We start from the raw sequence: 72,089 nt of genomic DNA, 5'->3' as shown, positions 1-72,089 counted from the left end.
GTGTGAGAGCCTGCTTTACTTATGTTGTGAGGACATAAATCTGATGCTACAGTCACACTGTGGCGGACCTGCCTCAATTTAGAGGATCAAAAACGTCTCCATAACGTACACCATTACACGTGGCATGAACACTTCTTTATTCTTAGGTTGAGGTCAAGTCTCCTGGAAAGCATGTAAGGAAATGTAATGTCCTGTGCAAGTGATGGAAACCTGACCGTGCAAGCGCGCCTGCGTGCTGTGGGCTAATGGATAAGAGGGATCATTGTGAATTCTAAAAAGCTGAGCATGATTTCCGGCATCAATTATTCAAGTGTACAGCCTGTTTTTGTAATCGCTCCCCTTTTGTCCGCTAAACGTCCCGAATCACGGTGCGGTCAACACGAAATAAAGAGCGAATGCTTGGTCGGCAGAAAAGCGTGAGATGGGGCTTCATACAGCATCATATTTGGATGGTTTTCTTTGTTGTTGTTAATATGCTCTGCTACTTATTCTGAACCTTACATTACACTGATGTTCAGTTTTAAACAAAATCAAGGCAATGATCGAATTACTCTGATAAAATATTTAAAGCACATTTATATGGTGTCAAACTGTATTAATTGCAGCCCAAAGCTCTGCTCCTGCAAAACTGCTCTTACACAAATAGGTACATGGACCTGCAGTGATGTTGCCTGCTGCTGAGCTGAGACTGATGATGACACATTCACTTTAGAGGAACTTGGTCAGACATCAAAGGACTGAGCAAAAGTGGAATTTTTATCTGATAATAACAGTACATGAAAGATGAGGATTATCAAAGCTATAACTATTTACCTTGAGTGCAACATGGAGACACCGCAGTGATGAGCCAACCAACATTTTTGTTCAAAGCCTCTTGAGAGGATATGGCACTGCCAACGTCCGTAAACTCTGTCATTTCATTATTTACACACCTTTTAAAGGCATGGACAATGCCTTTAAAAGGTATTCCCCCTCCCTTGGACGTTTCAACCTTTTATTGCTTTTATAACTAAAATCATGGTCAATATAATGTGGCTTTTTTTGACATAATTTGCACAAAAATGTCAAGTGGAAACACATTTTTACAAACTACTGTTCAATTAATGAAAAGTATATAGTGGAAACTGATTGTTTGCATAAATATATACCTTTAAAGTGACTGACCTAATTTACCAGAGGTCCAGCAATTTAATGCCAGCTTTGTCACAAATAGTGGAATGGACAGCACCTGAGTGAAGGTGATGTTTGTCAAGTAACTGTAGTATAAAATCACCCATGTTTTGGAGGTTCGGTCTTTGGTTCATCAGTATTCCTGCAACAACTCATTAAACAGTATAAGGAGATAGCAACGAAAAAGATTTCAACTTACTAGTCATCCCACAGAGTTCTATTAAAGCCATCGTTTAGTAATGGGAGGAGTATGGAACTTGTCTAAATCTACCTAGAGCTGGCCGTCCTTGCAGACAGGGTGATCAGGCAGACAGATGAGGGAGGATACTAAGGCACCTACGACCTCTCAAGGGAGTCTCTCAGAGGGGAGCAATGCCCAGGACTGTCACTTAGGTAAGGAGCACTAGGTGATATAAAAAGGGGAAAAAAGGGGGATACATTTTTTTTTTTTTTTTAAAGATAAGAGAGACTCTACAAGCAACAAATGTTGCCCGGGTTCTTCACCAGTGGAAACTGTATGAGTGGCAAAGAGAGTGGCAAAGAGAAGGCCAGGAATGAAAAAAGCGCACACTAAATCACCTGGAATGTGTCTATGAGGCATGGGTGGATGATACAAAAGCGCTGGCCATCAGAATAGATGCTATGTTTGGCAAATACTAAACACTCCACATCACCATGAACACACCATCTTGAACATGAAGCTGCTAGTGGTGGCAACCTCATGCTGCAGGGAGGCTTCTCATCAACAGGAAGCCCTGGAAGGCTTGTAAAGACAGAGGATTCCATGAATGCAGGAAAATATTGCAAAATCCTGGAAGATAATCGGATTCAATCTGCACGAGAACTATAACTTGAGATAAAATGTATTTTCCAGCAACACAATGACCCCAAGTGTACAGCAAAAGCTACACAGAAGTGGCTCAAAGACAACAAGGTTAATGCTCTGGAGTGGCCAAGTCAAAGCCCAGATCTCAATCCCATGGAGAATTTGTGGCTGGACTTTAAAACAGCTGTTCATGCCCAATCCCCAAGCAATCTGACAGAGCTTGAGCTGTTTTACATGGCAGATTGGAGAAAAATAGCAGTGTCCAGATGTGCCAGTACGAAAAATACCCACACAGACTCAGTAATGTGATTGCAGCCAAAGGTGCCTCCACTAAATACCGGCCTGAAGGGAGTGAATACTTATGCAGTCATTTACTTCACCTTTCTATAATTCCGGTACAATTCCAGTATTTTGTAAAAATCTGTTTTCTTTTCAAAACAGTACTAAGAGGGTTTTATTTTGTCAAATACTTTGACCATGACTTCCTTTTACATAAAACACATACTTTTATAGGCATTGTAAAACTGTGACAAGCTGGTAGGATTGAAAGTCAGGGAATCCATGAGTTAGAAAATAAGCCTCAAAATGGTTAAAAAGAAATGAGTGAATGATATTAACGGAACTCTGTTTTCACTTTTTTTTTATGCTAAACAAAAATAGATCTGGGTCGCAGTCTGTAACTGGTAATACATACATACATGGAATGAGCTAATCCATCTTCAGACCAAACATAGGAGAGAAAGTTTGCGTGATATGTGTATGGATTTTGTGTATGGATTACAAAACCATGAAAAAAAAAATCCTTGCACATCTGTCACTTGATCCGTCTATGTAAGGTCATGTGTAGACACACATATAACGCATATAAGAATTTGTATATACAAGAAGCTTTTTGAAGATTTTGTGATTTTCTTTGATTAAAGATGAACATATATATAAATATTAGTCTTCAGCTTTTAAACAATCTGCAGTTTGCAAATTACATAATATACATTTGGCACTATTTTGCCACGTATGTTTTTCTATAAATTCCCTTCAACGGTGAACTCTGAGATTATTGAATTTTTGGACATGAATGTCAATTTTTAACTGCAAATCTACACTTTTTTTTTCTTTGTAAAGATTTAAATCACACAAACCTGAGTACATCATAAAGCCAGAAGTCTACAGAATCAATCCTCAGTTATATAATCACATTTAATCAAATCACTTCTGCGATCACATTTAATCTCGTCTTTTTGTCACCCTCTTTATTTGCAGTTGGTTTTTGTCCATAGACAGTCAACAGTCATATCATTTATTGTCTGGTTTACAGCAAACACGGAGGTTGATGTGCATTTCAAGGGGGTTTTACTCTTCTCTGGGAGCTGGACGGCTCCTGGTTAAGGAATCAATTTGACTGGACAGCCTTACAAATTGCATAAAGAGACAAACTTGTCCTTGGAGTACGCCACAATTGATTGATGGCTCAACACACTTGCACCGTAAATCCTCCCGACAGAACGGAGACAAATCAGCCTCCTGTTTCTGCTCCCCACCCTCCTGCACTGTTTACCTACCTTCAATATCTTCCCTCGCGCTGTCTTTTCTCACACAAAATGCCACATGATTCAAATACATTCAAAACAAACTCACATTTCTTTCAGACCTCTATGTTTTGACACAAATTGTCCAGAGTGCATTGGCAATACACAAATAGGCTTATCAGACACTTTATATGTAAAATTGCACTGAGAATTGAATGACAGGGAGTTTGTTGTGAAGCTCTTGCCAAATTAAAAAAATGAAAACACATCCTACTGTATTTATAGAGGAGATGAAGCTTTTTTTTTAAATAAACAGCTCTGTTGCCATCCCACACAAAATCATCATCTTGTGATGTGATAAACAAAGCACGCACTTTAAAGCCCAAAGTTAACAGCACATAAGAGATAACAACTCCTCTCGAGGGGTTGTGTTGTGCTAAGAAAATGGCAGTCTTCCCTGGGGAGACCACACCACTGTTTGTTTCTGGCACAAAAAAAGAAAAAAAAGACTACAGGCATCTTTCCAAAGCACCCCCACTAATCAGAAGTGATCCGTTCACATGAGCTATCCACTTTCCCTCAGGATGGGCTGAAAAAAGAAAAAACAGCAAGCGAGTCACAGATACAACAGGACGATGTTGGAAGTAAACATCCATAGAGGAAAAAGGGGGGTTGATAACAATATGAGGATTGAAGATTGCTACACTTAAAAAAAAAAGTGTACTTGTGCACAACTTGTCTAGGGGAATTTGAAAGATGCTGGTCTGAAGGAGAAAATGAAATCAAGCAGTTTCAAAATGATCTGCTACCACGAAAGAAGGGGGAAAAAAATAAGATTAAACCGTGTCTTCGCACACAGAGTACGCAACGCTCTCCCAGCCTAATGAACACACGGCGGTTGGATGATACTGTGGGGCCTGGGGCTTGTGTGAGTGGGTGGGTGAGAGAGTTAGTATATGCCGAAGTTGTGGCGCTTTATGATTGTGTTGGCGTGTAGGTGCATGCAAGTGAAACATGAAATAAGTCATCTGTGCGGAATTTAATGCTTTGATTCCTCCAACCACGGCTGTTGAGCGAAGCATCAGAAGCAATTTAAAAGCTCACCTGGAAACATTAAGAGGGAGTTCTGATCTTGTTCTACGTATGCTAGTGGCCTTCCAGTTGTCATACTGTAATGGATAAATGTTAATAATTAAGCAGCTAGTTGTAGTGAATGGTAGGATAGCAGGAGGGAGGAGGGAGGAGATAGTCAAATTAGCACTGAAGAGTCCTGCTTGCAGCATTTTAAAGTACTACTGCAAGAATGTTATAATGAGGTCCTCTCTCTAGGAATCACCGGGTGTTTCCCTCTGCTAGAACAAAAGCCTCTTGCTCCTCTTCTCCAAATTAAAATACAGTCTTTCCAGCTGCTTAAATGAAAACCCAGTGTGCATCATATTCTCTGTCATTTTAATGAGAATGATAAACGCTACACTAGCTTTGGCCATCTATAAAATTTATGGCGCAAATTGTGGCATAAAGGGCGCACGTCAGATGAATGACAGACGAAGGACAGCTGCAGCATCATCCCCCTATTAAATGATGCAAATAGCCAACTGTGGCCCGAGCAGTTAATTAGCCAGAGAGGGCCTAATCACAGTTTTGGAGCTGTGATCCTCCCCAGGTAGCACACTTAACTGAAGGAGGAGAAACAAGACAACTATTAGCTTTGGGCTACTATGACCTGTGTGTAAAAGAAAAAAAAAAAAAACTTAATTTGTGAAACTGACTGAAACTGGTTAGGTTTAATTTATGTTTAATTAATAGAGCTGTTGTGTGTGATAATGTACTTCCTCGTCTGCTGGTCAGAATCGAAAATGAGCCAAAAACACATCAGAGGTGGTTGAAAATTGCCTGTGGAATTTTCTTCTCTGCTGCCAATTATTGTTCATGTCCAAAACACAGTGGGTATATCCACGAAGCTTTGAGGGTCCCACTGGAGAAACTTTCTTCCATAACAAAGCATGACCGCATATTGTAAATTCTACATTGTTTACATCTACATTTGTCCAGCTTGTACTCCCTTGTCTTTTTTGTTTAATGCAGAGAGTAGTGTGAAACCCACAGGAAGCACTTTGCTCACCAGCGTGAAGCAGTGCCCTTCTGGACTTACATGTGATACAAATAAAATGTGCATCCACTTATAAAAACATAGCTTTTTATTACTGCTATTGGTCAAAAGCTCCACAGGGAACCTTTAACATGACAAAAAAAGTGAAATGCATTACTGCAGAACAAAATGTGTTCATTTCCATTTTCCTTTTTTTTTTCTTAATCACCATCACACCTCAAATCAAAAATCAGAAACACCTTACACACTCTGAAGTAAACACGAGGGACATTTTGTTATTATTATTATACATTTTAAGTGCCTCAAGAAAAAGAAAAAAAAAAATCAAAATCCAGCCCGCTTCTCAAAGAGGAGAAACTGTTCGACAAGTAGGAGGGAAAGCCAGAAGCAAGTGAGGAAAAAGCAAAAATAAATGAAAGTCATGTTGTCCTGACTGATGATGTGATGCAGTAAACAGGGAAGATTTTTTCTAACAATTAAAGAGCAGGGGAATATTGATTTCCAATGGTGCTCTCAAGTGACTTGCTGGCTGTCACAATGAGGCCCCGGGTAAGGTGACCATGTCTCTGCTCAGCGTGATAAACCTTGCATGTCATCAGGTATGGAGGATGCAGTGTCCCCAACCCCACGCTTACTGCATCGCAGGCTGCCACTATCACATTTATCCATGCTGCGATGTGGACTTATGAGTTGCTTCATTTAGTAATGAAGTCACCGAGGACTTGAAGAGTGCAGCAGGCACATATTATCACACCTGCAAGTGTGCAGGCAGTTTAGGTTCCTGTGCAATATTGGTGCATGCATGTCAATGTGCAGCTTAACATGCATCATGAGAAGAAATGGTGGCATCGTAAATGAGAGGTCAACTCCAGTCTTACTCCAAAGATAAACAAGAATAAATCAAAGCTGTCACTCAAGCAGATCCATCATGGGATGACCCACGGCGCCGAAGACACGCACATGCACACATCAAGACAAGGAAAATAATAATGGTCCATGCAGATTGATTGGCTCTTTTAAATGAGTGGCAGCGGAGGTATGTTGATCAATTCCATGGATAATTGATTCTAGCGTTAGAGACAGAGTAACAACTACATATCAACACTGATGCGACAGCCTGGAGGCATCTTAAATTATGGACAGGACTTGGGAATAGAGGAGATAATGATTACATGCAATGAAAATTAAGTGCCCTTGGTTTTTGGTCTCTTGTGAAAGCCTTAAACTGTTTTAAAATGGTGAGTGGGAAGGATGTGGCGAAAATGCTTTTATAAAATGCTGAAAGTAGGATTTTTATGTAAACTGAGGGACTCTTAAGGGACTTGTGTCAAAGAATGAAAGAAAATACTTTTCACACAAAAATGGACAATTTTGGTGGGGACTTTTTCGTTGAGTCGTGGTTTTAATTCCCATTCTCATTCAAAAACTCGCATGCTACTCTCAAACCTAACAGTTACTGCTAATTTTTAGCTTCTCTGCCCCACTTTTTATGGTTGACAATTCAGTCTAATGGATGTGCTGCTCATCTAATATTCACACACCTTGGCAAGTCGCCATGCACTTCAGTCTGGACCAGTTGATGAATGAAGTCGTTACTGGGGCATCGAAGGCAAAAGCCATGACGGAGTAAGTAGTCCATACGTGGAAACCTCTCTACTGTGTGGCAAAGCAATTTGTGGCTTTTAAGAACAACCTACTGACCCTCAAGAAAAAGCAGAAAAAAGGTTAAAAATGTTATGAAGAGAAAAAGCTAAAGTAAAAGGAAGTCATTTTATTTATTTCTATTGTAGATTTATGGCAACATACAAGATGAGAGAAGGATCAAATGCCAAATCATATTTGAGAGATTGGCCCCTCCCTTACAGTAAGACTGAGCAAGCTTTATTATGCTGAAAGGTGGCCACCAAATGGCGGAAAGGACACTGATGCGTGGAATGCAAAGAGACTTTTAATTATTCTTGGGAAAAAAAAAACACAAGCCCTTGGCTTGTTTACCACTTTACAGGAAACAGCTTATGATTGCTTTGTAATTATCTCCTTGATAATGTAAAATTGCCCCCACCCCCTTCGTGTCCACTCTTTTCCAAAGAACTTCATGCAAAAGTGATCAAGCATTCAACATTTAGCCCAAATCTTTTAACTTTTACTTGGGGGAGGTGGAGGGAGGGCTAATAGATTATGGGTAATGAAGCAGCACGAGCAGTAACACAAATAGGACTTGTTGTGAAAGACGCAGGCTAAGGCATGTTTGTGCTGTGATAATCAGTCTTTCTTTTTGTCTCATAAGAAGCTGAGAGCCTAACCTTCACCCAAAGAGCACATCATTTCCCCTCTGTGAACTTAATGAGACATTAGCCATACTAACAAATGGAGAACAAGAAAGTGACTTTGCAGGTAAGGGCTGTTTGCCTGAGCATAACCAGTCCCCAAGTGCTGCTAAAAGGAGGGAAACAACTCTGTCTCAACAGCTTGCTTTGGCTTTTATGACAGACCCCCCAGGGCCCATCAAATGGCATGTAAGGTCTTAATATCCCTCGAATAGAACAGGTAATCTGCTTTTGTTGCTGGTTGCCACTGGAGTTTGTCCACTTTAGCTTGCAATGTGTTTACAGTGAGGTACGACTCTCAAAGCAACTGCCTGTTTGACTCGACGTGCACCGTTAGCGGATTACACGTGAAACTCCAACTAACACGACAGCTCTGCTACAATTTAAAACACATTTAACAACGCAATTCATTTTCTCTTCTTAGCTCTGAAGCCCTCTAAGAATGGGTTTTAAGTTGCTTTTACGACACTGAGACCTTTGTTTGGTCTCTTCCTCGATCACTCTCTTGTTTGGTCTTCCTAGCTTCTTCTATTCTAATGTATCTCTGTGAACTAGTTTCGTCTTACAGCCATCGTTGTTGGTGACATAGTGCCACAAAGGTGAAGCAGTTGTTGCGAATAATAGCAATATGTCTCAAGTAGTTAAAACCCGCTGAGCCGTGCATTAAAGTCATTATTTTGGGCAGCAAGGAGTGGTGTGGAGATATGGGACTGAAGACGGAGCGGCGGATGGATAAAGAAGGAAGTGACGAGGCCATGTGAGAAGGAGCCCTGTTCCCCCGCCGGGGCTCCCAGCTCAATTAGCTCAGCTCATCCCAGCTTTCTGCTGATGGGAAAAATCAGCAACACCACACTCTACCATCGAGTCCAGGGAGTCTAGCCTGTTAGTGAATGAATGACTGGTGCGCATTATGCGTCTGTTCATGCCTCACGTGCAGATTTTGCATTTGTGCATCTGGGAATGTATCTCGAGTGTGTGTGGGCTGTCTCGTCTCCTCTTAGGCTGGCGCCCCACAGTGCTCTCTGTATCAAACACCTGAACCAATTAGCCTGCACTGGAAAAAATATATAAAAGGAAAACCCTAAAGCCACTTGCAGTAATGTCATAAACTATCAAGTAAAAGGCTCAATGGAAAAAAAGTTATGTGGACTGAGAGTCAGAGAGATAAAAAACAGAAAGTGAGGAGAACAACACCAAAAAGTCAGAGAAATAGATTATAAAAACCTTGGCCAAGGCTAGAGAGGTTATATTCCATGACATTTCTGCCAACATCTCTAAGCTAAAAAAAGAAGAGTTCATGCCTCAATTTCTTACTTTCCATCTGCCATAAAAAGTCAGGAAGATACTCAATGGGGAAAAAAAAAAAAAAAAGAGGGATCCTTCAATCCTACAGCAAATGACCACTGGATTATCCCCGAGAACATTTTCACAATTTAAAAGCATTGTTGCTGAATGGATGCAAGATTTAGTGGATACATCATTGTGATGCCTTGAGGATGCCCTAAAAAGGAGGAAAGAAAAGAGGCCAAGGTCTGAAAGAGGTAGTTCATTGCTAGATGACAGCGGTTGAAGGCAGGGGCTCGGACCCTCTGAGAGACGTGATGTCTCAAAGGCAAAGTAAGATGGAAAACAGCACTCAGTGTTGGTGTATGAAATTGCTTGGCCAGCACAACTCAAGGCCAAAATCTATTTAATCAAGGAAAAGGGACATATCAAAGAAGGAAAAAAAAAAAGTAAAATTCCCTACATAAGACAGTCTTTAGCCTTCCCAAAGACACTTTGAGAAAGAAAGTTATCTCAACCCCTGCTGAAATTATTACACCTCTCACACATTCTGAGTCGGCCTTAAATTCCGGCCAAGAATCCTTCAGGATGCCAACTTACAAGCTAAACAAACAAAGTAAATACGCTGATAATACTGATGATAGCGTCCTGGGCGAAATGAAAGGATGAAGGTCAGTAATTGGGAGATGGTGGGGAAGTAGAAACATGGTGTGGTTTGTTTTTCTCTTGGCAGGGGTCCACGTGGGCATGTGCAGAAGGCTCTGGGGTGGCGTAGGAGCACGTCTGTGCAGAGGTTAAGAAAAGCAATTAATCGGCAGCAGAGATAAAAAGGAACCTCCCCCCTCCAGACACCTTGGTGGGGGAGCAGGAGAGTCAGGAAGAAGGCAAGGAGAGGAATGTAGAGACAAGTAGAGAGAGAAGATGAGGGGGGGAATACTTGTTTACAGGCGCTGCTGGTGCGATCAAAAGCACCAGGGTTCAGCTCTGCCACTGGGGCCCTTCGTTTCAGGTGGAATTGATAACACTTCAGATGTACAATTCAACGTTTGCAACAGTGCTTTTACCTCCCGGTGAGGAAGCAGGGATTTTTTCACAGTCTAAGCTGCATTTCCTTTCATCTGAGATTTTGCGAGGTATCAACAGATTGTCAGTGGCGAGGAAGACATTTTCCCACACATAATCAAAGGACGTAGTCACTCCCCCCCCCCTTCTGCTAAGATGTAGATTCAGCCAGCACAGTGCGAGAGGGCTTAAAAATAAAAAAAGATCATCATCTTTGGAGGCTTATATTGTGATTACATTAATTTAGCAGAGCAACAAGCTCCTCACAGTGACAACAAATTGAACTGCTCACTATCACACCTCAGTTTTTTTCTCTCTTCTTTTTTTTTTTTAAAACTAATAAACAGTAAATTGGCGGCAATGGTATAGTAAACAGGCTTGTCCTGCTGCAAATTATTAAATATTCTGCATGACAGATTTTAAAGTCCCATGAGGAATCAAAGCTTGTTGCTCCCTCTGGTGGTTTACATCTCTCTCTGGAGATGAAATCATAAAGCTCAAGTTAAAGCCAGCATCTTAAAGTAGCCACGGACTCAGCTGCGCACCAGCTGCAAGATACGCAGCAGTGACAAGTCACACTTGTGTGTGTAAAGAAGAAAATGCTGAGTACTATGGTGCCAAGTGGGACAACATCGACATAACAATCGAAATCTGTTAAACAAAAAACTCACTTAATTGGAAAACGGAAGATTCATCACCTATACCTGTGACTTCCGTTCACAAAAGACATAGACAACACGTACAAACAACAAGCAGGAAAATTAATCTATATGACGAGTCCATAGTATGTTAACATCTTGCAGCTGAAACCCTGGCAGACGGTTAGCAGGTCAGCAGTGACTAAGTGGCAGCACTTTCACAAAGTCTTGATTAGATAATTCTCCATCCATATCTTGGCAATATGTTGCAAAGGAACAATGCGCTTCTCATTACACCGCTGACAGGCCCCACATCTGTGGGCTGCTATCAAAAGCAAGGTGTTCAGCTGAAATGCACTTGTTGATTAAAAATGAGAACAAGAGAGAGAGAGAAAAAAACAAAAAAAGCTGCCAACATGCCAACTGATTCCTGCAAACACTATATTTAAGCACTTTTTTAGCTACTTGTTTGATTTGATATTTCAATATGCTCTTAAAGTTAATTGGCTCAGTTAAACAGGTAGAGTTGATATGTCTTTTTTTGATTCTCATTTGAAACAAAACATACAGTATAACCAGTCTCGAAAATCTTATGATTTCAGCAAGATATCTGATTAAATTAAAAGAGATAAATGTTTTATGCAACACTAAAGCACTTAGACTCATGATGTATGGATTGTAGTATTCTTTACTTGTGATTCATATAAGTTGCTACTTCTTTTGTTACCATGGATACCAGAATCAGAAATACTCATCAACTCTGTCAAAAATGAGGGCATCGGTATTTACATATATGCTCCATGTAATACCTCATTATTTTTACAAACGGAATCCCAATTCTTTTTCATTGCTCTAAAAGTAGCAGAAGAAGAAGACTTCCTGTTTTGAGTCTGCAGGTAGAGGTGTTTGCACTGAGCAAGTGTTCATTATGTTGGCAATGTGGCATTATTGTTCACAAGAAAAGTTATTCTGCAAAGATGTTTCCCAGAGGTGGTGTGAATGTTGTGAATGATGTTAAACATAAAACAAGTGACCTTATTAAACATTTAAGGAGCCGTCAGGTGAAAGGGCAGGAGGAGTTTATTTAGTGAAACGGGAAGACGCAGGAACCACAGCAGCAAACTCGGGACTTTGTTTTTCAGAAACGACAGAAGTTCCCCATAGAAAGTCAGAAAGTCACAGCAATAATAGGCGAAATTGCAGAATTCAATGTTTTGGATGAGTCAATCCTCAAAAATGATTTCACTGCTTGACTGAACTGTTGAAGCCGCGGTACTGATGGCTTAAATACATCTCTGAAACTATTCTCCCCAAAGTGTAGAGACCGAGACTGAACATATGTCACGTAAGTTAAAAGAAGAGCAGGCAGTCAGCTTTACAACAAATATTTGGACTTTCAACATGACATCTGAGTGGTATCAGATCATTACTGAATATCTGCTGATACTCAATACTCCTTTTCCTGCACACAAACTAGATTTTTTAAGGATGACATTATGGCTCAAATTTGATTCATGCCGGCCATTCATGTTCACCTATTAGTAGCATTTTTACCCAGTTTGGGTAAAATAAAAGTTAAAAAAGCAAAAATCCCCACCATTATAGTGAATTTTCCTCCAATTCTGTTATATTTCATTAACCTTAAAACATACTTGAGATATGAATGCTGTACAATCCATATTTGTTGTTTTCAGTACAAAAACATGCTTATTAGTAAAATTAGTGATTCTAAATGATTAAGTGCAGCTAGGATAGACCCCTCAACCCTGATCTGGAGGAAACAGGTTTGGACAAAGACGCAAACAACAGTTGTGAGTGCCGTATATAACTGAAGGAAAGGTCAGGTGCTAGGATGGCGATATAGCAAAATCTTACTAATGTAAGTTTAAAAAGAGAATGAAGGTTTAAGATCATTCTGATTTTCTGGCACCAGATGAATACATTCGTATCTCCCTCCAGATCATCTCAATGCAAAGCCGTATGACCCAATACACAGGCCAGGTGTTGCGGATAACTCTACCACGACCCTCATAGTTTCAGCTGATGTCCTTCTTGGCCTCTTGTTTGTAATCTAACAATTTGTTTTTCCCCTCTGCAGGCTCTTTTACTCTCAGCTTATGGAGTGGATTGCTTGTTTTACTTTTTCCGATTCATCAGTTTCATCACTTTGTTTGATTCCCAAATCAAGACACAAAATCACATTTACTTCTCTCTACTTCAGCGATGAGTGTCTCAGTTTCACATGCAATTAGAACAGGGTCTCTAATTCACTGTTGCTATGATTCTCATGTATATTTGGATGGGATGCAAACACTGTGTTTATTACTAGTAAAATGGCTAAAAGGAAGAGTGTCCACATTTATTCATGGTTTAAAATGGATTTAGAAAAGAGACTCATGCAGAAGCGTGAAACTTCACGATGAGATGAAAACTCCACTTCGATTTGTATAATAAATCTGGTAAAAGGAATGCATATTTCTCCCTTTCTGTGTACTCACAGTTTCAGTCATAAGAGTACAGAGTTTTATGCATTTGTCCCCAGGATTACATTTCCCAGGAAGAAATTGAGACCTTTGGAAACAACGACATACAGTTTAATTCGGATATTTTAAGGTCCTGCACCCGGTTGGGTTATGTTTCCCAAAGGGGATGGATTGTTTCGGAGATTCCTCTCTAGCAGCTCATATTTTAGATTCAGTTTTGACACCAAACACCAGAGTTTTCATTTCCTGCAGGAAAGCCATAATAACAGTTTTGTTCAAGAGTTACTGTACTGTTACTAGAAAAGAAGTGATGCCTTTGAGAGCCATATTTTTTTTTTTTTATCCTTTGGATTAACTTTCCCTTCACCCTCCTGGCGATGTGATTTTATATTATTCTCAAGAAATAAATAAAAAAAGTATTCTTTTTCTAAGCATTTACAAGAGTAAAACTGTGGCAGTCTTTTTATACTAAACCCCTGACACCGACAGCAGTTCTCATTGACCAAAATGTCAGTTACATTCAACCATCGTTGCACTGGAATGTACCTACTGGTATCACCCTCGACTTCAATGCCAGGAGCTGCAGTAACACTCACACAGACAGTCTAAACTATTCATTTGTAAAACAATACCTGTGATTTACTTCCCATTTGAAAACAAATGACTAACAAATGTTACTGCATGTAACAAATATTATCATTATTAATAGTCCAAGGTCTTAACAGTCAGAAACTTATGAAAAACTTCAAGATGGGTTAGGGATATGGTCTTCAAAAAGTCACAGAACCCAAGGATATTTTCAAGAAGGACATAAAACAAGAGCAAATCTTTGTCCTATAGTAAATACAATTACAGCAGCTTTTGGTTAAGGGATTACATAATTAATTGATCATCACCTAATAGTTGCAAAGTTACTCTCATCAAAGTTAGTCTCATCAAAATCCCTCTCAGACATCATGAAGATACACAGTGTGGGATGAAGGGAAACAGTAAAAATCTGATATCCTACCAAACATGGAGCTCAGCTTATTAACACAAACTCGAAGTTATAACAACACCAATATCTAAGTTTATGACTTCTAAAAGAAACTACTTTCAATGCTTTGTTGTTGTTTTTTCCATATCTTGCTGTAATATAAGCCACCACTGAAAAGGCTCAAGCTAGAGACTCACAGAAAAATAAGTGACTCACATGGATCAAACATTGCACACAAGAGCGCACACAAAGGAGCTTTCATTTAGCCAAGTCACTGAGTGAGTATTAATGTAACTTGAGCCTTGCTGTAGGCAGCAGCAGCACCAGCAGCAGCAGCAGACACATGAAAACACATATTAGTTCTTACTGCTTCTGAATGCAGAGTGGGTGACCCGCAGCTTTTCTGAAACGTCTTGAATGATAGACTTCACCCTTTAGAGCTGCTCTGCCAAGTTCTGGCACACGTTCTGTCGGGGGCAAAGTGGATGCATTGCTTTTGAAGAGCAACAACGTCTGGGAAGGGACAGGAGCCTTGAAGTCCAGAAAAAAAGGCATGCAAAAAATGTGTGATAAAACTTTCAGCACCATGGACAGCGGGGCTCCAGAAGCCTGCCGAGGGGACGGAGGAGCGTGTGTGAGAGAAGTTGTGCAGCTGAGGGAGAGGCTATAAGTTCACTTGATAATTAAGCAAAGACAGAATCTTGTTAAACACCATGTCTGCTGTTTAAAAGTGGAGGTGCTCTGCCCAAAACATCCACACAAAAAATGCACACTTAAAAAGGCAAGACCCAGCTTTTCCACTGTGTTTTTCAGTCTCTCCGTCTTTGGCTGAATAATGCAGAGCCTTTACCCACGATTGAATAATCTGGCTGCAAGGACAAACCATGTCAACATTTCCCTTTACCTCCTTATTTATTAATTTACCTCATCCACCATGTAGGTTAAGTATTTATTTCTTTACTCTTAAACAAGGAAGGATGTTTTCAGACCAAGTATGTGCAGGAATTATTGAACACGAGGACAACTATTCATAAAACAGAGATATAGGGCAGCCTTTATACTGTCATAAACATTTTCATTGTGGATGAATCCAGCAGTTAAGTGGGCTTTTTACACAATGCTCTTTGAAATGTCACAAAAGTTTAATATAGTGATCAGAGTGATACTTTTTCTTTATTTCATTTTATTTTTATTATACTTTTAACACGTTTTAACGTCTTAAAAACAACAAAGTTGCCTTCCGTTTTATTCAAACTTCTTTTTTGGAAGGTAAGCAGTCCAAACTTCAAAGATTTCCATTGTTTTTCCTCTATATATAGTGAGAGAGAGGAAAAAAAACTTGTTTTGGGGAGCCACACGTAACTGAAGCTTGGTATTTTTAGTCATAGACTGGCAACTCTGTTGGTTACTTAATAATTAAATTAGCTAATTTCTTCAGCAACACTGCAAATTAAGCCAATTAAGTGTAGAAAAAAACAAAAAACAAAAAACATTCAACTTCAGTCACGTTTTTGCTGGTCAGATTTGGTCCGACGGTCAGAATCAGGAGTACTGAAATAAACTTTTAAACATTTTATTCTTGAACTTACTGTGAACAAATTGAACGTGGGTAATAAAAGGCAATTCAGCTGAAATCCGCAGGGAATTAAGTGACTTAATGTTGTAAATGTGTGGCTTCCAACTGATGTGCAAAAATGGATTTTCAGCTGAAACTTCAGAGGCTTAATTGTTGTAACATTTGAAATGCCATTCACAGTGACTTGGCAATTCTGACACATGTTTGGAGTGGCTTTTGTTTCCTGTGCCTAAATAACTGTTACATTATGACTCTTAGCACAGCAAATCAAGAGCTCAGGCTTTAAGAGCCTAATCCTCTTTAATTTGTGATTACTTGTAATTCAAATGGTAGCCCACTAAACCACAGGAGATTGATTGCTGAAGTGTTCTCTGCTGTACTGCAATCTAGATGTTGATGACACAGAAAGGAAAAAATGTCCTGTATATATATCCTGTGCTCTCAAGATGTCATTCAAAAAAAAAAAAGGAATTATTGGCTGGTGGGGGGAAACAAAATCACTTTAGAAATATTTTGGCAGGAATCATTGAGCCTAAATTGCTCAATTGTTGGAGCACTCTTAGGATTCAGTGGGTGATTTCATTGGCATCCTTGTGGCAAATGACTTCAGCCACACATACAAATTAGAAAGTGGAAATGTAAGAAGGATTTCAGACAGCAAATGTATTTCTTTAAGGCAGAACTAATTTAGCTTGAGGGATGAATTGTGTCCCGAACAGACTTGAGTTCTCTGCTGTGTGATATTAGGCCTGGCAGTCTAGGATCAAAGTCTATCACAAATTCACTCTAGTCTAAATTCTAGGATTCAAAAAAGACGAAAGCAAAGGAAGGAGAAAAAAAAACACACACTTACCTGGCAACCTATTGTCCAAAAAAAAGGAACAGGTGTCACGTGATCTCTACACCCGAATATGACCCCATACTTTTAAATGTTTTTGAAAAAACATTTGTTTTGACGAATAGTTTAACTGAAGATAACTTAAAAGCCTGGAAGTTTGAGCTAAAATACCTGGGCAAAAAGTATAACAAATATAAGTCGGTGAAGTTACACCTGGTCGCACCACACGTGCCGCCTCAAGGCTGATTTATGGTTCCGCGGTACACCAACGCAGATCCTACGCCGTAGGGTACGCGGCGAGCTGCACCGTACACAGCGCGTCGCCGCGATCCCTACGCCGTACCCTACGGCGTTACTCTGCGTCGATTTAACGCGGAACCATAATTTACGCTTCACTCCAAACTTATTTTTGACAGCTTTAATTAAAAGACGTAAGCAGACCTATATATGTAATTTTATATATTTAATGATATGTTAGGGAGACAGTCAGGCCCTACCTGCTCGTAGCAAGTCTCCCAGGTGAGGTTAAAGAGGCAGGAGGAGAACAGCTCATCTTCGGTCCTGCCGTATCCGTCCATGGTGAGACAGCTGTGTCTGCAGGAGGAGGAGCAGGAGGACTTCTAATGTTGCCAGCCAACACTGTTCTTGTCTGCTGGGTTTTCTGCGACTCTTCCCCCGGTGCGCGTCTCCTACCCTGTGCTCTGCTTTTCCCTCTCTGCTTTTCCCTCTCTGCTTCTCCCTGTCTGCCCCGCTCTCTGCTCCGTCCGGCACCGTGAAAGATCCAAACGAGCGGCGGCGGTGCCGCTGCTGCCTCCCGGTCACGTGACGCTGCCGCCCCCTCTGACCAGAAACACTGTTTAAAACAGGTCCCCTTTTTATAAAAACATGACATATTTATTAAACACAAATTACCCACAAAATAACTATAACAGAATGTGGGCAATACCCCCATAACTGGATAGGTTTTAGATTAACCTTTAGCAGCAACCACTCTAAGTAGTCATTTCCAGAGGTGTCAAGTAACAAAGTACAAATACTTCGTTACCTTACCTTAAAAATCTATACTTCACTGGAGTAATTATTTTTCAGACGACTTTTTACTTTTACTCCTTACATTTCCACGCAATTATCTGTACTTTTTACTCCTTACATTTTAAAAACAGCCTCGTTACTCTATTTCATTTTGGCCTTTAAATAAAAACTATCCAGTTAAATTGCTCCAACCAGATAGAGTGAATTTGGTTGTGGTTGTTTCAGATGTTCTTGTCCAGTTTTGTTCTTACATCCGTTCCCTCAGATTCCTGCAACTAAACTTGGATGTACATTCCAATAAAGGTTAGGATAAATGATAACATGCCTCTGAAGTTTGACTTTTTGCACCATTACAATACTTATAGGCAACTAGTCATCATATCTCCTGCTCTCTGAAACACATGTTAATGCTCAATAGTACACATATATGGTTCTTTAATATATTTGCATTATACTAAGATAACATTTTCAATGGCTTTTGTCCTTAATGGCTTTTTTCCCCCTTACATTACTTTTACTTTTATACTTTAGGTAGTTTTGAAACCAGTACTTTTATACTTTTACTTGAGTAAAAAACTTGAGTTGATACTTCAACTTCTTCAACAGTATTTTTAAACTCGAGTATCTTTACTTCTATCTGAGTAATGAATGTGAATACTTTTGACACCTCTGGAAACAGCTCCCCTTTTTATAAAAAACATGACATATTTATTAAACACAAATTACCCACAAAATAACTATAACAGAATGTGGGCAATACCCCCCATAACTGGATAGGTTTTAGATGAACCTTTAGCAGCAACCACTCTAAGTAGTCATTTCCCCATCACTCTATCAGTCTCTAACGTTTATGGGAAGGAATCTTGGCCCAATCCTCTTTAGCCTTCTTTTGAAGTTTAATGCACATATGTCTTAAGGTATTTCAGCATTTCAATTGAGTTGTGAACTTTGATAAGGTCCTTCCTAAAGTCTTGGCTCTTTTATTTTTCAGCAATTCTGATGTAGATTCACTGGTTGTCAGTGGTTGACATTTCCCCCAGTTTGTGTTTCCGTTTTGCCCCGCCTGTCTTTATCTGCCCTGATTGTTCACACCTGTGTCTCGTTACCCCCTTGTGTATATCTGGTCTTGTCTTTCCCTTGCTCCTTGTGGTTCTGTACTGTTTTCTTTCCTCCATGTGTCCTGCCAAATTTTTTCTCTAGTTTTTGGATCACTCTTCCTGTGTGAGTTTTGATCCTGCCAAGCAGCGCTTTTGGTTTTTTGGTTCTTGCCTTTTTGTAAATTAAACCCTTTTTTGTTGAACTCCTGCCTCTCGCTCTCCTGCATCTGGGTCCTCACCACACCAGCCTTGACACTGGTGTGACATTCCGTTGTCTGTAAAATGTGCTATATAAATAAAATTTACTTACTTACTTTACTTACTTAAGATTGTTGTTTTGTTGCATGATATACACTCACTGGCTACTTTATTAGGTACACCTTACTAGTACTGGGTCAGACCCCCTTTTGCCTTCAGAACTGCCTTAATCCTTGAATGGCATAGATTCAACAAGGTACTGGAAACATTTTTCAGAGAGTTTGGTCCATTTTGACATCATCAACGCAGTTGCTGCAGATGTGTCGGCTGCACATCCATGATGCGAATCTCCCGTTCCACCACATCCTAAAGGGGCTCTATTGGATTGAGATCTGGTGACTGTGAAGGCTATTTGAGTTCAGTGAACTCATTGTTATGTTCAAGAAACCAGTCAGATGATTCACGCTTTATGACAGGATGCCGTTATCCTGCTGGAAGTAGCATCAGAAGATGGTACACTGTGGTCATAAAGGGATGGACATAGTCAGCAACAATACTCAGGCCGGCTGTGGCATTGACAAGGTGCTCAATTGGTACTAATTGGCCCAAAGTGTGCCAGGAAAATATCCCCTACACCATTACACCTCCACCACCAGCCTGAACCGTTGATACAAGTTAGGATGGATCCATACTTTCATGTTGTTGATGCCAAATTCTGACCATACCATCCGAATATCACAACAGAAATTGAGACTCATCAGACCAGGCAACGTTTTTCCAATGTTCTGTTGTCCAGTTTTGGTGAGCCTGTGTGAATTGTAGTTTCCTGTTGTTAGCTGACAGGAGTGACCCGGTGTGGTCTGCTGCTGTAGCCCAACCGCCTCAAGGTTGGACTCAAGGCGTTCAGAGATGCTCTTCTGCATACCGGCAGTAGCTCAGGTGGCAGAGCGGGTCGTCCAATGATCGGAAGGTCGGTGGTTCGAATCCCGCTCTGTCCCAGTTTGCTGTCGTAGTGTCCTTGGGCAAGACACCTTACCCACCTTGCCCCGTGTGAATGTGTATGAATGTTTGGTGGTGGTCGGAGGGGCCGTTTGGGGTTGTTTGGCGCGATATGGCAGCCACGCTTCCGTCAGTCTGCCCCAGGGCAGCTGTGGCTACAAAACGTAGCTTACCACCACCAGAGAGGATGTGTATGAATGAATAATGATCTCTGTAAAGCGCTCTGGGTGACTTGAAGGCAGAAGGGCGCTATATAAAACCAAGTCATTATTATTATTACCTCGGTTGTAACGAGTCGTCATTTGAGTTACTGTTGCCTTTCTACCACCATTCTCCTCTGACCTCTGGCAACATTTACGCTTTACATTCTCTGTAAACTTAAAAGATGGTGTGGGTGAAAATCTCAGCAGATCAGCAGTTTCTGAAATACTCAGACCAGCATATCTGCCACCAACAACCATGCCACCTTCAAAGTCACTTAAATCACCTTTCTTCCCCACTCTGATGCTGGTTTGAACTGCAGCAGATCGTCTTGACCACACCTACATGCCTAAATGCATTGAGTTGCTGCCATGTGATTGACTGATTAGAAACTTGCATTAACGAGCAGTTGGACGTAATAAAAAGGCCGGTGAGTGTAATTTCAACCAAGCATTAGCTGTTAGATGGCTTGACATTTGACTCTAGAATACTCTGGTAAACAGAGGAGTTTGTAGTAACTGCAAGGTCATTGCACCTGCACTACTGTGTTAGAGAGCTTGTATGAGGACTTTCTGCAGAATATCTATGTTGGTCTCATCTGCCCACCGTTTTTTTTTTTGCCCCAAAATACTTTTGGTGGTTTGTGTAGCTTTGGAAACCTCAGTCAGGCTTCCATGTTTTGTTTTGTTTTTTGACAGGAAAGGCTTTCTCCAGGAAAACCTTCCAACAAGCCAGACTTGTGCAGCCTTCTGTGCTGTCATTGTTCAATGAGGTTTTTTTTTTTGTTTGTTTTTTGCTATATCTTTAAGCATTGCATGGTCTTACCTTGAGGTATATTTGTTGGGGCGTCCTCTCCTGGGAGGAAGATTGTCGAATTCCAAATTATTTGCAAAAAATGTATAACCCTTTCTAGAATAATGTTTACTGCTTTTCTAAGCCTATTATTTAGATTCAATCCGTTCCTACCCTCTGAAATCCGATGAAGCAGTAATAGGTTTCTTAGCATTCCCGACAATATTTTTACAGTAAAAAAAGTTATATGTTCTTCATCTAAGGTTGTATTTGTATTTATTTACCCACTGTAATCAAATGATTTTTTAAATATATAAAACAAACAAACAAACAAAGGTTTAAAAGAGAAAGTAGTAATTATTCCACATGACAGTAAATGTTATGACAGGTAAAAGAAAAATGTAATGGAGTAATAACATCATTTGAATGCGTCATATTATCTCAGTTGTACGTAGTTACATAGAGTGTGTACTCCTGTAAGAACTTGGCCTCTGAGTGTGTCACATGAGATCATTAACAAATAAAAATCTACTTAACTGAGAACATTGCTTTTTTTTTCCAATTCGATGGTCGGTCACTCCAATTTCATTATCATTGTGCCATAACTCTACGTCTCCTGGTGAAGCTAATGAAAGGTGGTTTCTCTGTAACAGTTATGCTAAATTGTCAAAGAGAGCATGAACAATTTTTCATGTTAAAGCTGCTTGCTCTGGCACAGATGCTCGCCGTTGGCTTTCTCAGTGACAGCCCTGGGCACCAGTTCAAGAAGGTTGTAAACCACCCTGAGCTGGCCTTTTTTTTTTTCTTTCTGTCTATATGAGCAAACTTCAGATTCTCATAGTGAACCGGGAGGCTTGTCTGCTGATCTAACTTTGTGAAACTTCAAGATAAAGATAAGCTTAGCAAGAGAAATGGTCATTTAATAAAAAGCAAGCTGTTCCTTTATGCAGAATACCTGACAGGTGGATTTATTTTGCAGTTTCATCTGCCCGGTTCCTTTTAACATCAGATGGTGCGCTAGCTTTGTCTGTATTTCTGTTATCAGTTTTAACCATCTAACCATCCCTGTCCTTCCTTTCAAATACCTCAGTTTCCATTTGGTTCTTGGGTCTGCTCTATATGCTTGTATGCAGTGGAGCAAGCTGCCAAAAGTCACGCAGACAAACTTCAATAAATCCCAACGGTGCTACAACAGTATTTAAAAGACTGTTTTCTACTGTTTTCTCTTCATACAGCCAATCACATTGCAGTTCTGAAGGTGAATTTATTACTTTATTTACCAAGATTTTGCACATTGACATGTGCAACGATGGGCTGGGATTTCTGGGACCAAGCTAAATCTGCATTAACTGCAGGAGTTCTATGATCAACTTGAGGCATATCAGCTCCAGAGAAAGAGTGACAGGAATTTTAAATAAGACCGAAGGCTTTTTCTTTGATTTTGACGTTAATGTTATTTGTCTTCCCTTGGATCTTTGCATTTTGATTTGGAATAATTTCCTTCCCCTGAGGGAAATGTTTGAAAATTCCTATACAATAATAAAAAAGAAAGGAAATAAAAGGAATTTTAAATTCCCTGATAAATCATGTGTTGGCTGCATATAAAACAGGAGATTGCAAACTTGAACAAAATCCTTAACATACATGTGGGACTGGCAAAAATTTCTTTTTTTTTTTTAAGTTGAATAGGTTGCCTTTTTGATGTGGATAAGCTTTGTACAAGTCGGTATCCATGGACCAGAGATGGCTCTGGAATCTCAGCAGCAACAGTGCAGCGTATTGATAATGACACCTAACTGTCCGTACAGAGGAAATCACACACAGATTAGTGATGCTGCCTCTTTTCCTCAGTCTAGCCTAACTATCACTTTTGGTTTGGATCTATATTATTCTCTAAACTGTTGCTCTCAGTGGGCCACCTCAATTGTTACAAATTACATATCACCTGCTTGTGGTCTACCAAATCAATGAGAAATTGCAAAACCATCGGCTAGTAATGACAACATTTCAGACACAGTGGGCTTTTCACTTAACCACTTCTAGCCCAAAGGTCCCTGTACTGGGATGAATCTCTGTCTGTCTGTGATGAACGACAAACTCTGTAAATGAAGAGACCACATAGTATTACTATATATGAAAGAACAGTATCATTGTTTCATTGCTTTATTTCTGTTGCATCAAATTTGGTGGAACTACAGTTGACGTTTTTTCAGAAAAGGTTCAATAACATCACTATGATCATCTCAGTTCTTACAAGGCTTTTAGCTATTTTCTCTAATGTGCAGCTTTGATGAGGAAAAATGTCAGTTTTTGAATGTGTTTTATAAAGTGTTGAAGGCACAGAGACACACTGTAGCCTATTTTAAATTCTCCCAAGGGTCTCTAAGGTTTTTCATTTTGGTTTGCAGTCATGGAGCTGTTACTAACTGAATTAAGTAACTTCTTCTTTTTTATTTTTTTTATTTTTGAACCTCAAGTTAAAATGGAATTTGTTTGAATTAATGTGAAGGCGTCTGAGCATTGCTTCCACATTTGGACTTGACTTGATTTTTTTGTCTGAACCAGGAATTTGACATTTTACTCAAGACGACGCAAAATGTGTCCAGCAAAAGAACAAATGTCTCTCTGTAATCCTTATTAAAGTGCAAGTTAAAGACAATGTATGTGATCGTAACAAATATATCTACACTGAAGAAACATTATTGAATTATGTAAAGTCTCACAAACACCCTTTGCCAACTCAGGGCCATGTGGGTCTGCATGTTGTGCTTAAATGACTTCCCTTTTGGCCTCAGGTTGGCTTTGCTGTACCTTCTGGGATGAGGGAACTTCCATCCTTTTATCATTTCTGCTACTGTTTCTCACAGACTTTGGTCTATCATAAACGCCCAGAACATTTTTATCTGGCTTCAACCTTGGAGTTTTAATCAGTCATCACAAGAGAACACAACTGCATGTCATGAAATCAGAGTGAAGTCTGTCTGCCATCACTTGAACGCTGTTATTATTGTTTAACATTGTGAAAAACTGTATAATGTACACCTTTTATTTCATCTCCCTCTGCTCACTCATATTCTTTCATAGGTACAAAATGTACCTTGGACACATATCAGGAATGCCTCTTGGTTTTAGTCATATTTTAGTGGTGGATTCACTGATTTAATATGTAAATGATGTGTTCCTTTACACATATCAGAGTAGTTATGGTGTACCACAGGGTTCCACACTGGGACCAATGCTGTTTTTACTATACAGGCTCTTCAGAACGATCAAAAAACATGACAGATCTGTTGTGTTGATGACACCCACCTCTATTTATCAGTGAGGAAGGATTTCATGTTGTCCAAAGAAGTGAGCGGTAATATTAGTAACCTTCTTAAAAATATGAAACTAAGAAACAATCAATGAAACATTTTCAAATGAAAAGCACTTTGCATGCCTTGCAAAGTAAATAAGTGTATTTGAAAAAGATATTGCACTGATTTTTAATGATTTGCACATGAAAGAGATACATCTTTTTGGGTAGGATCATCATTCCTCCTTTTTTATAAATCTACACAGAGGTAGACAAGGTTTGAAATGATGTCTCTGACATGCCATGTAAGCATCAAAATCAATACAGGAATACAGGGATAAAAAACATAGAGTTGTTTATAAATCAAAATAAAAAATTGGGGGGGGAAATGGACCTAATGTATAAAGCCAAAATAAAGCAAGGTTACACTTTGAATCAAACATATGATGGAGTGTAAAGTTTTGTGGAAGAAAAATGAAAAGACATTCTTCCCTCAGAATAAAAGAATACCGCTGAGAAACATGCTAAATCTAGCTGCAGCTGTGCTGAGCAAAGACAATCTTTTATTCTCTGCACTGTTCAGGGCAAGTGCTGCTAACAGGCCCCATTTGGAGAACTGTCCTTTAGAATCCTGTTTATCTTGATCTGAGGCCGGTGCAGGTAGACAGGCCTTCCCTGTGCATCCCTCTTCTTTGCCAACCTCCTTGTTTGATCAAATGCACTCAGTGCACATGATCTGCACCCTCCTGAATTGTGGTCAATAGGTACATTCCTGTATATTGTTTTGGTGTTTCCTGCAGGAAGTGTCAAGCATTCACCGCTGCACTGCATGTAAAAGAAAAACCACAAAAAAAACAGGGGATGCTTCCTTTTCTGACCCAGCCAACATTTCATCTTACTCTCTCTTGTGTAATGTCAACAACATAAATCTTTATCAAACACATCACATCTCTGTGCATTTGAGTGGCCACGAAATAAGAGATTTAGCACAGTTTTGGATCACAGCATGACAATTGTGGCGAAATTCATTATGAGTTCAAGAAATGTTATGAACCAACACAAAGCCTCGAAAGAAAGAAGCTTCTCTAATCTGGAGGCAAAGAAAAAGAATTACCCGAGCAGAATGAAGAGCAGTTTGTTCTTTAGCTTTATCTGTCACTATCAACCATAACCTACGCTGTGCTGTAGATTAATTTAAAGATTAAGGAGTGCTATACATTTGCACAGAACAGCTAGGCTGGCTCCTTTACTTTCGCCTGCATTTCCTGTGCTCCTTTTCTTTCTTGTTTTCGTCTCCTGCCCAGTGACACTCCAAAGCGTTCTCACTGCATCAAATCAACAGCCGGAGATAATTCAGTGTGACATTGTTGAAACTGTGTTTGTGTGATCTTTTTGTGGGGATACTTCTATCATTCACACATATCTCAAGAGCGGCTCCGAAGTGGAATTGGGTTAAGGTTCAGGACGGCTACCAATCCAGAAGTAATGTTGGGAAATAAGTTGGGTCAAACCAAATGTTGAGTTCAACCCCCCCACCCCACCCCTCACGGGGAGTTGGGTGCACATTTCTGCGCAGGTGTCTCGACTAGCTGCGTGATTCATTTCAGCTTGGCAGCCCATTTTAAACATGCAGTCTACATGCCACATCTCCCCTACATAACCAATCTATCAAGCCTAACCCGGTGGTACGTGCATATACTCCCATATCACAGAGAGGGCTGGAAAGCAACTGTCATAGATGTCATGATTGAATTGTTCCCTTGCACTGTCACCAGAGGGGCTATTACTTCAAATTAGCATACAAATTCAAACCAGGACAGATGGATTTGTCACATTCCAGTCGCCATCTTCCTGGAAGATTGGCTGCGCGATGGAGATAAGACACCTGTCTTCTGTTGTTGTGGTGGTGGGGGAGGACCAAGGTGGGACGGGTGGAAGGACTGGGTGGGTGGAAGGTTTTCCTGAAATGCTGAGGTGTTCTGCAATAAACTTCTCTATCATGGTCTCAAATGATAATGAGGCACCATCCAGGACCCGGTGGGTGGTAGGAGATTGCACTGTAGTGAGCTGGTGATTCACTCTGTTTGGAAACATGCTGAACAACACCTGCCTGTCTTGTTTTTGTGTGTGTTTGCTATTTTTGGTGCATTACTGTCAAAGAGTCACACACGAAAAAAAAAGAAAAATGTCCTCGACGTACAGAAAAGAATGCAAGTGTGGACATTTTACAGCTCTATTGTACAATATAGTGTATTCAGCACTTCACAGCCTTTGCTTTAAATAACTTTTCAGCTTTTTAATAAACTCATTCAAATTTCATTTCCATTACATCCCATTTCCAGCATTAAAAAGCACAGATGAGGACACCTAGTATGTTTGAACATCTTTTGCAGCGTAAGCATGGAAAGTAAAAGTCCGTGTGCACATCAGACAGTAGGAAAATACAACTTGGAGACATAATGATTTTCATTTGTAATTATGGCAGTATGAATCAATGAGAAGTATTGAGCATGAAAAACTGCTCTTACCTCGGAATCAATTCCACATAATTTCCAGATCAGCTCAAACTAATGGCTTTTCTATTGGCTTCACTTTGAAGGGGGACTAATCTCTCCTGTACCACTTTCTGGTTCTGTGTGCGTTCCCCGGCAAAAGGCCATCCACTTAAAAACTTGTCTCCCAAAAGTCAAAAAAAAAAAAATAAAAAAAAAATGAAGCACACATGCTAATTTCCTGACTTAGCATATTACACAATCTGCAGGCTTAATCATAAAGTCCCATAGCAGGTCTGGTATCTGCCTGCCTTCAACCACACGCTACGGAGAGTGGGAAAACGCTTACTGGCTCATTTCTGCTTTTATACTTAGTTCAATGTTGTTCCCATTACAACTGATGGAAAGCTAGGCCCTTACCCCAGTGGGGTCGTCGGGGATAGATTCAATTTACATGTTAGCCATATGTTAAAATCTAATTTTGAAGAAATAAAAGTCTTGACATTGAACTGTCACTAAAAGCATGCAAACTTTATTTTAGGTTTTATGTAATGGACCTCAGATAACTGAAGAAATGTAAGAGTGTTGAAAGTAAAAAGTAATTTTTTTTTAAGAATTTCCAAAATGCAAAAAAAGACAGACAAGAAAAATCTTAATCATATGAATATTCGGTGTGGTTTGACTTTAAAACAGCATTTATTTAGCTATCGGTGAAGCTGCACATCATTTTTGAAGGATATCAGCAGTGAGACTGATCCGAAGATCTTGGAAAGGTAACCATACATCTTCCGCGGATGTAGCCTCCCTCTTCTTATGCGGAAGATGCCTCCGAGTGACATTGGCCACACGTTTAGGGTCATCGTCCCGCTGCAGGATGAAGTCGCTGTCAATCAGACACCTCATTGATGTCACCCTGCATGATGGATAAGTATCTTCCTGTGTTCCTCAGCATGCAGGACATCATTCATCAGGACCAAATCCTGAACTGCGTGTGCACCAATTGCAGCCCTAAACTCACAATGAACCTCAGCCGTATGTCACTGTTGGCTGCAGATGTTCATTATTGCACCACTCTCCTGCACTTTGGTGAATCAACTCCTTTACTACAGAAAAATATTTCAAATTTTGACTCATCAGTCCAGTGCATCCTTGTTTTTAATGCAGTTGAATTTCTTTAACTTGTTTCACATTGGAGATATGGCAATTGGTAGACTGGGCACTCCTCCAGACTGGTCCAACTGGTTTCTGTTCTTCCTGAACCGATGGCAATGGAACAGCTTCCAATTAGAAGAGAAGTTACTATGGTGCTCAATATGGCCAGCTTGGTCTTCAAAGAGTTTAAACAGCACATCTTAAAACTGCTGCTTCCTCCGTAAACCTCTGCTTGCTGACGCTGCTAGAACTACCTCGTGTCTTGCTGCCATGCTCAGCCTCGCCTCGCCATAAAACAGTCTTCGACGGCTTCACCTTGGTGGCAAAGTTTGACTATTCCTCGCCAAGTTTGATCCTATGATCCAACAAAATCCCAGGAGTATGCCTAGAAGAATTGATGCTTCTCAGAAATGAAGCAATTCAGCTTCATGACCTTTAGAAGACACAGTTAGTCCAGCTATGACATCAAAATGCTACATTATCCCAGCATGCACTGGAGGCTGAAACACCACAAAAATGTCACAAATGGGTAATCAATACTAGCTCCAAATCCAGGCAACGGCAGTTTCGCACTCCTAATAGTTTTGTGTCGAACTTCACTTTACGAGGAAGAAGCTAAATACTAAAAGCAGCACGAGCACAGAAGACGGCCACCTGCAGAGCAGCTTCAGCAAGACATCAAGGGTGGTAGGACCAGAACGCTATCCTGTGTATAAGATTTTGCTCCTCATGGATCACCAGCCACAGGGAGCTTAACTTCTTCAAACTGCTGACTGACAGACCGAGAGGGTAAAGCTTTCTAAGCAAGTTTGTCAGAGCTCATCGTATTTTTATTTTATTTTTTTTTCCCTCCAAGAATTCTCACTGGTTTGAAATGGCAGCATTTTCATTGTTGTGTAACTTGACATACAAGTTTTGCAACTTACTTCTATTCTTTTTCCTTTCTTTATTTCTTTTTTAGATCATCGAAGGACTCGTGCTTTTCCTGAAAACACGCCTTCACCTTCCACATTAAAGAGACTCCGACACAATGGCGTGCAGTCGGAGCAGGCTCCAGCACAGCAGGGAACCCGCACTGATCTCGCTCCGAAACATTTGTAATTAACATTTCCCTCTCAACTCCGACTGTTTCTGAAGCTATCAATGTCCCAGTAAGAAGATTTAACCTCCCTAAAGAGCCACGGAAACAAGCTGGATTTGGCAGGTTAGGACATGAACGCACATCTGAGAGTTGATTGGAGAATTTGAAGTACAGATTTAGGCTTTTCATCTTAATGCTGACACTGATTTTAATACAAAGTTGTTTTATTAGGATGAACAGTTGACAGGAAATGTGACCATTTTAGTGCAACCACGACGACAGAACATTACAACTGCATCAAAGTACTGTTATAAATTACATTTGATCATGGATCCATGGTTTCTTTTTAACAGAAGTAAACAGAGGAATGTGGAAATTCACATGAAGCATCATGCTTCAGACCAAAGTGAGACAAATATATGTCAACTTGACGACAAAAGAAAAACCCACTCCACATAAAAAATAGTCCAGATTTAACTTTGTACAGAGGCCGGGGATGCTCCTGCAGTACAGACAGACCTTAGTACTGCGTGTATTCCTTGGACGACAGTTTTGCAAAAATGCGTTCCAACTGTCTCTTTGCCTCGCACTGGGGGAAGTTGCCCATCTCGTAGTACTGCGGGGAAATTTTCAGCAGCCTAGGAAAGACAGCAAGTAAACATTAGTCACAAAAATTGTCTTCAGTGTTTACTTGTGGGAGAAGGCCATTCTTCCATATTCACAAGGTGACTACTGGAGCAGGAGCAGGAAATGTGATACATAAATGTACGAGGTCACTGAGGAGGACAAGAAACGTGGGGAAAAGAATTGTTGCAGTTTTACTGCTTCTATCTGATGCTCACAAACCTACAAAAGGGGAGACCGGCTTCTTATTTTCAAGAGATTTTGCTTATAATTGTCTTTTTTTTTTAATTAAAAATGACATTTCAATGGCTCCAGATACTCATACACAATATCAACGGAGCAAAGCAAGCCGTTTATAGGCATATCAAATACCGTATTTTCCGCACTATAAGGCGTACTTAAAATCCTTAAATCTTTTCCCCCCAAAAAAAACAAAAACGGCAGCGCGCCCTATAATCCGAGAGCTTTATGTATGAATTTTAGTTGTGCTACTGACCCCGAACCAGTTTTATGTGGTACACTGCACTCAAAAATCTATCAAAATGTTTTAGTGTGACTCTGGTAGCGACGAAGCCGCTGGACCGTTCGGCTGACACATTAAAGTCAGTCCTTGGTTGGATACGGGTTGCAACGTCAGACACGGTGGATAACTAACTACGTTGTGCTGGGAAGCAACCATCATCCAACGTCAAGCCAACATTAGGCTTTTAGCTTAAACCCAATTTTCCATTTATATCATAATCCAATTATAATCAAATGTTGGAATACAACGTTGTTCCAACCTCACACTAACTTCAGGTGTCTATCGCTGGCAACGATGAACCAATCAGAGAACAGGACGTAGTACAACGTTTACCTCCGCCACTTTTTATTGCTGGATTCATGGAAGATTAATTATTTAAAATGTGTGTATTTTTCTGTATTAGTTACAACTGAACGATATTCTGAGTTATTGTGAATGAGTTGAATAAAGTTCGATTTACCAGACTGTTTTGTTTCGCTTTATATGTTTTATCATGCTCCTTATGTATAAAAATAGACCCGTTCATTGATATTGCGGCCTATAATGCGGTGCGCCCAATGGTCCGCAAAATACGGTACTAAAATATATGACTTGTAGGCTTTTAAAAACAGAAACTGAGTATTATAGATCCACTATTTATTGGAAACCTTTTTATTACATCCCACATGAACACTAAGCAGTGATAAATCAATTTGAAGTTTATGATTATTTACAGAAATGCACGATTTACAATTGCAACAAGCAAACACTTCTTATCTTTACAATGGACCCGCTTAAATAAAGAAGCTGCAAATGTGCCTCACCACTCCGGCTTGATGTCCGTGCACGTGCGGATGTAATTCTTGGTGGTGAGGACGAACTCGTTGTAGAGCACCCACTCGGGCTTGTGGTCCAGCACGGTGGACGGGTGCAGCTGCACCACCTGGTTGTCCTTCACCGTCAGGTAGTGGCCTGTGCGCTCCAGGTGAGCCACCTGGGACAGCACAGGACAAGAGGTCAGGGAGGAATTCATCTCATATCAATCAGGGAAAGACACAAATAATTACAATCGTACCTCTAAATCAAATAAACATTATTCTTATTACAAAAAAGGAGCATTCAAGACAAATTTGCAACCAGGCAGTGAGTGACCCCCCCCCCACCACTAAGTAAACACTCGGTCGAGCTGCAGTGGCGGTCATGATTAAACAAGGCAATCAGTCTCAATAAAGGCCTTACCAAACAAAGACGTGATCTCAAACACTGTGAACGCTTGAACATGAGCTGCAAATTTGTCTCCGAGATAAAGGTTAATGTTGACAAATATTTAAATATTAACACCATAATTCAACTTGTCAGGTTGCTTGTTTCAGGTGGCCCTGAAAATGGCTTCTTGCTAAAACCACCATTTGTTTCCTTGAGCGAGAGACAAATTAATTTGATTTCGTGTTACGTGTTTAAAAGAAAGCAGTGCAGGTGTGTGAGAGAGTGGGCTTGTTTTTAAAGGCGGGCTCTGCATTACATTTTTAGTGAGCATAAAAATCCTGTAACGTAAAAAGAGTGAAATTCAGCAGCGACTGCCACCAGAGGACAGAAGATGATCGTTGCCACCTCCGTGCTGCTGAAGACACGGACCTGCATGAAGAAGCCGGTGACCAGCGCCTGCCGGATGTTGGTGTAATAGTCTCGGCTGGTGAAGTCGGTGCTCCTCCGCGGCAGGCTGAAGCGGTCCATGATCCTCGACAACTGCTGCCGTACGTTGTCTGCCGACATTAGCGACCGGTAGTTGACGAAGTTATCGTAGCACCACTGAGTGGAATCTTGGTCTGCGCAAGAGAGAAAAGGACATTTAGGGGGACATTTCCATAGCAACAATGACCAACTATTGTGTCAAAACAACGGAGGGTGAGCGGGCCACCTACTTTGTTTGAAAGCATGATAGACGTTGAGCAGTGTCATGTGGTCTCCATCGATGTGGGCGAATCGCAGCTTGGACTCGTCAGCCACCTTCCTGGCCTCAGTGGGGCGGACGAAGCACTGTGGGACTAAACAAGGTTGGTATAGGCCCCAACACAGCCGCCCACAGGGATAAGTTAAGCAAATCCCACCGAGAGGAACAAGGCCTCTCTGTTTAGGAGAGGCCCAGTGCATTGCCAAGTGTTTATACGACTTAAGGAGAAGAGGAAGTGTTTCTGCATCCTGCTCGGCTGCGATACGGCCTGAGACAAGATCCACTAACACCTCACCCCCAGTCCTACAGGCTTTTCTCTCTTAAAGACCTGATACTGTGATGTAGAATTGACCCGCTCTCTGGTTCTGCCCTCTCCCCTCTGACACTCGCTCTGAATTGCTTAACATCAAACATGCCTGATTGTGCCTTTAATGGATCAAAGCTGTGTTTATTGAGCCTCATGGTTGGTTGCTGTGGCAGCACCATTTTCAGGTGTGCTTCTACTGCTTACTTTAATGAACTCAGCAAAAACCCTCCATCCTGAAACACCTGCTTTAAGTGCACACCACGTCCAAACAGCTAGTTAAATCCATTTCCCCACTCTCAAAGACCCTCGCACTCCCTTCAAAGGCGTCAAGATTCATCTCAATGAGCAGCATTCTGCTTTGGCAAGCCCAAAGTGCAATTACTGCTGTAGCATGCTGCTGCTGCTCCAGCTACACCTATACATTTTGTTCAGGCATGTATTTTTTTTTCCTCCTTCCTCACAAACAGCTGACACCACTGGCTTTTTACTCCACCTGCCTTGTAGTTGAGTTCACTAGGAACAAGTTGCTTGGGTTTATATGGCTTTTTTTCCAACTAGACAGTATGGTACCTTTTTTCTTGGGGGGGGATTCTTCATTGCATAAGTACCTTGGAACTCATATAGGGCTGGGCGATATGGACCAAAAGTCATCTCTCGATATTTTCTAGCTGAATGGCGATACTCGATATATATCGATATTTTTTCTGTGCCATAATTGGGGTTTCCCCCAAAGCATTATAGCATAGCATCTCTGTTAGCTTCATTTTTTTCCGAGGCAAACAGTCAGTTTTAATACAAAGCCTCGTGCCAAATGTCACACAGTTAAATTTATTAACAGAGGTCTGCACAATATCAAAATGTATAAAACAAATGAAATAAAAATAAACTGCCTGCATATATAGAATAAAAATGCTTCTTGAATGAAATAACACAAATATCCCTTTCCTGCATAACAATTAAATTAAAATACACTGTGCAATTAATACAATGTAGACAGTAACAGGCAGACTTTTCCACTGTTTAAGAAACGACTGAAGGACTTTCTTATACACAATGAAAATATTGTAATTTAACTTTTAACTTTTTTTATGCTGTAATGAATTGTTCTCTCTTGCAATATTTGTATTTTTATTTTATTTTTAATTCAATGTTTTTGTATGTATTTTGTATAATATTTTGAGGACCCCAGGAAGAATAGCTGTTGCCAAGTGTAACAGCTAATGGGGATCCTAAATAAACTAAACTAAACTTTTCCACTGAGGTTGACAGTTGTGCAAATAACAAAAAATTTGTACAAATCTCAAATAAAACATTCAAGTCAATTTGTCACAAAATAAGCTATATCAAAATCATAAAAAAAAAAAAAAAAATGTAATAATCAATATAAACGATATTGTCTTGTACCATATCACGTTTGAAAATATATCGATATATATTAAAATCTCGATATATCGCCCAGCCCTAAACTCATACTAACTTATATTTCTATCAGTACTACCTCAGCTGAGGTAACATCAACAAAAGGCAAATGCGTACAGAAAAATCAACTGTGCAGTGGACCTGAGCTTTACCTGACAACATGGCAGTGATGGTGAGAACCTCGTTGGAGCAGTTGAATTCACAGCTGGCGATAACCATCTTGGCCAGCTGGGGGTCCAGGGGGAACTCCGCCATCATGGAGCCCAGCTCGGTCAGGTCACCGTCGTCGTTGAGCGCTGCCAGGTAGTTCAGCAGCTCGAGAGCTCGCATCAGGGTCTCCGGGGCTGGGGAGACAAGTCAGAGCGAGCGGCTATTAAAAAAAGCTTCCAAGACCAGGAGCGAATCAAGGTGGATGCCAGATTGTTTTCATTTAGAGACTGGTCAGATGTTGCAGCCATCTTGACCAGAACAGATCTTGTACCTTAAAAAAAAAAAAAAAAAAAAAAAAAAAAAAGTACATTCCTTGATAAACAAATGGTGGAAAAAAAACAAAGAAACAAAAAAGAAACCCCCCTGTGAAACATACTTTCAGGTCGAATATAGAAACTGTTAATTGGAAAAGAGAGGAGCTAGCTGACAGGAATTTCTATTAACATAAAACCGTTCTCTTGATAGCAGTAAACAACATGATTGGCAACCTGATTAAATGACAGAATATAAAAATTAAAAAAAGCAGAGGGAACACTTCCATCGCTTGCCCCTGCTCTACTCTGAATTTTAAGAGAAGACAAAAGCTTGTTAAGACAAGAACCACTTAAACAAAGGGAAGGTGTGGGCAGGTGGTGGCAGGAAGCATGAAGTGAATCAAAATGAGACGGCTCGTGGTATTTGATGGCCACAGTTATGCCAGACAGCAAAGTGGTAGAGAAGTAATTATGGCAGAGCTCATTTTTCATCCTACTCTCAGGCACTTTTAAACAACTAATGTAATTACAGGAGAACTTTCTACTTAATGCTTCAACACAAAAGTTGTTTTGTTTTTTTTATAAACCGTTTGGTTCAAAGATTTTCCTCCAGACGCAATTATTGACCTTTGGCCCCCGGAGAGCTGAAGTCTAATGACCACTTGCATGTTAACAGCAAAATTAGCTTCAAGCAGCAGCTGTGGTGCAAGTTTCATTTCTATTTTTCTCCCTAAAAAAAAAAAAAATTCAATTTCAAACAGCAGGGAGGCTTTTTTATTTTTTTTATTTTATGATTAACAAATATTGATTCGGGGCATCAAAGCTGCCTTTTACATTTGTCTTCTCTATACATTAAGTGACTGCTGGGCACATGATGTGCCACTGCACTGACTCTTGCAGAGCTGAGCAAAAGGTGAAAAACTGATTTCCAAGTACAGCTAGGATGAAGAACCAGGGTAGAAATTCAATCTATACTGAACACATCTCATCAGAAACTAAGTATTGACTACCTCGACATACAAAAATCCAATACATTAACCCAGGGCTGAATCCGTGAGATAAAAGGGTAAAGGAACATTAAACCACACTGGCTTTTTGACAACACTATTTCTTTTTACCTCACAAGTTGTCTAATAGTTCTGTTTAATCGCCTATTGCTTCACTCAGAGGCACCAATCACTTCTTTACCTGTTCATTTTCCTCTCATCCATTCTATCAAAAGTGATCCACTGTCGTGGAAGTTATAAAACCTGTCCAGAAAGTCTTGCTTAACGCCGATTTCATTTGTTGCACCCAACAACCGCCAGCGTCCAGCCTATACAGGAATTACTGTGGAACTTCCTTCCTCCACAAGTGGATCGGAGATATAAAAAGGTAATCCTCCTCTTTTCTTTCACCTCCCTATTCCCAGTTAGACTCCGCAGACAAGGCCAATCCCGTATGTTGACGCATACCCCTGCGTTTTGTGAGAAACGTGGGGGTAGCGGTGGAGGTCAGTCACGTTTCACTGGAGGAATATAAAGGAAAGGCAATTGCTAAGGTGATAGTACTGCTATTGATGTAACCAATTTCATTCTCAAAATGGCATTTGCCACAGTGGACGGGGAGAGATGGGTTTAATCTCAGTGGTGAGATGAAAACTATATTATGGTGGGAAAAGGGGGGAGGGAGGGAGGCTACGGATGAGGAAAGGAGGGGTGGTCTCCTCTGAAAAGACGTTAGAGGTTCAATGTTTCGGGGAACAGTTGCAATTAGAAAACATCTGTGTTTTAGATGCAGCATTATTCCACTAGTACTTCAACAGACACGTGCAGCCGGGCCACCGACAGGCTGATCAGTTGGTTCACTTATTCTTAATGACACACACACAAAACAAAAGTAAAAACAGCAAAGTCCTACCATATACAACATTCCAGATATTATCACAGTTGTAAATATCATCCATTCTTTCTTTTTACACTTTTATCTAGCATTATATAAGGGGCACTGCCCACGCCGCTAAAAAGAGTCACGCTAAAACCCTCTGATGACCATCCTGTCACCGCCGACAGGATTTGCCATATGTGGTTCTTAACCATAGCTTCTAGACTATAAAAAAAAAAGTCAAAAACTACCACAAAGCAGAGAAATAGAGCCTTTGCACCCATATGTGCTCCGCAGGACCACAGACAGGATTCAACAGCCTGCCACACATTTGCAACAGCTTCTCTGTACTGAAACTCCAAACAATTAGAAAGCTTTCTAATAGCAGAAAATGAGGGCTCTCTGATGATGTAGACACTGCAGTAATTGCACGCTGAGCGAGGGCAGTTTTGAGCAGTGAGCGTGAAGGAGACCAACAGTGGACGCCGTGGACAGTTTTATCAAGTTCTGCAGAGAAACGTCTGAGACGTCGCTGTTTACCAGGTGGTTGTTGGCACTGTAGTTCTTCAAGACTCTTCTAGTTTGTTTTTTTTACTTATAAAAACTTTATATTCCCCAATTTCAGTGTTCAGTCTCCATTTTATGTTGCATCCCAACAAGCCAGGTTAAAAACACAAACAACTTTCGCCAAATAACCTGAACAAATAAAAACGCCTCTCTCTATCTTTCAAACAGTTGTCATCTGTGTTGTGTTTCAAATGAGGCAAACAACGATGTGAGATCCTATTTGAGCAATTACACTAATTTTCTATTGGTTTTTGGCTGTTTCAACAGTCAATAAATCCACTGATAGGATTTGGATATGCTAAAAATTTAATTTGGGCTGCTTTTGCAAACAAAGCCAAACTGAGGTTGCTAGACAAAAGCAAAGAAAACTGATAAAGAATAAACTATCCTCAATATAAAGCATCACCACACATTTTAACATTTGAAAAACACTTGAAAGCCAACAAAAATATTTTAAAAGATCTAAAAACCTTGAACCCATTGGATACCTACAAGATGCATCTATTGACAAGAAGTATATGAACCAGGTGCAACGGAAACGAGTTCAGCCAATAAATGATGAGGGATAAAAAGCACAATTTATCAATACTCACTGGACTGTAACCAGGATCCACTAAAAAGCACAAAATGTTCATATTAGTGGTTCTGGAGAGTCAATTTCCATCTACCACTTTATTTTGTGAACAAGCTTTCTAATGTATTGAGTCATTCACAAGTTTGACTGACACTGTGAACTGCACCTTAGAATAAAAAGAATAAACACCCCAAGGTGTTTATTCTTTTTTCAGGTCTGGATTAAGAATTTGCACCACTTATTGCTAATTTTGATAAATCATTATTTTAACAACTGCATAATTGGAGTAGGAGGAAATGCATAAATTTGCATTATATTCTGATGCCTTTCTAACCAAATTAAATGGAAATATACTGTATGTTTGGATGTAGACCAACCTATCACTAACTTGGCAGTCATTTCCTTCAATACTTGACAATCTTGTTAACGGTTTTGTCTTATGTTGTTGTTTTAATTCAAGCGTCATTAATTATCACCAACGCAGGATTTGCATCACTGACTCTTTATCTAAACATGCCAATATTTCTAACCCCGTTATTGTTGTTGGTAAGTTTTCCAACATTCACATTCATGTAAATCTGGCCCACCAAATGCAGTATACTTCAAAAAAGTAATAAAAAAAACAAACAAACAATCCCTTATGTTAGTGCCAAGCAAATTAAGACCATACAAAATACAAGCAGAAGAAACTTGGAAAATTCAGTGTATCCTCTTCAACAAGTGCATGGGTTTGGATCGCAGGTTAAACAGGTCTTTTCCACTGAAGCAGTCTCACCACTGGCGCCTAATTTTTTTTGCCATTTCATTTTTCAATAGCCAACCGTGAAGAAAGCCCTATAGCCATGAAATCCGGCACTAAACTTTCCCCAAAACTTTCCTGGATATGATGCCAGAAATGTGCCCCGTTTCCATTAGTGGGGTCAGAGGAAGTTTTTATGGGCCATAAATCCTTGATGCTTGAGGTGTTTCTCAGAAGTCTCAATGTCCTCTTAATGCACAAGTCGTCTTTAGTCATTCATCAATCATCACTGCGGTGCATTTCAACAGCAAACACAAAAGCACTTATTTGTTTTTCTTCTTCTTCTTTTAATCATTAGCCATCTGCAAAAGTGGTGCACTACCACCACCAAGTAGCACTGAGTTGGAGTTTGCCAAGTCAGTAGATCCTATTTGGTCCATCACCATAAATTGAGACGCTACGGCTGAAAGGACAGAGGAGAAGGTCAGCCCTGTAATTACTTCAGCCTTCGAGGTTTTACCCCAGATCCAGTCTCATGGAAATGCAGCTTTGGTTACATCAGGGACTGGGGTTGGAATTATCGTGACAAAACAAAACTCACTGACCATCCCTGTTAAGTAAAGTCTGTGTAAGGAGAAGAAACTCAGTGTTCTTCGATCCAGGACTTCAGTACCAGCGGCCCTGCGTGTTTTAAATGCATTTTTCTGCTCCACATATTAGTGGGTCATTAACAGACTTGTGTGGACTGAGAGAACAAACAGGTGGTGATCCGATCTGGTGTGTTTGGGCAGAGAAATATATGAAACACCCAGGGGAGGAGGTTCTAAGGACACAGACTGAAGATCACTGAATTAACAAAAGGAATGAACACAGAAGGGACAACAAGGATCAAGTAGTGGTGGTGATCATGTTCTCAAAAATGAAGCACAACAGGATGTCAACCAGTCTGACGAAAACATTTTGCTCACCAGTGTTCAGAAAAGGATAATAAAAAGCTGTGTATCTTTGAACTGAATTTGGAAACGGTTTGCATCTTCTTTAATAAACGACGTTTGGTGTTTCAGTATCACCTTGTGGGGGGGGTTTATAGATCCTGCAAAACTGTGGGTATAAATCCTATTCGCAGGTGCGTTCATAAATAAAGGTCAGCATAGCAAAAAGTGTTCGTAAATGCCTTCCTGTGTTTATGCCAACCTTTATAAACAAAGACTGGCAATATATAGACAGTGGTTTTGAGGGAAAACAAGATAAACACTCATATGGGTTGTCTTGTTTACTGTGGTCCTCCATAAAAAACTCCTGCTTTGATTTGTGCTCAGTTACAGAAATAAATGCACTTACTGATGAGCTATAAGTAAATGCTGATCATAAATACAGAATTTTAAAAACTAAACAAAGAGTTCTAGCCGGTTAAAGAGGAAAATAAGTTTGTGTTTAAAAACTAACCTGGCGGGTCCATGAAGTCGAAGTGCACCAGATCATCAATACCCAGTTTCTTGAGCTGCAGCACCACTGAGCCCAGATTCGAGCGAAGAATCTCTGGATACGTGTTGTCCTACACCATTTAAAGAGTTATGGAGAAAACCCAAGGAACAATTTAAAATTAATTATTCAGGCTTCTTATTATCTACTCATGCATCAGTCATATGTCAACTTGAACAGGAACAGGGAGTCTAGGGCATTTGAAGGGCTATTTAACTTGTTTAAAAAATCCCCTATGCCACTAAGAGTGATGTGAAAGAATTAGCCCGTGAAAATGGAAAGCCGGGCCTCCCCAAGTTCATTTGTCAGAAGCTGCTTGTGTCGTTAACACAGTCTAAGAGGAAGGTTGGAAAATGTGTGATTTCCTTCCACAATCTGCAGCTATTTCATGATAAAACGTTACACATGCAAGTCAGCTTGCAGCTTACCTGCATTTCTGTTTTGTACGCTTTCTCCGTGTACAGCCGGAAACACTTTCCAGGGCACGTCCGTCCAGCACGGCCTGCTCTCTGCTGGGCTGAGGCCTTGCTGATGGCTGTGACCAGAAGAGATTCCACTCTGATACGTGGGTTATACACCTAGAGGAACAAAGAGAGAGAACGAGAAATTGCATTTCAGGTTGAATGAAAAGATCAAACAGGGGTAAGAAGTATGCATTTGACCAAATACCACGACATACAATCTACTGTATGTACCAGCCTCTAACAAAAAAGCTGCAGAGTGACACATATTCTTAATCCAGCATAGCGCATATATAATCTTTTTGTGTCATGTGTATAACTTGGCTCCGGGCTTGGTGAAATGTCAGAGGAATAAATAACAGGCTTTTCCATCTTTGCTGCTGTCAGTGGTGCACTGCTGTGTTTATCTGGGGATTCTCAGGCAACAGACGCAGATGCTTGCAGCAGATAAAGAGTGGTGGGAGAAAGTGGAAGCTAACCTTTTGCTTGGCAAATCCGGGATCAATTACAAACACCACTCCATCGATGGTCAGGGATGTTTCGGCTATGTTTGTTGACACGACGACCTGTGGAAAATGAGGACACATGACTTTAATGATCCACCCAAGGTATTAGGAGGGACTAATAAGACGGTGAACTCTGGTGTGAGGCCTTTGAAGGGAATGCTGTTTAAATCAGTCGTAGTTATTTACTGCCATCAGTTATTCAGGAAAGTTTCCTCGAATGTTCTATAAAAAGCTACAATAAACATCATGGCAGAGGCAATTAAGAAACCCAAGAAAGTAATGATGGAAGAGAAAATGAGAGAGTGAAAACGAGTTATCCTGAACGGCGTCGTAAAAACCATTTTAAGTGACAAAAGTTACTTTGTGCTGCTTAAAGAAACATGAAAAAATTCAATGTTCGACAAACCAAACAAGCCTGTCGTAAAAACAGTTTCTATAATCTAGTTTAATGTTGTTTTTTTTTTTAAAGTTTTGCAGAGATGGTTTAACGTGGAGAATTGAGGAGGTTTGTTGAAATGCATTGTGGGTGTGTATGAACTGTTTCTAACTACGGGTTTGTTGAGACGTCATGCAGCATCATTTTCTTCGAGAGTTCTGCCTAGAGGTTGATTTAAAGGCTCCACTTTCAGAGATTTCTTTTTAACCCGTTCAGAGTGCAACAATGGTCCCTCCTTTCATCACACATCTTTTCTGCCCAAAATGAGGGCTCATGTGAACCCAGCGGATATCTCTCGCCAACCGTGCATGGCTGTCACAATGCCGGTTTTCACAAAGCTTTAGTTCAATCGCAAGCTGGGGCAAATCTTTGCAAAAAATTTAGGAAAAGAAATCCCTCAAGTCCTTGCGTCTCTCCCTGTAAACGATGCCATTTTTCCCATAGCAGACAGCTCTTTAACACTGGAATATTATTCACCAAAGTTAAGTGTTTCTGCCCACTTTTTCACTGCTGGCAAATCACTGATTAACAGTGATTGTTGATCATTTCATAACATTGTTAAGCTCAAAATGAGTGCTTTAACCATAGCTAGGTTGTATCTTGAATTGGATAATTACAAACCCTTTTCAGTTGTTTTGGATGCATACGAACTCACATATGTCTGAACATTCCCACCTGAATAATTAGGTGTTATGAAGTTGTCAAAATATGTGCCTGTGGTGTTTTGGCTGTTGTGATTGGGCCGTACTGTGCTTGTGTTGATATCCCCCGACCATCTTTACATGAAGAAACAGAGAAAACAACAAGAGACTTTATAAAAAAAAAAAAAAAAAAAGTTGTTGAAAAGATGCCTGGTTTCAAAGAACAAGAGCAAAGGGAAAACTGTGAACCCACATTATGTCCCAGTCTCAGATCCACAATTATCCCTTTAAAGCAAAGATGTCTATGAGAAATGACAGATGAATCAAAGCAAAATTATCCAATTAGTCACATCAGCGCATCACTCTCTGAGTCCGTCACTGTCAGCATGTACACAAACGGGAGGAGAGGGACAAGTGAAGCGGAGATTTTCAGCTGTTTACAACAGAGGGAACTGGCCGGCTTGACAAACCTGTGGTAACCGAGTCGATCTCCAGGCAACCGCTATATCGCCGTCAAAGCTCGGCATGCAAGTGGCAAAAACCAAAACCTTCCCAACACTTTATCTGCTTAACATGTACCAAGTACAGTAACAATCTAAGTATTTGGAGCATCTTATTTTTTGTTGGTCTTTGTCATAAAATGTCAAGCAGAAAAAGCAAACAGTCATTGTAGTCTCTGCTGATCCAGGTCCACAGAACCAGAGAGGCAATTTTGCACACTTGACACACTTCCTTTGTAGCTGTGCCTCTTCAGCTGTCTTCAAGCTGCGCGCCTTGGAGACTTTTAAATCCCACCTTTTAAGCGAGGATTTCTCTTCAGCCTGAGAATATCTGACTGTTTAGTTATTAATGCCAGAGAGGGCCTTTTCCACCTTTTCTGCCTCCAACCTCAAGTAAATCAGCTGTCACGACACAACCTCTTTAGCATTTAAGGCTAAATGACAGAGAGAGGACAATAAATGTTTAAGACTAATCAGACAACAATGTTCAAATCTTTATAACTGAAAACAATAAAACCATCTACTAAATAATAGAGTAGCTGCTGCATTTGAAAGCAGAGCGGACTTATAGCATCACTCCAGACCAAGATGATGATAAACATTTCAGTTTTTCTCCATCGTTCATCACACATACCTGAAGCAGAAGTTGCTTGCTGTGTGGCTCAACACGATTGATCAAAGTGATTTATTGTCATCAATGGAAAAGATGTCTAAAACTTGGAAAATTTTCATCCTTTATTCTCAAGCCGTTTCTTCTTTCTTTTTTTTAACTCATAATATTTTCTACCACACTTTAGTCAATGTTTGCAGCTTCAAAATGTACTTAAAACTATAAAACCTCAGACCGCACCTTGAGGAAACGCTGTCTGCCCGCATTCAACATTCCAGGAAAGACAGTGAATGAAATGCATCAAAGATCGGATTAAATGGAAAGAAAAAAAAAAAGACAAGGGAGGCTGTCTTAGCCTTGGATGCTGGGTCACAGTCAGTGCTCCAGCAGATGCCACACATGACACCCTCTCACATTTCATGATCATATGGATGGCCTCATTGACTGCATTGATTCTGAAGGATTATCCAGGCTAGGACCATTACACTGAACGCAAGCTGGCTCCTTCCAGTCTGTTGCTGCACTGGATAATCCTGGCTTTTTCATCAGTAATATCATTAGAGTATCATCTCTGCATGTTATTTCTGGGTTATTACCTGCAGGAGAAGAAGTACTATCGCTCAAAGGGCCATCGTTCACATTCCCCCATGGGAAAACACAGCCTTGTTGACAAATACCCAAAGCCCGGAGAAGAACGGGCCCCGAGTAGCTCGGATGTACCCGCATCCAAAGCTCATTGAAATGCACAAGTGGAAGGATCTCCCAATGACATTTGGAGGAATATTCCAAATATGACAATGCAAAAAAAAATAAAAAATCCCAACATTAACTACGGCGCATTTATTCAAGACCACATTTCTGGCTCTGAAGCGCTGAGGGAGATTATAGTCTTTGTTTGTAATTAGTCAATTCCTGCCTTGGTTTTAAATGATTAAACTGTTCAAAAATAGAAGATCAGTGGCTTTCCAAGAGAAATACAGCGCTGACGAGCTAGTGCTTTATGTTAATTGAGGGGTGCCTAATGCAGTCGTTAGCATGCATAGCAGCAGATGTGGCGAACCTTAATTCTTTTTCACTACTTCCTCTCGGGTTGGCTTGGATGACATCTCTACATTTTTCACTTGATGAGTTGCTCAGTCAGTCACTGAGGAGAAGCACATTTACTTCAAGGACGGCAACTTTAGATGCCACCTCGACCAATTCAACGAGAACCTGACAAATTGATTCTGGGGGAGGGGAATAAACTGTGCCGTTCTTAAACTAAAAGCAGTCGCTGGATGTGCAGTTCAGACAACTCGACTATATTTTCTGTCGTTCACTTCGTTTGCGTATGAATTGATCATACGGGAATTATGGAGATGCCACTAAAAGATGTTTTCCAAGTGGGTGAAGTAACGTCTCCACTACTATTTCAAGACGATCAGTGGATAATATTCAAGTCCTACTTCTAGCATACCTAACCTCCAAATATAAACGGCTCAAACGCAACTTTAAAACTACTTCTACAATACAGGCTCCCACCTGAACAACACCCCCCATCAAAATTAAAGCAGAGGGGCTTCTGTTATACGTTTCTACCACATTATGTGGGAAAACCTTCTTTGCATGCCTTGCTGGTATCATTAACATGATCACAGACCTACATGTTGCATCAAATATTACTTACAACAGCAAAACACATTTATTTTCTTTTTTTACAATATTTTTATCCCGGTTTTCCCCCCCATTTTATCACCCAGCGCTCCTACCTAAGTACACATTTATTTTCAAATTGCAAAGACTCCAACGATCCACAAAATATAGATGTGACGGATTGTTTTTTGTTGGTTTTTTTTGGTATCACACTGCTTAAATTTGACAGGCTATTAGTATCTTCACAGTTAATGTCAGCCTGATCTGACGCAATTAGAGAGGCTGCAGCGATGAGTCAGTCATGAACAACATTCTCTATAAGCTGTTGGGGATGAATGTTTGCCCATTCCCAGGCAGTCATGATATTTTGGTATTCTCTCAGATGCCGGGCCAACATCACAACAGCGCAGGTAGAGCTACTAGTCTGATGATGAGGAGACTGTCATGCAAGAGAGAGGAGCTCTTTTGTGACCAAGCTGTTCTATAGGCCTTCCAGGAGCTCTATGAAGGACAGCATACCTTCATGCTTCTTTACTTCAACCCGCAGACAGCAACACTGGCATAACAAAGGTCGAGAAAGACGTGGAGGGCTGGTGAAAATCCTGTCATAATACTTTCGTGCTAGGAAAGCTCTTATTCTGAGGACGACGCTCCTAAAAAAAAAAAAAAAAAAAAAAAAAAAAAAAAAAAAAAAAAAAAAAAAAAAAGGTGTGTTTCTACTAGTGCGGGGGTCAGCAACCCGCGGCTCTTTAGCGCCGCCGTAGTGGCTCCCTGGAGCTTTTTCAAAAATGTTTGACCTTTTTTTCTTCCTTTTTCCTTTCCAATATCGACATTTCTACTTTTTTCTCAACTTTTCGACATTTCGACTTTTTTCTCGAGATTGTACTTCAACATTAATCTCGACATTGAGACTGTTTTCTCAACATTGACTGTTTTCTCGAAGTGCATCATGAAAAAAAAATCTAACCCCAGTTATACCTAATAAAGATACATGCAGCATGTGTTGTCTTCATTCTAAGGCTTATACAAGACTTTTCATTTTTTGCGGCTCCAGACATATTTGTTTTTTGTGTTTTTGGTCCAATATGGCTCTTTCAACATTTTGGGTTGCCGACCCCTGCACTAGTAGAAGTTCTGGGTAGATTTTTTGGGGCAGGATCATTGATGCGCCTTTCCATTACCTGCAAAAGTGGCCTCCAGGAACCTTTAAGAGGACAAAAACATTCCTGTAGTAGGAGAGGTGCTCAGATTGACCAACAGGAACTGGCGTGGGGTCTCAAAACAAAAGTAGCATCTGTTTTTTACTTGTTTCTTATTTTTCGTCTCCTTTTATGCTGCTATCCATTTGCGATCAGCAAAAGAAATGTGCATTACCGCCCCCTTGTGGTTGGGTGTGTGATTTGTCCGTCAACGTGTGTGGCGCTACAGTGTAATGGAGACATGTCAGCTGAAGGGGCTGAGGAGGCAATCGGCCCTGTAAGAGGTTCCTGTCTGGTGGTTTTACCCTGAATCCCTACAAATGAAACACACCAATATTCTTTGATACTTTATAGACTTTGTACTTCTAGGAACAACACTTTGCTGCAGTTCCTGCGGTGCGAACACAAAAAAACAATTCTCAGATGATAAAAGGTCCCTGTGGTCTTAATAAGAAGGTCCTCAACTCCTCCGAGTGTATGTACAGCAATAAAAACCGTGTCTTTAATCAGCCCACACCACACACACCTTTAACGTGGTTTGAGCTGTCAGAGGTCTCCGGCCTCGTCTCTGAGCGACAGCAGAGCCGGTTCTAAATGTAGTGATAAAAATTAACAAGGATGAAGCCCTGTCCCGAGCTCAGAGGCCATGAGTAATACCCCGGTTATAATTTAGAGCAGAGAATTGCATGCTGACAAAGGCAGCATATGTTGTGTGCGTCAGTTCTGCATTAAGCTGAGAAAGGGAAAAAAGTTTGAGTCCCTACTTTCAAGCTTTCTTGCTTTACCCTTCTAACTCCCCATCTGGCATTCCCTTACACTCTTCCTCACGCCTCTGAAGGTTTTTATAGCAACAGGGGTGCTATACCTTCCTTCCAATGGCACCATTTGGTTTATTGGGTGGGGATGGCTCGAAGATCCTCTGCTGCTGCTGCGGAGGCAGGGTGGAGTACAGCGGGATGGTTTTCAGATCACCAACTTCAGGTCCCAGGTCGTCGACCTCCCGCTTGATTCGCTTGCAGGCTTCATCAATTTCCTGAAAGATGAAAAGCATGACAATTAATCCCCGTGTCACTGGCGGATGTGAATACATAAAAACAAACAAGTTCTGAGCGACACCTGGCCAAACAATAGAGGTGGATCGGGGTGATAGAGGAAGGATAGAAAAAGGCAGCTGGGAAAATGGTGGTACCCTGCTAAAATACATTTGTTCTAACTATCGTTCCATCTGATGGAGGAAATTAAACTTGGACTGTAGCATGCTTTGCTGAGCTCCCTGTGGCTCTGTTGTCAAATGCAGCAATCATGGAAAACACAAGGCGTGCACGCTCAGAAGCCACAAACACGCGGAGCCAGACACACTCAAACAGGGTTTATTATTCCACAGTGCAGTATTGTAGAGAAGAATGTGATATGAGACTGCAGCGTTGATGCATAACCAGTGGCAAATCATGGCAGATCAGTTTAGTGAAGCTGAACGTTCCAGAGCCGCTGGGTTGGCAGACAGCGACTGCGTGCAGAGCCAGGAATAAGAACACATGATAGTCAACACAGGGGCAGAGCCCCTTCTCCAGAGCTGCATTATAAATGTCATGATAAATCTACTAACTATGCTACATATTCTTTACCCTCCCCTTCCCTAAAAATAGAACATTTCTTTCATTTTACTCGCTTCTCTGCACACACACATTTCATTTGCTCATAATTGCAGAAACTTTTAACCAGTTTCTAGTACAAACCACACAACAACAGCTTCTTCTTTCGAAGCAACTCCCACCGTTAAACATTTTATTGTTTTCCAAATAACAATCATTTAATCTTCATGAAGCTGCAGATCCTTTATAATACCCTAATGCCTGTGCTGTTGCACCACCTGCAGGCCCACGGGAGCAATGCACTAACTTTCCAAAGAGTCACAAAGAAGGCACTAATGAGCAGGCTGCCTAATTGCAAAGTTATTTTATCAGCGTTCGTGGACAGACAATGGGCGATTTCAGAACACTTTATGCTTTCCATTTATCATTAAGTATTTATCTTCTGGGTGATTGTTTTTCTGTGTTTTTTTTTCCTTCATTAAAACATCCTCAACTTAAACTAGTTTAAGGAAGTCTAACCCAGACTATGTGAAGCTGCACTTGCCTTGAAATGAAAAAGCAGCCCAATTACGTTTCCTACTTTCCGTCTGGACCGCAAAACACATTATTAGCCCGGTTAGTCCTCTTGTTCATCACATTAAGTCAAACCCCGCTGATGGCCATGTGCCTCTTAATCAACACGGTGACAAGTGGAAAACGGTAAATCTGAATAGATTGGTAAAATTAGCTTCAGTATTAATAGCCTATCAAGCTTCTGGATGCAGCAGCTGCCATGAAGAGGAAAAAAAAAAAATAAAGTACTGCCTTGCCAAAGTGCTGAAAGCAAGCTGGCTCCGTTTCCCCAAGGGACACGGGGACAAAGCATGTGCGTGGACGCTCGTGTGTGGACGCATAGGGGCGTTCGTCCGGTGTTGGGAATCTGTCCACCAGCTCCGACTGCGACCCCAGAAGCAAGAGTCTCCAGCCAAGCTAACAAGCGACACGTTCAGACACCCTCCTTGACTAGCAAACAACCCCCCACCGATCCTCCTGTTTTGATGTCGGCTGCTGAGGGGGAAGCTTAAATATTAGAACTTATCTTTGCTAGACAGCTGTGATAAGTTTCAACTTTCTCGTTTGGAGCTGCTGCTTCAGTTCCATTTGTTTATGGAAGCAAAATCTCTCTGAGAGAAACTGGAGGAGAGGGGGGGGGTGCCGTCCTGCACATTTGCTTTCCTGTGATACAAATTAAAGAGTCAGATAAAAAGAATCTATGGCTTTTCCACGAACCTGCCTCTAAATCATTAGTCTACTTCAAAGTTGCTGCGAGACTGAAGAGGTTAAGAAGCGCTAGAGGGGCATAGTGCTGCACCCTTTGAACAACCATCTCTGCCAGACCTACCACACATTAACTTCTTTAACCCAATTAGGAGAGGGTGATAATGAACTCGCCGTGGGAGTGCTCTCAGTAATGCCTAAGCTTGACGCAGCATGGGAGGGTGGAATATAAATCAACAAATTACATCTAGCTGCAGAAAAATCTTTAACACGCTGCCTGCAAATATCCCAGACTTTTGTAGTCGGTCATAAGAGAGACTATTAATGTTTCTGGCCTTCCAAACAGCTGGGATACTACTTAATCTAAAATCAATTACCCATCCTCAAAGGAGACCACTTCAAACGCTGAGTCCCCCCACCCCCACCCAAATGACTTTATCATGTTTGTAACAAGCTGCATATCGATTCTGTTTTGACAAATGAAAACTGACGCAGGTGTTCTTCAACAGTCAAGCTGGTGTCAAATAACGAATAATTACTTGGAATAAATAACCAGCCTTAAAAGTGACGAGGGAGGCCGCAGAGATGACCGCGGGTGTAGTTACATCTGTGCGAGGTGTAAATGCTTAAATCAAGTCCAACATATCCGTTCAATTTCTGCCAGTGACATTCTCCTTTACAAGGGCCCGCGATCAAATGGGCTACAGCACCGTTTTGTCAAAGTGCTGGCAGACAAATCATGCCAACGCAAACACTGCTGGATCTGACAGGCTTCTTCTGTCCACTGATCAGAAGATTAAGACATTTGTTGGTGCTTTTTTTTGTGTGTGTGTGTGTGTGTGTGTGTGTGTGTGTGTGTGTGTGTGTCCACCCAGCTGTGACCAAATTCATCACTTCGGGCATGGACCCTGCCCTCCATTACACATCAGTGGACAACATTTGCAGGAGGCGGGGGGGAATAATAAATGACTTAATTTTAGAGATTTGTGGAAAAGGGCAGAATCTGGGTCACTCTTTTTTTTTCTTTTTAATCCTGATGGTTCCCACACAGCCACAGTCACTGCATTAACATCTATCATTGTGGTGATAAATACTTTCAAGTGCAGGGAATGCACATTGTTGTACCCGCGTATTTAGATTAATATGCAGACTCCTAGCACTGGTAATATATATAAGACATGAAATCAATGATTAAACAATTTGTATTTTTCCAGCACAAATAGTTGCTGGATGAGGCTGCTTAAACATCAAAATGTCCAGCTCTTCAGTCCTGCTTCAATCGTATTAAGAGCTCTAGACAACCCTGCCAGGGACAAAATGTTACTATTTTTGAAGTCTAGATGGTTTATGCATAATTAAAATCAACAACAACATGAAATCAGTCTTTTAAATGCATCTTGAGGACAAGTTAACTGTTAAGATACAACAAGGATGATCCATGTGAAACTGTTTCCATTAACTTTTAAAAAGGGGTACCTCTTGCCCAGTGAGGAAAAGAAGAACGTCCCCCTCATCCACCTCACACATGTGGAGCTGGATCACAGTACGAATGGCTGCCTCCAGGTAGTCTCGCTCTGGTTCCGGCGTGTAGAAGATCTCCACGGGGTGCGTGCGTCCGGGGATAGTTAACAGCGGGCAGCTGTCAAAATACACTTGGAATTTACCGGCATCCAGCGTCGCACTCATGACGATGACCTGAGCAGACAACAACAACAACCAAAAAAAAGTGTACAGGAAATAGAGTTTAACATGTTTATGAAGCACTGATTTTTCATATAAAAATAAAAAAATAAAGGCAAAGGCAGCAGAATGTAACTGTCTGCTGTGATGAGGGTGAGCACTCAAGAGAAAAATCTGTTAAAATTTTAAACAGCTTTATGTTAATTGGGGATGCAGACAAATACTAAGTAGACAAGGATGGAATTAAATACAAGGACAGACGAAGAGTCAACCAAGCTTTACGGCACATATAACGCACTGAATCCAGAGTTATCGGGTGAGAATACTGGCACCAACTAAAGATGGTGTCTATGTTGTACAACTATGTAAAACAGTCCAAATGGCTGGCCTATACATATGTATGACAGTTCTTGTTCCTGATGTCGAGTACGAAATGTTCTTTCCAAAACCATTAGACAGTGTACATTAGGATTCTGATGGGAAACATGTCTCCCACTTTCAATCTAACATTTTCAGGGGCCAGCGTCTCCGCATCTCGCTTTCCGCTCGGTGAGACATCATAATTGCTCTTAATCAAGGCAAATTAAACTTTCAAATTTGGTGAGCGATAGGGATGAAGGAGATAGGGGGGCGTGGGTGGATGATCATTTCCAATAACCTAGACCTCATTTAACAGTCTGCAAACAACAATCTAACCTTTGATTCCACACTGACAAACAACTAGTCATTATCCATCTGCTTTATGAAGATTATATCTGGCACACTCTAGCCTATAAAACGTCTGTCTGCCTCTGTACTTATCCTGTCCACACGGACGGGTGCTGTTCTCCTCCTGGTTGACTGGCTTAAAACGTGGGATGGCTCTGGGAGCAATCTCTGCTCGGTGCGGAATAGATGCGCATTTATGAGTCTAACACCAACATTTCTATTTCCACAAAACATAAACAGCTATCAGACACGGGGACACTGTCAAAAAAATGTGACTTAAGAGAACTGACACAAGACGGACAGTCACTGAATTTATTTTAGGAGGGAAGTGATCTTAAGGGCTCTCAAATATTTTCCCAGGCATTACGAGAAGCATATTGGTAGAGACAAAAAACTGTAAAATAAATCTACGTGCTGTCAGAAGAAATGGAATAACCGATTGTGAAATAATGCCCACAAGGGATGAAGATGCTGAATAAGCTCGGGAGATTTCTACCTTAAGGTCAGACCTCTGGCGGGCTACTTCCTTGAGGACCCCCATGAGGATGTCTGTTGCTAATGTGCGTTCGTGGGCTTCGTCCAGGATGATGACACCATAACGCTCCAGCAGGGGATCGTTCATCGCCTCCCGCAGCAACATTCCATCTGTCATGTACCTGCGCGAACAAAAGGAGATGCAGCCAACGCCGGTTATATCGTGCACAGAGGCTTTGTGATCAGGTATGACTCTTGTCATCTGAAAAATTATATCAATGGTTAAAGTAACATTTTCAGCTTCCCAAAAGTTCAAATGAGGCAACATTTTCTACATTTTTCAATCTCTAAACTATCAAATTAGTAAGATTAACATCAAAATAAAATGTTAGTGAGTTGCAACACTTAAAAACCCCAGCTCAATAAGATAAGGACAGGACAGTTAAGTCATTAATTTAATGAACAACCTGCAGATTAAACTGGGTTTAATATGTTAACCGTTTCCATTATAACCTTTCTATTAAAAATCCAGCTGTGAAATGTTTCTAAAAGGGTTAATTGCAGTTTTAAAAACCTGCTTCTTACTTGAGCACAGTCTTGGCAGAACTGCAGTCCTCAAACCTGATGGAATAGCCGACCTCTTGACCCAGCATCACATCCATCTCATCTGCAACCCTCTGAGCAACGCTCATGGCCGCCACCCTCCTGGGCTGGGTGCACGCCACAGATCTCTTGGGTCCTGCCATTGACCGCACCATATCCACACACCACTGAGGGATCTAAAAGACAAAGGAAAAAGAGTTGTTTTTTTCTTGTTATTAGCCACAGAGCATTTTAAAATGAGGGGCAGAAAATACGGCACTAAACCACTAATGAATGCAGTCCAGTCGATTTGTAGATGACCTTAAATAACGACAGCAAAGGGATTAAACTTCAGATTACAAAAGTACTCTTTGGAAATGTATTCCTCTTGTTTGGTGTCTTAGTCGCTTTCTCATTTTCTATTCCCTTTTAATTCTTATTTTTGAGTATTCTGATCACTTCTACCATGATAAATTCATCGTTGCTGATGTGTGATCTAGTTGCATAACCGATAAGCAGTTGTCACGAATGGCAACCAAGGAAGGAGTCAAAACTTACTGTGGCTGGTTTTTGCAAACAGCAGGGACAGAAGACCCTGAGACCTATACAACGCTTCCTAAAAGTAAACAAATATTCCTGGAAATTACATTTGAAACCGTTTTTTCAATTGTCCAATAGCATCCAATGGGAATATTTGCCGCCGTCTTTCTTTTTTAAGCTTCATCAATCAGAATAACGATCCGATCCATGGCTCAAGACCTGTGATGTGATCTGAACCAGGAGTGTGATTTATTACAGTCATACTGTATACGTATACACTTCATGGGGCTGAATTTTAAAAATCTATAGCTATCTCGTATCGATCAAACTTCCTTAATACCAATGAGTATCAAAAGACTGTCATTCAATACCCGGCTTTGATACATCCTGGAGACATTGTCTCTACTGTTTAACGCTCAGTGAAGCGCCGCAGTCGCATCGTCCCAATCATCCAACGCTGACACATATCTGAAACACGGCTCTGGAAGCACGATTATTAGTAAGTTCCTGTGCAAAGCATTGGAGCGAGTCGATGTGGAAGATTCCTCCACGCTTACTCTGTCTAACACCAGTGTTGTTCAGTCTGTGGTTTTGTGTGTTTTTGAGCAAAATAAAAGTATATCTCCCTCTGTCATGGTGGTGGATTTATCCAGGATGGATCGAGTTGCTGCTCCACTGGACTGCTGACATCTGCTTTGTGAAGATTTCAACCCCGTACATCTGGCTGTCACCATGAGTAGCTACTCTGATAATATCTTAAATATTGCGGATGTACAGTTACGATATTTTTTGACTTTTTATTCTTATATTATTATTTTACATATCTGCAATTTTTACTTAAAATTGTTTCGCACTGAGCACAGGAGAAGCTCTACAATTTCGTTATAAAATGTATTATGATAATAAAATGCATTCAATTCAATGAAGTAAATCACGGTTTTTGTTGAGGTTTTTCTCCCCCTCTGTGGTTCAAACTGAACTTTTCATAAACTGAACAAACACGCACCCCGGGAGTAATTTTACAGTTTTAGCTTGAAGTATAAAAATGACTACTTACTTTATGTTTTGTTTGGGTTGGCCAGTGCTTAGATGGATAACCTTTGTTTCTTGAGTTGGATCTTTATTTCTTATTTAATTCCAAGAGAGTAAAAAATAAATAAATAAAAAAAATACTTTTTTTAAATGTGACTTGAGCTGTGTTTACAACTACTGACGTTTAACGGGGCCGAAATATAAATTAATTTAAACCACATTCTGTTGTCTGTTTGTTTTTCCATCAAAAATACATAAAATTTTTCAACAATTCCTAATTTAACTTCCAGTATGATGAAACAAATATTAAAAAAAAAAAAAGCCATTAAGAAACTAAATATTTTAAAATTCCCAATGAATGTAGGCAAAACTTTTTTTGCGTTAGCATCATCACAGCACAAATCCCTGCAGAATTAAACCAATCCACTTCCTAGGTGTATGGATGATATTTTACACTCGCTTGAGGAAAAGCTCAACCAGTAATTAATCCTAACCTTGTCTCTTGCACGTTTAAAGAACAGACAGCTTTGCTTATTCAAGAATACATTGAAGCACTTGAGTCAATGGATATGACGTTTTTCTGTAGACTACTGCATTTAAAAATACCACATATGCTCTCCGTCTACCTGCGTGGTCTTTCCAGAGCCTGTTTCTCCCACAAGCACAAAAGACTGGTTCGTCATCAAGATTTCAGTGAAGCGCTCTCTGTACTCCCAGACAGGCAGCTGCAGTCGTTTCTTCAGGATTTCATGGTAGCGAGGTGTGTGGGGCAAGTTGGTGAAGGGGTTTATCTTCTGCTGATTGGAGGACTGCATCAAGAACCCAAAACTGGAAGCAGCCGGGCTGACGGGGACCTCGGGTGCTTTCACGTTTCTCTCTCTGTCTCTGTCTCTTTCTCTGTCTCGATTTCGATCCCGGTCCCTGTTCCGATCCCGATCACGATCCCGGTCCCTGTCCCGCCTAGGGGGAAAGACAAGTGAGGTTAAGATTAGAAAAGGCACTGCAATACATACTACTGCATTAAGGCTCCAATTAAGCCAACATTAAACCACGAGATAAAAAGGTATTCACATAACTAAATAGAAAACATGGAACAATCAGTGCACAAATGTTAAATAATGTCAAGTTTTTTCTGTTAAAGATCAAATGGAAAAGGTTACTGCACATTTTTCCCATTGGCAAAATCAGCCAAATCAAGAGAGACATGCAAAGGTCAAATAAATGCTCAAAGCATATTTTTTGAATATATATATTTAACTCTTTCACACCAATATGTGTACACAAGTTATATTCTCACATAAGCAGGAAAACTCTGTACATAGTGTTGAGTTTAATAAGCTACGAGCCACTAGTGGAGTGAGGCTAGCCACTCACACAGAAAGTGTTCATCATCAAATGTTTGTAGGTCTGTCACAGCTGTTACATAACCACCTGGTTGAATTTATTTGAGAGGACAACAATATTATTAAATAACAGCAACAATTATGCAATCACCTGTGGATTACAAAAAAACTCCATAAATTAATTGTGCTTTTCTCATTGGTTGTGGCTTAATAGCAAAGGAGAGAAACCCATTGCTCCCCTTCATTGACTTGACTTTGACTCATTGATGTTTTGTGTTAATGTGCTTAACTTTCACTGCAGATAAGACTGCATTTCAATTAGCATCTTTTCACACACCCGTAACAGATTTTTTTCAACAGCCACCGTCTTTCTGAGCTCATTCCGGCTTTAATCAAACAAAGACGGAGAGCTCAGTCATTTGAAGAATGTGGAAATTACACTTATTGAAAAAGTTACTGAAAATACATCAAAGTTAAATTGAGGAGACTTTTTGGGGGGGCGGGAAGGACTTTTAGCAAAGTTTGTGTCCTCCTCTTTGGGTCCCACATTTGTGTAAAGGCCTGATTCAAAAATAATAAATAAAAAGCGATGTAGTGAAAAGAGGAACATAAAACATAGATGAGTGTGTTTTTGATTCTATTTGAGAAGTCATCAACATAGCCTATACAGCAATGATACCAATGCCAGAGGCGATCAGCTCTGTTATGATCTGTGTGGCAGCTGACAAACCCACTACATGCTCCTCTAAATCAGAGATTCTCAGCTGGTGTGTCGGGACCCAAAAGTGAGTCTTTTTCAGTGGGTTGCAGGCCCTTGTCTCAGAGAAAGGTAAAACTTTCAAGTAAAGCCACATAGTTTTTAGCTTTTTTAGAACTACTTCTCAGTCGTTGCACTTTATTTAAAGTATTTCGAAGGAAAACACCATCTGAGTCGGTAAAAATGGTTGTCGATTAAACATTTTCTTTGTTCTGTCAGCCTCATTTTTTAAAGCTCAATTAAATGAGAATAGTTTTACTAATAATGTGCTTGTTACATATTTAATCAGTGTGCATTCAGATAAAGTTATATATTTTTGGATCTATTCGGTTACTGCACTTTATTTCACATTTGTGCATGAATGCACTGTTAATCCTGTACAAACTGAGGTTAGAACTGCCATTAAATAAATTTGAAGAGTTAAAATGTTCCTCAATTCAGGTTGCAGCTCCTCATTAAGACTTGATGATGGGTCCCGGAGCCAGACCAGTGGCCTATAAAGTGACAAGCGTGGTTTCAGACACAGCCACGGGCCGACCTTGGGGTAGATCTGCAGGGACGGCCATTCCGGTGAAGATTGGCAATGTTCTAAATGTTGCCGTCCATTTGTGAATAATCTTTCCTGCAGTAGAGCGTTAAACACCCAATTACTTGGAAATGTTATTTTATAATCCTTCCCTGGTTGCTGTGCAGCAAGGTTTCTCTGCTTACACATTTACCTCTTAGCAATGTTTTTAAACAGACACCTGAGTGCTCCAGACAAGCAAACTGTCACAACATATGCTTTTATAGAGGTCTGCACACCTGCCGGTGATTAATTCATCAAGAGCTGATGATTAAGAGCATCTGCTAGCTTTTAAATCCTACAGAAGCAGCATTTTTGGATTCATTTTTGACTAGTAAATAACAGTAAAGTGAGAAAAGTTATAGGCTGTTTTTATTTTTTGTTTTAAGCCGTTTAATACCCAAGAGAACAAAGTCACCGTGGCATATTAGTTTTACTGTGTTTTACACACAAAGAGGGTATTTTCAAGCTTGAGTTATGGTACGCGTCGACGCAGACCACACGCCGTCACTGACGTGCACACCTCCCGAAATTTGTAACTACGCGTCGAGGCCAACGCAGACCACACGCAGACGGAAAGGGCTGTGATTGGTTTCGCTTGGAAGCAACGCATTCTCAGTTTCCGGTTTGAAGCAGTCGTCAACTTTCAGCGCTCTTTTCTTCGTGTATGTGTGATATTTTTGGTTTTGTTTTTTTGCACAATAGTTGTCCTTATTTCTTTGATTTACTGTGACCGGAAAAAGTCAGATAAACCATTCAGGAAAAGATTGCTAACTAGCGGTTGCGGGGGGTATTGCACCGCGACGAAATGGAGTGACGGAGAAGTCCGAAGGGTTCACGACGACGTAACGGTGACGGCGTGTGCTCTGCGTTGGTTTGACGCAGAACCATAATCCAGGCTTCACTTTCACATACAACTATTGAGACACAGTGGTTTATTAACTTGCTCACAAGACCCCCAAGCTGTTGCTCTGATGAACTCGCAACACTCAGAGTAATCAACCACTCTTCAACAATTATTATAATATTAATAATAACCACAATCATATATTGTAACAATGCACCTTTCAATAAGATAAGATAATCCTTTAATAGTCCCACAGAGTGGAAATTTGCAGTGCACCTTTCACTTAAAAAAAATGTATATATGTTAATAAGAGCTGTCATTTGTCTATTTACTGTACAGTGAGCGAAAATAACCGGAGTCAAATTCCCTGTCTTGTTTGACCTGACTTGGCCAATAAACCTTATTGAAGTGATGAACCTGATTCAAATGGCAGGGTTGGAGTGAGCCTCTACAGGTGTGGAGACATGGTTTCACACTGTATACATAGCTTATATAAACAAGCATGAAGACTTGAGAGCTGTGCAGCAATATTAGATATTTAATGCGGAGATACTGAAAGAAAGCAGCCTACTCGGATGCAAGCACCAGTGGCATTAACATAATTTACTGTGGGGAAGCTGCAGGCGTCACACTAATACTGGATCAGCGCTGCTTGTCATCTTTAGACTATTTCCCTGCCATGTGCGACACTCAGCATCACAAAGTGATGTCAAAAGCATGGCAGCAACTTCAGACAGGACAAGTAGAGGGGCTGGCCTCAATAGGAGTTAAGTCCAACTTAACCAGACAGAGCAAACTAAAGTAACGAGTCAGATCTGACTGCAACGAGCTAGATCTGACTGCAACGAGCTAGATCTGACTGCAACGAGCTAGATCTGACTGCAACGAGCTAGATCTGACTGCAACGAGCTAGATCTGACTGCAACGAGTCAGATCTGACTGCAACAAGCTAGATCTGACTGCAACGAGCTAGATCTGACTGCAACGAGCTAGATCTGACTGCAACGAGTCCGATCTGACTGCAACGAGCTAGATCTGACTGCAACAAGCTAGATCTGACTGCAACGAGCCAGATCTGGCTGCAACGAGTCCGATCTGACTGCAACGAGTCCGATCTGACTGCAAAGAGTCAGATCTGACTGCAACGAGTCAGATCTGACTGCAACGAGTCAGATCTGACTGCAACGAGTCAGATCTGACTGCAACGAGTCAGATCTGACTGCAACGAGTCAGATGTGACTGTATTGAGGTAGATCTGTATTAGGGCTGGGCGATAGAGATTTATGGTACGAGACAATATCGTTTATATCGATATAGCTTTTTTTATGATTTTGATATAGCTTATTTTGTGACAAATTGACATGAATGTTTTATTTGAGATTTGCACAAATGTTTTGTTATTTGCTGTCAACTGTCAACCTCAGTGGAAAAGTCTGCCTGTTACTGTCTACATTGTATTGATAGCATACTGTATTTTAATTTAATTGTTATGCAGGAAAGGGATATTTGTTTTATTTTATTCAAGAAGCATTTTTATTCTATATATGCAGGCAGTTTATTTTTATTTCATTTATTTTATACATGTTGATATTGTGCAGACCTCTGTTAATAAAGGAACCTGTGTGACATTTGGACATTTGTATTAAAACTGACTGTTTTTTTAAGGGTTTGCCTCAGAAAAAAATGAAGCTAACAGAGATGCTATGCTATAATGCTTTGGGGGAAACCCCAATTATGTCACAGAAAAAATATCGATATATATCGAGTATCGCCATTCAGCTAGAAAATATCGAGATATGACTTTTGGTCCATATCGCCCAGCCCTACTCTGTACTGAGCTAGATCTGTACTGAGATAGATCTGTACTGAGGTAGATCTGTATTGAACTAGATCTGTACAGAGATAGATCTGTACAGAGCTAGATCTTACTGAGCTAGATCTGTACTGCTACATACACATCACCAATTATGAAATAACGTTAGTTACGTAAACAGCACATTGGGATAACCAATTCACAATAAACGTGATTTTGCTCCTAATCCCTATGCAGCGTTATTAACCACCGCCAGTCTTGTATTTTCATCATGAAATGTTTTATTTGATCCGAGCTAATGCTAGTTTGTAGCTTAGCGTGCTAGGCGTTAGCACGGCTAGCTCAGAAACACACACACACACACACACACACACACACACACAAGGAAACGCCTCGACAAGGTTAATGTCAGACAGAACCCCCCACGTGTAGACCATAGTCCCCGCACACGCCGACACCTGCGTGTCTCCAGACGGGTCATTAATCCACCAACGTGCTCCTGCCTAATGGCGACCGGAAGCTCTTACCTCATCGTTTTTATCCTTCAAATCGATCAAAATAAACTGAAACCGTCGCAGATTCCGTGGAGAGGACCGGGGAGCCCGTGGTCCACTGAGGTGGTCCTGGTTCAGTAGCTGCTGCAGGTCCCGGGCCGAGGGGAGTCTGCTCAGTCTGCTAACAATACGGAGCTGCGCCCGCCAACACACGCGCATGCGCACACAGACACACACAGGGCCGCCCCGAGGGATTCTGGGTCCCATGGAAATGATGTTTGCAGGGCCCCCCGACAAAGATACCAACATCTTTTGGTGCTAGTTTTAGTGTCAAAAGTATTCACATTCATTACTCAGGTAGAAGTATAGATACTAGAGTTTAAAAATACTCCTGTAGAAGTTGAAGTATCAACTCAAGTTTTTTACTCAAGTAAAAGTATAAAAATACTGGTTTCAAAACTACTTAAAGTATACAAGTAAAAGTAATGTAAGGGGAAAAAAGCCATTAAGGACAAAAGCCATTGAAAATGAATGTGTCTTAGTATAATGCAAATATATTAAAGAACCATATATGTGTACTATTGAGCATTAACATGTGTTTCAGAGAGCAGGAGATATGATGACTAGTTGCCTATAAGTATTGTAATGGTGCAAAAAGTCAAACTTCAGAGGCATGTTATCATTTATCCTAACCTTTATTGGAATGTACATCCAAGTTTAGTTGCAGGAATCTGAGGGAACGGATGTAAGAACAAAACTGGACAAGAACATCTGAAACAACCACAACCAAATTCACTCTATCCGGATGGAGCAATTTAACTGGATAGTTTTTTTTTAAAGGCCGACATGAAATAGAGTAACGAGGCTGTTTTAAAAATGTAAGGAGTAAAAAGTACAGATAATTGCATGAAAATGTAAGGAGTAAAAGTAAAAAGTCTTATGAAAAATAATTACTCCAGTGAAGTATAGATAACCAAAATTTCTACTTAAGTAAGTTAACGAAGTATTTGTACTTCGTTACTTGACACCTCTGGCTAGTTTACATACAATTATGCATTTTAATGATATTTTTGACTATTATTACCATGCGCTGCAGCGCGAGTTCTGACTCAGACCAGAAGGAGAGCACACATTAGGCCCATTTTAAAATCCTTACACTGGCTACCTGTTAGTTTTCTTGTTGATTTTAAAGTTCTTTTATTAGTTTATAAAGCGCTACATGGGTTTGCACCAGAGTATATTTCAGAGACGTTTTTATTCTATGAACCAGGAAGGCCCCTCAGATCCTCTTGAAGATGGCTCTTCCTTTTTAGCTGTTCCACAGAGTAGTACTAAAACATTTGGTGATGCTGCTTTTAGCCACGATGCTCCAAAACTGTGGAACAGCCGGTGGTTTTAAACGTAGACTAAAAACTCATCTCTTTGGTCTAGCTTTTATGTAGCATCAAATTTTATAGTTTTATTCTGTTTAACATTTTTTAGAGGTATTTGTTTTATTTATTTACCTATTTCTTGTAATGTTTTTATTATTTATATTTTATTGTTGTGGACGGATTATTTTTTAGCCTTAATCCTTTTACTTTTATCTTTTTTTTTTCATTTTAATTAACTATATTGCATGCCAGTGTGCATTGGTCTCCCAGTTTTAAATTTTTTGGTCTCCCAGTTTTTATTTTTTTTATTTATTACCGTACGCTTATTTTTCAGTCAAAATGTCAAAGCATTTTGTATTTCATGTACCTGGATGAAAGGTGCTATATAAATAAAATGTGATTGATTGATGTTTGTGAAATAAGAACAACATGACTACACTGTCATCATTTTCTGTCTTAAGCCATTTAATACCCAAGAGAACAAAGTCACCATGGCATGTTATTTTTATTATGTTTTACACACAAAAGGGGGGTTTCTAACTTTCACATACAACTATTGAAACATGTGGTTTATAAACTTGCCCAAAAAACTGTTTCTTCTACCAAGCTGTTGCTCTGATGAACTCGCAACACTCATAGAGTCTCAGAATAATCAACCACTGTGCAATAATAATAATAACCACAATTATATGCTGTAACATGCACCTTTCAATAACCATGTCTACCGAATACTGCTGCACCTTTCACTTTAAAAAAAAAAATTGTATATATACTGTATGTTAATAAGAGCTGTCAGTTGCATGCGCGCACGCACACACACACACACACACACACACACACACACACACACACACACACACACACACACACACACACACACACACACACACACACACACACACACACACACACACACACACACACACACACACACACACACACACACACACAGAGCTGGTGCAAGGGATTTTGGACCCCATGAAAATGATCTTTGCAGGACCCCCAACAAAGCTGGCAATTCTTTTTGGTGCTAGTTTACATACAATTATGCATTATAATGATATTTTTGACTATTATAATATATAATATAATAATTATAATAGATTTTATTTATAGAGCACTCTTCATTCAGGGAATCTCAGAGTGCTTACAAGATTAAAACGAGTTAAAACAAGTACAGGAAAAGGTGAGTATCAATAATCATTTGAAAACTCAGAGACAGAGAAGCGGCGAACAAACCCGCCAGCGTCCTCTCCTTTCTACACTCCTTAACAGTGAAAAGCCTGAACCTGAATAGGAAGGTTTTCAGGCCTGTTTTGAAAGTGCCCAGGTTCTGTGGGGCCCTCACCTGGGCGGGGAGACGGTTCCACAGCCGTGGTGCTGATGAGAGAAGGCTTGGTCCCCCATGGTGCAGAGTCTTGTTTTTGGGATTCGGAGGAGCAGCTGCCTGTACATCTGAGGGAACGGGTTGAGGTTTGTGGAGGGATGAGGTCTGGTAGGTATGGGGGTGCGTGTCCATTGATGCATTTATGGGTGAGTAGCAGGATTTTGTAGTTGATCCAGGAGGAGACAGGGAGCCAGTGCAGCGTGTGAAGAAGGGGAGTGATGTGTTCGTATTTACGGACTCTCATCAGGACCCTGGCAGCGCTGTTCTGACATGTACTGTAGGGGAAGAACTGAGAACAATCTTACATAAATAGGGGGAGGCTTTCATGTGTTGAAGTTATTGTTACCAGGAAATTGAAAATAAAATATTTGTGATTATATGTTAGTTAATAACTTAGCATCATTATTTTTTCTGCATTATCATTTCATCATCATTATGGGCCTTTCTGGCCCCCCCTCAATCATGGGCCCCTTGAATCCGTCTCCTTTACCCCCATCTTTGGCGTCCCAGCATACACATACTCATGCACACACTTGCACAGCTCCCGTCTTCAGTTCACAGGTTTACCGTTGCCAAGTCTGTCTTATGTCTCAAGCAAACCCTCTAAATGTATTTCACGATGATAACTATGCCAAGAGACCACGTGACCTAAAGATACTGTAAATACAAATACAAATGTGCTGCAGCCATTTTTTTCCCGTGTCATGTCAGTATTTAAATAATTGCGTGTGAGATTCGGTGAATGTTGTTTGGAAGATAAAAGCACTTTGGTCAACAGGACTAGAAAAGCTTTTTATAAGTGCTTTCCATTTACCAGTGAGAATGCTTGGATGTGTGTCACTAATCTTACAGATGGATTTTGAAGGACTAGGCCACTCCTGATGTATGCTGGTAGAAGTAGCTTATAAATGGACGTCATTTAAAATCAGAAGCATCTATTGTTCAGAGCCCTGGCCTCTTGTGAGGTAGGAGTTTTTGGTTTGTCACAAAGTTGTTTATTCCTTGTGGCCGAATAAAGATGTAAAAACATGCTTCTTGTTTCTAATCCAGCTGCTATGGAGCATCACAAGTATAATTGTTAGTGATTAGTGTAGTATGCTATTCATTTTATTTATTTTTTTGACTAATTGCTGTAATAATTTAAAATGTCCTTTCTGTATTGAAAAAAATATTGAATTCGATGATTCAACTCTCTTAATAGTATAAGAATAGTTTACTTACTGATCCTTCTTTCAGCCTCTGAAATTATAAAGTGATGAATAATGTGTCACAGCGGACAGTCACTGCTGTTGACACAGGTAATTACACAGCTTGGATATTGCTAACAAGCTGCATAAAAGCAAATGGATCATTGCTCGTGGTAGAGGGATTGATGGTGATGGTTAAGAAGAAGTGAGCGTTACAACAAAGTAATAATGCTCTAATATTCAGGATAATTTAAGATACTGTGAATTTTCCAGCTTACGCTCTGCCCTTTGGCTATGGACTATTAAATACCTTTCCAATTGCATATGAAATAGCCACGGCCGGCCTCGCAGCAGAGCTCACAGTGAGAGCATGGTCTGAGGAGTAATCACATGAACTCAAACGCCAGCTTTCAATTGCAGATAATGTGGCTAAACATAATGCAATATGATCTATTGAGTATGTTACAATATGTCGAATGAAATGCTGGATGGTTGATGGTCCTGAAATCGTTGGTTGGGAGCCGCTTTTTGAAGGCGCTGTTAATGTTTAGAGACATTAAAAGCAATGTTGTTTTTCCCTTGTTCCTATTAATTGAATCCAATATTTCTTTCCTTTGACATTTTCTTTTGTATTTCAACTGCACGGGACAAACTGGGACAACAGGAACATTTTATCCAAACATAGAACACAGTCTCAGTGAACAAGAATTTCTCCATCATTTGAGAGGGAGAGCGACGCTGCAAATTTGATTGAATGCATTCCATACTTGATGTTCCTGGATAAATGTTTGCACTAATCTCTCCTTGTATGCCAACTTTTTTGGGGGGAGAAGCTTTATTTTTTTAAATGAAGAACAGCAGTGACATACAGAAAGTTTTTATACAGCAGGTAATAGATAAATACTGAGTGGTGTAAAGTCTAAAAATCGCTTTAAAAAGTTTCAGTGTTAAAACTAACATTTATGCATTACACATTAAATGACCCGTAGCATAAAATAATCATTTTCGTAAATAAATGAATACATAAATCACATTAAAAAAAAAACAAAAACTTAATTTTCTTTTTTGAAAACCTCTAATTCAATACTCTTCTGGACTTCTGGCCATTGCAGATTCAGATGTTGTCTCTAATTTCCACAGGATTTGGGCAATTAGACTTGGACTTGGTCAGTTAATCTCTTTCTTCCAATTCTCTTCCAATTCTGCCCCAAATACAGTATGGCTTTGCTCCATTATTTGGGTCATTGTCAAGTTAAAAGGTGAACCAAAGGTCTAGCATCAGGTCGGGTTTATTCAAGCATTTATTCTGACTGGGTTTTGATCCGATCCCCCTTCGGCTCTGTCCAGTCTCCCTGACCCCTCTACTTGAGAAGCAGTACTACTAACATTCCTTTACTGAAACAATGTGGTCCGCCTTGACCAACCAGCGGCTGATGGAGAGGAAGAACCTCCTGTGTACAGGAGAACATCTTCAGCAGATGTAGGTTCAGGGAGGCACCCATCTTCTCGTTCTGTCTTCCCAAAGAAAGGTTTGTCCGATGAAGTGCTACTAAGGTAGCTGTCCTTCTGGCAGATTCTCACACCTCTGCAGAGTCTCTTACTGCTGGGATACTCAATTTGGGCCAGTTGGCTGTCTTTAGGAAGAGTTACGGTGCTTCCAAACTTCACAATTATTTAGAACACTACACTCCCGGGAACAGTGAAAGCTTTAAAATGCTTTTCCATGTCCTGATGTATGGGTTAATACAGTTTGGAGGTCTATGGTGAGTTCATGGGATTTGATTGCTTGTTTTTTTTTCTGACACCCAGTATGAATTGTAGGATATGATAGCAAAAATAAAAGCAAGCAAAAAATAAATAAATCACATTTTCCATGTATATTTTACAATTAATTTTTGGTTCTCTGGCAGGCAAAATAGGTATGAAGAATATTTTCATTCAAACATTGCAGCTTTAGGAGTCTTAAAATTGCTGCAATGACTACCTCAGTATCCTGATGCCCAGAATGAGTGTAGTTCAGGCCTGATTCCCCTGCTGGTTAGGGGCTGTGGCATCTGCAGCTAGTGCCCCATCACTGATATCACATCACTGGGTCCTGTCAGCGCTTATCACACTGGCCCACCATCTCCTATCTTAATAGAGATCTGACTATATGGCTCGGCCATGTGCTGACCCCCAGCGTGGCCTCTTTGCTTATCGGCTTGGTCCACCGGCATCCTGCGACTTTGCCTGCCTTGCTTCACAACAGGGCGGTATGAGTTGTTGCTGTTGCAGTCAGATTCAGTTCTGCCACCGGGAAATGTGCAAACTACTGAGGTCGGTTACAGGGAACAAAGCAGGCAGTATTCACCAAGATGAAATGTCTATCTATGTCTAGATTTTTGTTTAATACTGGATGGATTATCTATCTATCTATCTATCTATCTATCTATCTATCTATCTATCTATCTATCTATCTATGGCATATTTCTTTCTCCTATTAACTTAGGTAATAAGTTTCCTGTCGCCAACGAAGCAGAAATCTGCACTCCTCCTCCAATTTTAGTACCCAGACAAGGAACCTGCATGGCTCTGCTGGAGTGTCTCAGAGGTACCACATGATATAAAACTCAGGTAAGCGTAAAAAAGCAAGGTGAGTGAATGGCACATGGATCATAAGGGCATTGATCACTAGTCGGTGGGGGCACCCGGTTGGCACTGTAATTAACCCTGCAAAGTTGTTGGCTTGGAAACTGCTGGCTCCTAATGCCCCCATCTCTCAAACCTCAAGAGGAGCCAGATGTGATTGGGTGTCATACTCTCCTATATCCAGCAGACCGCTGACTTCTCAGTCACACTTATTAGAGTTTGTGACCTGGCTGGTGACTCCCAGTATTCACGCGCTGCTGTGGGATAGAAGGGGAACTGGGAAACGGATAAAAACACCAAGCTAAGATTGGTTTTGTGGGATAATACGACATTATACAACCAGTTTGACTATTTCCCTCGTCAATCAAGAGATTGATGTGAAATCACTTATAAAAAGTCAACTCAAAAGACTATGGATAATCTCGTCCATGGTTCAATGACAACAGAAACCCAAAGAGTAGCATTAGTTGGAACCAAAAGAATGATACTGCATATACTAAACAAAATGAGCTTTCTTTAATGTGTGGGTGGACTCACTCTCCAGGATAGGGTGAGGAGCTCAGTCATCCAGGAGGAGCCCAGAACAGTGTTGCGACTTCTCCACACCGAAAGGCCCGAGATGCCTTCCAATTAAAGTGACCGATTGGGAGGAGACCGGAGAATTTGTAGCTTTAGGCGGCCTTGGGAATATTTCAAACTAGAAGAAGTGGTTGGGGAGAGGCACACCAAGGCCAATAAATACTTTGCTATGGACATTTATTTGCTTTTCCTCCAGTGTCCTGTCCAAGATAGTGGGGCTTGGGCAAACAACTTTTATTTCGTTTTTTTTCTTTGGGCAGGCTTCTTGCTGGTATTGTGAGCTTATTTCACCTCTCGTCATGATTATATCATTTCTTTTTCTCTCTGGAAAGGCCGGCTAAAACATTCAAGCGACAAAACCAGAGAACAGACACTGAAGCTATGATGGGCAACAGTAATTACATCTCTGCTAAATCATCAGCGAGTAAAATCTCCACTGATGTGAGTTTAATTTCACTTTTAAGTTATCAAGAAATATTCTTCAAGGCTATTTTTACTTTTGCACATACTGTATTTGACGTGTCTTATGTATATCTAATAATATTTTCAGAAAAATTTGCACAAAAATGAAAAAAAAAATGGATGGGAGGACGGATCAAAACCTATTACAGAGTTAATAGTTTGAACAGAAAGTCAACGACAAGTTGCAAGTGTCCTGTCTTGCAGAAACATCTGATCCTTTCGTTCTAAAAATGTAAACTGGAGGCTTGGTGCAGCTTGCCAAGTCATCGGCCTGGCATGGGGATGATACTTGGTACACAGTATGGCTCCCAAGCGTGACTTTTTTGTCTTTCCGTGCCTTTATTTTATATTGGAGATTAAAAATAGCATGTAGCCTTCTGCAGGAGTAAACAGTTCATGCATTTTGGCTTTGTCGGTGTGTTTGTTTGGAGAGGCCAGCTGTCACCTGCAGGGAAGAAAAGAAGGCCTCACCAATAGTTCTCCATACACACCGGGCTCTGGACGCTGGCAGCGCCACAAAACGGCTGTGTGCGTATCTGTTTTATACCGGTAACTTTGATGTTACACAGTCATATTGAGGCACCACGAGCTGAATTTAAATACAACATTTGAATACAGAAAAATTAACATTATAAATGTGACTTGTCTTAACTCTGAACTGTAAATTCAAGTTATTGTAGCAGTGAATATTTCTGAGTTTAGACAACTCAGATTTGAAAAAAGTGCACTTTTATCTCACACGACTAGAGAGAAGGGAGTCAGGAGTATCCTAAAATGTGTCAATCGACAAAATAAAATAAAAAACGGAGGCAAATGAACTTAAAACAAGACATGTAGAGAGCAGATCTTCAGTTATGATCTGTTTTGTAGTTTCCAGATCTACATCAATACTTCATTCACCCGTGCTGCACACTTCTGTCAAGTTTAATGACATTTGTATTTCTTTTAGTGCAACTAAAGTCTGGTCTTGCGCATCCACCCTACGTATGTGAGTGCAGGTTCAGGCAAACGCACCATCATCAGAAAGTCAGAATCCACCAGCCGACGGGTTAACAGGGAAGAAGTTGCTGCTTCAGCGCTAACGCAAACATGATGTCCCCCTCAGCACAGATGACTCTTTTTGTTTTCTACTTTGTCAAAGTCAGCTCCTCCTTCACTGAAAACACCCATCATACACACATTTGGTAATCATCGTCTTTTTTTCTTCTTTTGACGGTTGTTGCTGTTCTTAATTCTCTATTTTTCCTTTTTATTTTTTGTTAATCAATTATCTACAGGATTCTTTTTAAACCAATGATGATATTTAACCATAAATATATGGCTTTTAGAAAACTATTCAGTTTCTGGACATATGAAATAATATAATTAATCTGTGCTGGAAACAAAAATAATTACCAACAACGTATGTTTACACATCCAGGTTTATAAATATCATTAAGCATTTTGACATTTAAGGCACATGTAATCCCATTAAAATACCAAGTGTCAACAGGGAAAATACATTTGAACGATTTGTAAGATTTACTCCTTTAAATGAACAGACATTAACGAAATCATTGGGAGACTGTTCATTCACAGACATGTACAACACGGCCATTAGATGTTTTGGTACATCAGTTTGGAATCCTTGAACCAAAATATGGAACTGAGTTTAAAACATCTCTTCAGAAGAAAGCAAAGAAGTGGGATCATCTTTCCACGGGGGACAGCTGGAAGGGAATATGGTGAACAGGAGTTGATGATGTTTGTTATTTTACTTGCTTGATTATTCCTGTAGGCCGTACGACTGCAAACCCTCTGATTTGAAGATTCCCTGCTCCTTTCATTGTCTTATTTACTAAAACAATTTGTATGACAACAAAGAAAAAGGAGCAGAAGACAGTATGATTGATGCAGTCATTAGTAAAAAGAAGAATTGAAATATTCCTTGCAGATGTTTTCATGACTTCAGATCATGCTAAATTGTCACTTTGACAGGTGTCTGTCTGTGTAGATGAACAGTGACCGTCCCACTCAGTCGTACTTGACTCCTCTGTGGCCTTGCTCGTTGGAACAGATGCCGAGGCTTCTCTATGTTCATGCGCCTCACTAGCCTCGCTGTCCCGGCAGGACAAGTGATCAGCCTCTGACTGACAGAGGAACCCTGGTTCGATTGAAAGCCACTGAAGCTCGGACTCAGCTGGCGGAGCGTCCAGCGCCAGAGCTGCTTCTTCTCCCTCCTCAACTGTGGAACCGAGTTCTTCATCATCGACTCCTTCCGCCTCCCTCCCCGTCTCTTCCACTGGGCTCTGTCCATCCTCCGACTCCGGAGACGCACTTTCACCCCCGTTCCTGTCAATCCCATTAGTATCTATCCCTTCATGAGGCTCCAGGAAGTTAAGCAGCGGCGGCTCGCCGTCCCCGTTGACGCCGTCTCTGTCAAGGTCAGTGCCGGCGGTGTGGTAGTCCCAAGCTGATTCAAGCGAACTTCTGTCATCTAAGAGAAATGAGAAATTTCAACCGCCCACTTCAACTAGGGACAAAGCCACGCCAGAGAACAATCACCTGCCTTAGTCTGCCCCCATGTTGTTTACTACACAGATCAGCAGGGCTACACTGCAAAGACTCATTTATAAGAAAGTAAATAACAGTCTTGTTTTAAGATTAGTCTTACTTTTTTGTCTAATGGCTAGACAGTTTTAAAAATACTAGTCGAGAAAAAATGTCCTACCCCATCGTCAAGGATATTTTTAGCTTAATAAGACAAATTGACTAGATCTAGGAATATTAGGCTAAGTTTTAGTGAGGCTGTTTTGGGCCATCATTATGTATAGATCAGGGGTCGGCAACCCAAAATGTTTAAATAGCCATATTGGACCAAAAACACAAAAAACAAATATGTCTGGAGCCGCAAAAAATGAAAAGTCTTGTATCAGCCTTAGAATGAAGGCAACACATGCTGCATGTTTCTATGTTAGTTATAACTGGGGGAAGATTTATTTTTTCATTATGCACTTCAAAATGTCGAGAAAAAAGTTGAAATTTCGAGAAAAAAGTCGAAATTTCGAGAAAAAAGTCGAAATGTCAAAATTAATGTTGAAGTACAATCTTGAGAGAAAAGTTGAAATGTCGAGAAAAAATTCAAAATTTTGAGAAAAAAGTCGAAATGTCGACAAAAAAAGTCAAAATTTGGAGAAAAAAGTCGAAATGTCGAGAAAAAAGCCGAAATATCGAGATTAAAAAGGAAAGGAAAAAGGAAGAAAAAAAGATTAAAAAAAAGGAAAAAAAGAAGAAAAAAAGAGAAAAAAAGAGAAAAAAGAGAAAAAGAAGAAAAAAAGTAGAAAAAGAAGAAAAGAAGTAGAAAAAGAAGAAAAAAAGTAAAAAAAGTAGAAAAAGAAGAAAAAAAAGAAGAAAAAAAGAAGAAAAAAAGAAGAAAAAAAGGAAAAAAAGAAAAAAAGGTCAAGCATTTTTGAAAAAGCTCCAGGAGCCACTAGGGTGGCGCTGAAGAGCTGCATGTGGCTCTGGAGCCGCGGGTTGCCGATCCCTGGTATAGACCGATTAAGCTCTTAATTGTGTATCACTTGATTATGCCCCATCTATGATCTGAAAGGGTTTTCTTGTACATTTTTTTAACAGTTTTTTTAACATCAATGTATCCCTTGGTGGTACACGGCAGCTACAAATGATGATTATTAATCACTTTTATTACTGAAATGCTTTCATGGCAGCAGGCTAAATCAAGTAGCAGCGGTCCAGATGAGGCAGGACATCTGTGACACCCTGAATCTTGGATATGTTAACTGCTCAGTTTTTGCTTCTTCAGCAATATGCGCTCTCACTTTGGGGCTTACTGACCCATATTTGTGGACGTGCTGGAAAAAAAAGGTTAAGGAATTCACACAGAGTAGCAGCCGCCTTTTACCCACACACAAAAACAAGCAGGAAGAAAGCATCATTACTTCATGTGACATCCATATTTATGGCCTCCACATCTCCCACTCCCTCATTCAAAAGGAGAACACGGCAGAAGTTTCTGAATGTCAGTGGGTGAGAATTTGTTTCACATTTCCAAAATGCCATGGCATTTGAGCAGCTTGCACCAATGAGAAGCAGAGAGGAGCTGAAGCGGGAAGGGAAAGGACTTGGGTTAAGCACAGAAGACAGAAAGGAGTGTTTTGCACACAGCGACTAATTGCACTGTTTACGCCGCAAGCGTCGGGGATTCTCATCAATGACTGACGAAGCCAGCTACAGACAATTACACACTCACCTTTGGGTGGCTGCACTCTGGGCTGTGTGGCGAGTGTTGGTTGAAGCTCTAGTTGAAGGTTCTCATTCAAAGAGATATTGTCCCGTGTTCCTGTAAGGCCAAGAAATACAAAAACCCTGTTTTTTTTTTTTTTTTTGGTTTTAAAAATAAATAAATGACAAAAAAAAAACCTGATGGTGAGGACTGTCTTCTTGAACATGCTGGAATGGATTATGCACATGTACAGTGAGGGGTTGATTGTGCTTTCACGGAGAAAACAAACACACACTCACGAATGCACTGGAATGCTTACAGGATGAGGATGCAGCTCCCTGTCATCTGTCTTCATTAGTGATGGCTGCATGCCTCTTAGGCTGACACCATATGCTACTTTTAGGAGACTGCACTACAAACCAGACGTCACAAATACACACAGCGTGGCCTGTGCACATAGACACACTAACGCGCAGACACAGAAAACCAGTAAATGTGCAGCCCTTTCCCCCTCAAAGAGACTTTGGATAAGCAAAAGTGCATATTGCTCTGACTATTCAAGCGCCTGGCACAAAAACAAAGAGGAGAGTGGGGGGTGGGGGCGTGAGCGGTGACTGGGTGGCATGATGTACGGGAATCCTGAATGGTGGACCATATTGTCAGGAATCTAGCCCATATTTTCATGGATGCTCAGTGTACACCAGGATAGAAACTGTAAATATCTGAAACATGGAGGCTGGAGAAATTCTGACAATTCAATTTAGCAACGGAAGAGAGGCAAAAGGGTTGTTTAAAAAGTTCTTTCAAAGAGCCCATTATGCTAATTTAGAGACGATTTTATTTAAAGAATCGACTAAAAAAAGGCTTACGTCAATGAGGAAAAACACGCACATAAAAAAGCCACTATTTTCCATTCTATAGGTTGTGGCTGCACC

General features: G+C 40.5%; 2 protein-coding genes across 3 annotated transcripts in view; both read right to left on the bottom strand.

Annotated features, from left to right (window-relative positions):
* Window positions 1-29,358: 29,358 nt before the first annotated feature.
* Window positions 29,359-59,538, bottom strand: dhx15 (DEAH (Asp-Glu-Ala-His) box helicase 15). The gene is made up of 14 exons (XM_061710738.1): window positions 59,350-59,538; window positions 54,124-54,457; window positions 51,929-52,122; window positions 51,366-51,525; window positions 49,958-50,176; window positions 46,498-46,665; window positions 40,588-40,674; window positions 40,076-40,225; window positions 39,612-39,720; window positions 34,111-34,302; window positions 32,204-32,326; window positions 31,917-32,107; window positions 31,106-31,275; window positions 29,359-29,793 (listed from the first exon to the last, which is right to left on the bottom strand). Exons 1-14 carry the CDS (start codon window positions 59,352-59,354, stop codon window positions 29,676-29,678), a joined length of 2,220 nt encoding a protein of 739 aa, XP_061566722.1. The 5' UTR covers window positions 59,355-59,538; the 3' UTR covers window positions 29,359-29,675.
* An 8,802-nt stretch (window positions 59,539-68,340) lies between these two features.
* ccdc149a (coiled-coil domain containing 149a) overlaps window positions 68,341-72,089 on the bottom strand; it is a 14,140-nt gene continuing 10,391 nt past the window's right edge. For both annotated transcript variants that reach the window (XM_061710487.1, XM_061710488.1), the window contains 2 exons: window positions 71,182-71,271; window positions 68,341-69,408 (listed from right to left, as the gene is read on the bottom strand). In XM_061710487.1, coding sequence (XP_061566471.1) covers window positions 68,885-69,408; window positions 71,182-71,271 — 614 coding nt within the window. In that variant the 3' untranslated portion in view covers window positions 68,341-68,884. The remainder of the gene's footprint in view (window positions 69,409-71,181; window positions 71,272-72,089) is intronic.

Source organism: Cololabis saira, chromosome 20 (genome assembly GCF_033807715.1).
Source record: "Cololabis saira isolate AMF1-May2022 chromosome 20, fColSai1.1, whole genome shotgun sequence".
Classification (NCBI taxonomy): domain Eukaryota; kingdom Metazoa; phylum Chordata; class Actinopteri; order Beloniformes; family Belonidae; genus Cololabis; species Cololabis saira.
Note: the sequence above shows the minus strand (reverse complement) of the source record. Positions and strands in the feature narration are given on the sequence as shown.

Excerpts from the sequence above, each read along its gene's own strand:
- dhx15 (XM_061710738.1), bottom strand. Across the intron at positions 51,526-51,928 it reads TCTGCCAAGACTGTGCTCAA|GTACATGACAGATGGAATGT; the intron begins GTAAGAAGCAGG and ends TTGTTCGCGCAG. Across the intron at positions 32,327-34,110 it reads CATCACTGCCATGTTGTCAG|TCCCACAGTGCTTCGTCCGC; the intron begins GTAAAGCTCAGG and ends AACCTTGTTTAG.